We start from the raw sequence: 72,089 nt of genomic DNA, 5'->3' as shown, positions 1-72,089 counted from the left end.
GACCCTGCTGGTAAGGCTAGCTTATAAGCCACTTTCCCAATCCTCAACAAGACCTTATAAGGGCCATAATATTTCTTTGCCAGTTTCTGGTTGACTCTAGCATAAACAGAATGTTGTCTATAAGGATGCAACTTCAAATACACATAGTCACCTACTTCAAATTCTCTGCCAGTCCTTTTTTTGTTAGCCTGCTGCTGCATCCTGTTCTGAGCTCGAGCTAGATTAAATTTAACGGACTGCAGTGTCTCTTCTATATCAACCAAAACTCGATCCACTGCATCTACCTTACTAACACCAGGCATATAAGGTAAATGGACAGGGGGGGCTTCCCATACAGGACTTCAAAAGGAGTTGCTTTAATGGCACTATGAAATGTTGTGTTGTACTAGTATTCTGCAGCAGGCAGGTATTTACACCAGTCTAAGGGTGCTTCACTACAAAAATACCTGAGATAAGTCTCTAAGCCTCTGTTTAGTACTTCTGTTTGGCCATCAGATTGTGGGTGGTAGGATGAGGTTAGGTTCAAGCTGACCCTATGCACAGCAAACAACTCTTGCCAGAAGTTACTCGGGAAAATTGAATCTCTATCAGATACTATAGTCTCTGGCATCCCATGTAACTTATAAATGTAATCAAAGAAGGCTTGTGCGGCATCAGCAGCTGTGTATGGATGACTTAGAGGTACAAAGTGCCCATATTTGCTCAGCCTATCAATTACCGCCATGATAGAGTTCATCCCCATGGACTTTGGCAATCCTTCCACAAAGTCCATAATAATGTCAGTCCAAACTGATTCAGGTATAGGTAATGGTTGTAGTTTTCCTGGTGATGCAACTGTGTCATGCTTGCATTACTGGCACACCTGGCACTGTTGTATATATTTCGGTACATCAGACTTCATTCCCTTCCAGAAAAACCTTTGCTTCAATCTTTGATAAGTAGCTTCTATGCCAGAATGTCCGGCTTGTAAGGTATCATGCATGAGGGTAAGCAGCTTATGAGGTAGATTACCATGTCTCCCTACCACCAACCTGCCCTTCCATTTTAATTGTTCTCCAGACCAGCTGTACCCCTTATGTGAATCAGGGTTAGCTTTAAGTTCTTCCACCATTTTAACCAGCTGAGGGTCTTTGCTCCAAGCTTCCTGTAGAGAGGCATACAGGTCAGTGCTGAGTGAGCTGAGGTACAGTGCATTCAACTCAGAACTGTGCATTCTAGAAAGAGCATCAGCAACTATGTTGTCTTTGCCCTTCTTGTAAGCTATTTCATAGTGAAACCCCAGTAACTTGGCTAGCCACTTCTGTTGTAGAGGGTTAGTGATTCTTTGCTCTAACAAATACTTTAGACTTTGGTGATCAGTCTTGATAATGAAATGTCTTCCAGTGAGATATTGACTCCACTTAGAGACAGCATGTATGATAGCTAATAGTTCTCGTTCATAAACTGACATGGCTTGATGTCTAGGTGATAATGCCTTGCTAATAAAAGAAATGGGATGATGACCTTGCATCAACACAGCCCCAATACCCTCTCTTGAGGCATCTGTCTCCACCACAAAAGGCTGACTAAAGTCTGGGAGGGCTAGGACAGGAGTTGTAATCATAGCTTCCTTGAGTGTGCTGAAAGCTTCTTCAGCTACTGGGGACCACTTAAACCCATTTTTCTTCAGCAAATTGGTAAGAGGCTTGCTGATAGGTCCATACCCCTTAATAAACCTCCTGTAGTACCCTGTCAAGCCAAGGAATCCTCTCAATTTATTTACTGTGTTAGGAGTTGGCCACTCCTTAACTGCTGTAATTTTTGTGGGGTCAGTTGCTACGCCAGCTCTAGAGATCACATGCCCATGGTATTCCACCTGTGTGGTGCCAAAATAACATTTGGATGGTTTAGGAAAGAGTTGGTTCTTCCTCATCAACTCTAGTGTGAGTTTAATGTGTTCCAAATGTTCAGACCACCCCTTGCTATATAGCAAAATATCATCAAAGAATACCAAGGCAAATTTCCTTAAGTATGGGCCAAAAACCCTGTTCATTGGACCTTGAAAGGTGGATGGGGCATTGGTTAACCCAAAGGGCATAACTGATGTGAACATTATTTGCGCACATTTAGTCCCCTAATTGAGCCTATTTTGCATACTTTTATAACATTTCATGACCATTTTATCCGTCAAATCCTTCCTATTTGCTTTCCTAGTGCATTTTACATGTTTTGTAGGAAAGAAGATAATAAGGCGGAAATTCCCGTCTTTCGTGCATATTTGGAAGCTTATTGACGATATTTGATGGACTAAGTATGAAGAGGAAGCAAGAATGATGGCCAAGGAAGAATAAATAAAGAGTATATGGAGGAATCTTAGGCTTAAAAGCAAAAAGAAAGGGAATAGCAGCTCAACCCGCGCGGGTCAAGTCTATCTGGAGCGGGATACTGTGAACCCGCTCGGGTCAATTTCAACCCGCTCGGGTTGAAGCTCAGGACGCTCGGATTTCGCTCGGGACGGGCGGATTCCTGGACAGGGGGATTTTCCTTGCTACGTGAACTTCAAATCAGCCCGTCTTCACCCTAGGACGCCCAGATTCGCCAAGCTACGAAATGGAGAAGCCCTTCTCTCGGATAATCCCGGAGGCTCCTTGCTCAACTTAAAAAGTGTAATTACTAGTTTAGCCCTTAGTTAACCCTAATGCATCCTCCCTAATTTCCACTATAAATACCCCATTTGTAATAATCAAACCATCAAGTTTTATTAGATTAGAATCAAGTTCTCATATTAGGAATCCTTCCTTAGATTAGATTAGTAGTAGATTAGAATAGATTATCATTTAATCTTTCCACAAAATATACATTAATCTTTCCTTTAATCATTGTTCAAGTTTATTATTGAGGAATTCAAGTTTATTATTGGGTAATTAGAAGATTATTGGGTTTATTGGGAGATTGACAACCTTCCATCAATCATCAAGTTCTTCTATTATTCTTTGCATTATTATTATTGGAATCTCCATAGGTATAATTCTCTTAATCCTTGTTTTAATTATTGTTAATCTTTCTTACTTGTTCATCATGTTTCACTATGTTAGTATGATTGACAACCTTGCTAGCATGTTCAATATGATGATGAGTGAGTAGTCTCTTAGCTAGGGTTTAATGGGTGATTAGGGGAAACCAACATGGGGAATGATTCATGCTTAAATTAATATGCTTTCATGTTTTATTTGCTTGCTTGTTTTGATCTCAACTCATGCACATGTTATGTTTGATGAAATGCTAAGCCTATGAATCCTTGCATTTACTATCATCTCCTATCTTTTCAATGAGACTTGTAAGACATAACCCAACTCGAGTCTCATTACACCATGCATGTTGTTGAGTAGGGAAGATTAAGTCGACTTGTAGGTGTTGTACAATCTAATCGATTCGGCTCCGGGACCCAAACTTTCCTAGGATTGTAAGATATAACCCAACTCAATCCATCACAACAATAATTGCTTGCTTATAATTTGAGAACATGTTTGTATGATCATATCCCATGATTCCCCTATAATCCCATGACACCCTAGTGCTTTTTAATCAATTGTTTACATCTTTCCTTTTGTTGCTTGTTTATTGCCTTTATTAGCTTAGAATCATCAACCCATTATAATTGTGACAACCCCAAGCATAACCATAATTAGATTGAATAATTTGAGTAACCACCGTCCCATGGATCGACCTCGACTTACCACTAGCTAGTTGTTTGTTGAGTTTTATAAATGTGTTTGATTGGATGAGCGACGACATCGTCCACATCAAAATGGCGCCGTTGCCGGGGACGGTGTTGTTTATTTGAATTGTTCTTTTGTCTAGTTTTAGTTGTGCTTCTTGAGGAATTTTGGTTCCTTGGGAATTTATTTCTTGTACTTGTTCTTTTTCACATGCCCAACATGTCTACATTCACTTTTTGGCAATATGAAAATGAATCATTTGATAAATATGTTGCAAGATTTGAAGATTATATGACTCATGCTTGGCATCATGGTTTTACTATTTCAAATTATGAAGCATGTTGTGTTGTTTATAATGGCATGAACCTTGAAACTCGCAACTTGGCATTTCACTTGAGTGGTGGTAGGATATGTGAGATGAGTTGTGAGGAATTTTGGGAATTTGTTGAATTCATGACCGCCTATTGTCTTAAGCAAACTATACATGACATCATTGAGAATGCCAAGGAAGGAATGGAAGTGATAAAAGCCACATTTCAAAAATTCATTGAGGAAAACTATGATGAAAATGAGATTTGTGAGGATGAGAAACCTTCCTATAACCTTGAGCCAACCTACTATGCCCACAAAATTACCCCACCTTGGGAATATGGAGTGCTAGATGAGGAGAGTGATGATGAGGAGGAGTACATTTTTGATTGTGAAACTAATGCTTGGATGCCGTCATCCTACTCTTCTTGTGTTTCAATGAAATCAACCTCCATGGAATTTGATGTTAATGGGCAAAGTGAGAATGACATGGATGTGAACTTGAGTGAAAACTCACCCTTTGAGGATGACATATTTGAGGGAGACAATTGTGTTGAGCTTGGTGAGCCTTGCTATGACAACCCCTTTGATAATGGACCTTGTTGGGATGAGGAATTTGATGAGGACATTTGGGAACCTCAAATAGACACCCTTAAAATCACCTTGGATGATAATGAGAGCACTTGCATTGAATGTGGTGATTTTGACTATTTGGAGGATGGGTTGAACCAATTGCCAACCAACTACCCATTTCATGGTCCTTCCATCCATTTTTCTTATGATTTTTGTCATAATACTCTTGACATGCTTGTTCGGTCTTTTACTTGGGCATTTTTCAATTACATAATCTTGTGTTGCTATGCATGCCTATTCATGTCCCACTCCCAAGAATTTGACCGACTTCTACGTGCTTTGAGTGCTAGTGATAATTTTCCATGAAATTGTTAATTGATAGTCCTTGGTTTGATGGAGTTCCTCAATAACCATTAATTTGTATATATGCATTTAGTGTAGTTTTGCATTCATTTAATTGCATGAGAGATGAAAGGGAGGGATCTCATATTTTTAATTGAGTTTTTGAAGGAAATTCATAAAAATGAGAAGATGAAAAATGTCAAGAAATGAAGAAAATGGAAAAATTGGGCTTGTGAGTAAGTGTGTTATCAAGGGAAAGGTGTTGGGCCATAATTTCAAAAAAGACGTCCATCCCGAGATAAATCCGGGCGGGTTGAAGGCCAAGAAAAGAAGAAAAATTCTCTGCCCAAGAATCCGGGCGGATTTTAAGAAAAACGCCCTTCTTTGCTCTCAACCCGCGCGGGTTGAAATTATCTGGAGCGGGTTCGAAGCCAACCCGAGCGGGTTCATTCTGTCCCGAGCGGGTCCACCCTCTGCATGCTGCATTTTCACAGAATCACGGGCAAAACAATGCTACCCCACCCGTGTTCAGCCTTTAACCCGTGAATGCCATGTTTTCAGCCTATAAAATTCACTCTACACTCAAGCTCACCTACCATCTTCATCTTCTACCTTCAAACTCAACCTCAACTCACAAAACTCACCCAAATAACCATAAAATTCAACCAAATCACCATCTAATTACTCTAAAAATCATTCTAAACCATTTCTACACAATAAAAACCAACTTTCCAACCTTCTATTTGCTCAAAATCACCCATTTTCATCATTTCAAAAATTGGAGCTCCAAAAATCCGTGAGCAACAATTAATTTTCGGGTTTGATTTTTGCCTTCTAGCTTCACTACATTGCTTTTAGTGTTCTAGTAAGGCATTTTCAAGGTTGTTTGGCTCTTATTTGTGAAGATTTGTGGCATTCTTGGGTAGTGATACTTGGTGGATTTCAAGGCTACAACAATGAATTTTTGGGGCAAGAGTAAGGCTACTACTTCTAAGGGATCAAAAAGAAGGAAAGGAAGCAATTCTAATGCTCCACCGGAGTACCAAATGCAAGAAGAGGAGTTAGTGCCGGAGATTGAGCAACTTGATGATTTCCCGGAGGTAGTATTCATCAAAAATGAGCAAAGGAAGCGATTTTTGAAACTACTTGGTAAGGAGTTCGAACCCACTCGTTTCATTTGTCGTCAAACTTTGGATAAACTTGGTATTGAAGGACGAACCGAGTCCTTATTTAGAGAAATGGGTCTTGAGACTTTATTTAATATGCATGAGGAAACCTACCTTAGCCTCACCTTGGAATTCTTGTCTAGTCTCAAAGTATTTGAAGGAGAGACATATGGGGTGTCTTTGGAATTTAGGTTGTGTAATGAGACCCATCAAATGCATTTGGGTACCTTTGGTGAAATCTTTGGGCTTGCGATACCCGAGACCGACCTTGAAAAGCCCGTGGGGTTCACGGAGTCACATTTGTGGAGAGCAATCACCGGGTTGGAATTAGAGGGTTTTAAGAGGTGTCATGCCTTTTACATTCATCACCCGGTTATTAGAATGTGGCATCAATTTATAGCGGGGACTATTCATGGTAGAAGTGACACGGGATGTGTGAGTCAACTTGACATGACTTCTCTTGAGTCATATTTGAATGTCCAAGGTTTGCCAAAGTACAACTTTAATCCCGCTCTTGAATTACTTGTCCGATTTCGAAATCTTTCAAAGGGTAAGACAAAATCAAAGGGAATTGTGATGGGTGGTCTTGTGACTAGGATGGCCGATGCTTTATGTCCGGGGTTTAATGATGATGGGAGATATGAGCCTCTACCCGGAGATACTTTACTTAATGAGAGGGTCATCTTTAGGCATCACAAATGGTGCAAACATAATGATTTGGGAGGTATTGATTGGTACACCAAGGGAAGCACTACATTCACCCTTCCTTGTTGGGACCTTCCTCCTATCACACCTAGGTCGAGTTACCTTGCACCCATGCCGAGCTACCTCCTCCCCATTGAGAGGATTAGGGTTCCACCACCTAGGAGACGTGAGGAGGCACCTTCTACTCCTTCCCATGCACCATCACCGTCCCAAGGTCCAAGCCTTGGATTTCCACCATTCCTTCATGGTGTTCGGCCCTCGTATGCGGAGATACCTCCATACCCCCATGTCTACCGACCCTTTTCACCTTCTCCCCCTCGCCCGAGTAGCCCGCCATCGGCCATGGATATATTGATGGGTATGATAAGCAACATGGATGTTAGGATGCACCGAGGGCAAGAAGACAACTATTTCGCCCTCTATCCTCAATATTATCATATGGCACAACAAGGGTTTATTGATCCTAATGGTCCTAGGCCTTCTTGGGTGCAACCGCACCTTGTGTTCCCAAACCAAGGCTTGAATGAAGATGACCAAGGAGGAGGAGGGGAAGAAGAAGAAGAAAGTAATGAAGATGATGATGGCCTTAGTGATAGAGGCTTTGATTGAGATCGTGATTGTGAGACCTTTCTTTCCCTATTTCTCATGTATAGTTTGCATTGTATTATACCTCACATGATTAGATTAGTTTGCATTGTATTTATCCCACATGATTCATGTAGATAGTTGCATATAGACTAGAATTCATGCTTAGTTACTAATGGCCAAACCTATTCATTTCTACACTAGAAATAGTGTTTAAATCGGTTTGGGGAGGTTTGATCATAGGTGACTTAAGCATTTATCATGCATCATATAGTATAGTTTAGATTGCATTCACTTGTTATATATGTCATATAGAATTGCATTTAGTTAGAGCATGCATTCATTCATACCATATCATTGCATTTGTACTTCAATTTCAAAAAAATCAAAAATCCAAAAACATGCTTTTCTTTTTCATTCCTACTCCTACATGTACATTGAGGACAATGTCCAAAATAAAGTGGGGGATGGGAATTTATATTCCAAAAATGCATAAAAATTGAAAAATTTCGAAAAATCACAAAAATATGTCTTTTAATTTCATAAAAACAAAAACCATAAAAATTTGAAAAATTGAAAAATCCAAAAACATGTTCATTTCCTTTGTAGTGTAGTCTTGTATATATTGTTATTGTATATATTGTGTTTGTTCATCCTTGTTCACATTGATTGACTACGCCACATCCGAGACATGAGGATATTGAAGACCGCATGGTATGATCTTTCCAATCTCGTTTTTCCTCTTTATGTTAATGACTATGTGGCTTTATTTTGATTGATGCGGTACAACAATGTGAATTTAGGACTTGCATTTAGTTTATATGGCATATTAGTTGGTAGAATCATTTGCATTAGGATGTTTATATGCTAGTTGCATCATGGCATGTAGTTTGCATGTTAGAAAAATTTTGCGAAACCGTCTACTTGGGAAGCTTGACAAGTGTATATAGGACCTAGTAGATGCTTTTTCTTCTTAAGACTTTGCTTGTTAGAATGCTTGTAAAACACCCTAGGATGTGTCATGCTAGTATCCTTTGACCCATGGATTAAGGCCTAGTCAAGAGTACCTTGTGGTGTGATAACTCCTTGGCTACCGTTTATTCCAAGGTGACCCTTGAAACCATGCATCCATCATTCATCCATGTTCTACCACATTTTTGTCATCAAAGGGAATGGGCACAAAACAAAAAAGAAATCAATTTGAGTTCAATGAAATGAAAAGTGAAAGAAAGTTTGCAAAAATGCATCAAATGAAAAGAGGAGCAAAAATAGAACTCCTAAAAGCTTCAAATACAAGGCACCCTCGTTACTAATTGGGGTGACTTTGAAAATGTTCAAAAAGAAATGCAAAAAGTTGTCAAGTATTGAAATGCCAAAAATCAAAAAGAAATGGCAAAGAAAGTGTTCTCAAATGTCAAATACCACAAGAAATTGGGGGGAAAAACAAAAACAAAAGCAAACTCCCAAAGTGAAACTCAAATATCTATTGATCCCTTTATCCATCATATCCATTTTTGTGCATGGTAGAGAGGGGACGACCCTTCTTCTTGTCTAGGCAAGAGGGGGAATTCCGCGATCCTCCAGTGTTTCTAACACCATAGGAAGTCTACTCTTGACAAAAGCATTTAACGATTGAGGACAAAGGTACCCTAGCTTGACACCTTTTGGAGGTGATTTATTGGTATCCTTCTAGGCTTAGTAGTTTGAACAAATTGCATCTATGAAGGATTGTGTACCCTTGAATTGCTTCCCTTGTAGATAATTTCCGCCACTTAGATGAGGAAAGTGGCTATTCTTTTTGTAGATGCATCCATTATGTGTTTTTGTGTGCTTAATGTTTGGATGTGTCGCCATTTTGGCAAGACCCACCTTGCCTTGCAAGAAGGCATCCTACCTCATGGTTGTCTTGTTGTGAGTTGAAGGGGCGGAGTGAGACCCGCTAATTGTCTCATATCGGCTATGTTATTAGGATAGTTTAAATAAAGGTCTAGTTTTTGTCACCTCTTTACTCGGGACGAGTAAAGGTTCGGTTTGGGGATATTTGATGTGAACATTATTTGCGCACATTTAGTCCCCTAATTGAGCCTATTTTGCATACTTTTATAACATTTCATGACCATTTTATCCGTCAAATCCTTCCTATTTGCTTTCCTAGTGCATTTTACATGTTTTGTAGGAAAGAAGATAATAAGGCGGAAATTCCCGTCTTTCGTGCATATTTGGAAGCTTATTGACGATATTTGATGGACTAAGTATGAAGAGGAAGCAAGAATGATGGCCAAGGAAGAATAAATAAAGAGTATATGGAGGAATCTTAGGCTTAAAAGCAAAAAGAAAGGGAATAGCAGCTCAACCCGCGCGGGTCAAGTCTATCTGGAGCGGGATACTGTGAACCCGCTCGGGTCAATTTCAACCCGCTCGGGTTGAAGCTCAGGACGCTCGGATTTCGCTCGGGACGGGCGGATTCCTGGACAGGGGGATTTTCCTTGCTACGTGAACTTCAAATCAGCCCGTCTTCACCCTAGGACGCCCAGATTCGCCAAGCTACGAAATGGAGAAGCCCTTCTCTCGGATAATCCCGGAGGCTCCTTGCTCAACTTAAAAAGTGTAATTACTAGTTTAGCCCTTAGTTAACCCTAATGCATCCTCCCTAATTTCCACTATAAATACCCCATTTGTAATAATCAAACCATCAAGTTTTATTAGATTAGAATCAAGTTCTCATATTAGGAATCCTTCCTTAGATTAGATTAGTAGTAGATTAGAATAGATTATCATTTAATCTTTCCACAAAATATACATTAATCTTTCCTTTAATCATTGTTCAAGTTTATTATTGAGGAATTCAAGTTTATTATTGGGTAATTAGAAGATTATTGGGTTTATTGGGAGATTGACAACCTTCCATCAATCATCAAGTTCTTCTATTATTCTTTGCATTATTATTATTGGAATCTCCATAGGTATAATTCTCTTAATCCTTGTTTTAATTATTGTTAATCTTTCTTACTTGTTCATCATGTTTCACTATGTTAGTATGATTGACAACCTTGCTAGCATGTTCAATATGATGATGAGTGAGTAGTCTCTTAGCTAGGGTTTAATGGGTGATTAGGGGAAACCAACATGGGGAATGATTCATGCTTAAATTAATATGCTTTCATGTTTTATTTGCTTGCTTGTTTTGATCTCAACTCATGCACATGTTATGTTTGATGAAATGCTAAGCCTATGAATCCTTGCATTTACTATCATCTCCTATCTTTTCAATGAGACTTGTAAGACATAACCCAACTCGAGTCTCATTACACCATGCATGTTGTTGAGTAGGGAAGATTAAGTCGACTTGTAGGTGTTGTACAATCTAATCGATTCGGCTCCGGGACCCAAACTTTCCTAGGATTGTAAGATATAACCCAACTCAATCCATCACAACAATAATTGCTTGCTTATAATTTGAGAACATGTTTGTATGATCATATCCCATGATTCCCCTATAATCCCATGACACCCTAGTGCTTTTTAATCAATTGTTTACATCTTTCCTTTTGTTGCTTGTTTATTGCCTTTATTAGCTTAGAATCATCAACCCATTATAATTGTGACAACCCCAAGCATAACCATAATTAGATTGAATAATTTGAGTAACCACCGTCCCATGGATCGACCTCGACTTACCACTAGCTAGTTGTTTGTTGAGTTTTATAAATGTGTTTGATTGGATGAGCGACGACATCGTCCACATCAATAACCAGATACTCAAAGTGTCCATGATGTGTTCTGAAAGCTGTTTTCTAATGTCTTCTGGGGCCATTCGAATCTGGTGGAAACCAGCTCTCAAATCAATCTTAGAAAAGTATTTGGACCCATGGAGTTCATCAAGGAGCTCTTCTATAAGTGGGATTGGAAACTTGTCTTTTATAGTGTGCTTATTTAATTCCCTGTAATCCACACACATGCGCCAAGTACCATCCTTCTTTTTCACTAACACCACAGGAGATGCATATGGGCTGGTGCTGTGTTGGATCACCCCATTGTCCAAGAGTTCCCTTGTCATCTTCTCAATAACATTCTTCTGCAGCATAGGGTATTTATATGGCCTTATGCTAAATGATTCAGCTTCAATTTTCAGAGATATTTTATGATTATGACCCTCCCTAAAGTGTGGTAATTCCTTAGGTTCCTTAAAAACATCAGGATACTGGTTTAAGAGAGATTGAAGAGCAGCCTGCTCCACTTCTGGTGCAGCCATATGTAATGCAAACAACTCAACTCCCTAGTCAGCAGAAAGGACCATAGCAAGTAGTTGGCCTCCTTCTTCCACTGCCTTAACCATATATTTCAAGGATGGTTCTCTTAATTGTACTTTGCTCACCCCTTTTAACACCACTCTCTTTTGATTCTGTATAAATTCCATTGTTAACTTTTTGAAGTCCCATGTTATTGGCCCCAAGGTTTCTAACCATTGAACCCCTAACACTGCATCACAACCTCCTAGAGGTATAGAAAAGAAATCAGCCTGAAATTTGTTGTCCCTGATTCTCCAGCATAGTTGAGATACTTGGTGTGAACAGGTGAGTTTACCCCCATTAGCCACTGAAATATTGAATGTCTCTATGGGTGTTAGAGTCAGTCCCAATCTTGCAGCCAACCCTATATCAATAAAGTTATGGGAGCTGCCACTATCAACCAATAGACTCAGTATTTTCCTCCCAATCTGGCCATGAACCCTCATTGTTTGACAATGCGCCTTTCCAGCCAAGGCATAGACTGAAATCTGTGCAATTTCTCCTGACCCCTGAACTGGTTCCTCCTCACTTTTAACTGAGGGAGGGTCCTCCACTTCTTCTTCCAGTTCTAAGGAGTATAAGGTTCTCTTCCTATTCTTACAGACGTGTTGGGGTGTGTACTTCTCATCACAGTAGAAACACTGACCCTTTGCCATTTTGGCTTCAATGTCAGCATTGGCTGGTTTGAATTTGGGTGTTTGGGGGGTTATGGTAGGTGGTTTGTGGTTGTTTTGGAATCTGTTGGTAAAATTTCGTGGTGGGTGGGGAAGTAGGGGTGGTTTTTGTGATGGTGGAGGGGTGGATTGAAGTTTGGTAGTTTGGTTGTTGAGCTGTAGGGATGACTCTTGTAGTTTGGCTAAGCCATAAGCTTCCTGTACACTCTTAGGTTTAAGGAGCCTAACCATGCTGGCTATATTCTCCTTCAAACCTGAGATAAAACAGCTCAAAGCATAGGCTGGGGGTAGGTTTAATTTACTGAGGATTAAATCAAAGGAGTCATGATAGGTTTTAACATTATCAATTTGTTTCAGCGCCAACATCTCAGTCATAGGGTCCTCAAATGGATCACCAAATCTAGCCTTAATAGCAAGCCTATACTCGTCCCATCCCAAAGGTATAATAGATGTTCTATTTTTTGTGTAGGTCTGATGCCAGGCTAAAGCCCTGGACTCCAGTTGAACAGAGGCATAAGTCACTTTCTTAAGTTCAGCAATATCAGCCACAGTAAAAAATTGATCACATCTAAAGATCCAACTATCTACATCTTCACCATTAAAAGTGGGAAATGCAATAGTAGGGGATCTAACGGGGGAAGCGAAACTATTACCAGCCTTTTGATCCAAACGCAGAGCCAAGGTAGACAACTGGTTTGTTAGAGACTCCACCTGCTCCTAAAGGAACTTGTATTCCACTGATCCAGTACCATGATCCTCAACTTCACCCATTGTCATCATTTTACGTGTTCTTGGTTTTGTTATCACTTTAGGGATTGTAATTAGTGTTTTTGTGTGTCGAGTTTTTCTGTAACGAGGAAGGAAAGAAGGGTTGTATTTTTTTGGATTTTCTCTAATGTTGAATGAATGAAAATTGCACAGGTCGTAGAGGATGAATGCTCTGATACCACTTGATAACAGTATAGCTGTTCACTGGTATTTCAAGTGATAGGCTATGGAATTTCACAGATGTAATTTAGAGGAAGAAGAGAATGATTATATTAATTTCAAGTGTGTGTAAAACAAATGCATATTCCCCTTTATATATTAGAGGAATGACTTGGTTGTTACTCCATAGAGATAATTACAACCACTTAATTAATTCAGTAAAATCCTAAATTAAGATGCTCTCCAACGGTGCACATGGAAGGAGGTTTTCTTAGTTTGTCCTCATGTCATAATTAAGAGTACCAGAATTTGTTATGACCTCATCCCTTGCATTGTCAGCTTGGTAATTCCCTTTGGAGTCAGTGTTGCACACGCTCTTAATTGCAGCAGTACTACTCTGGGTTGTATCAGATGCTTGGGTTGTGTTTTGTGAATTGGGTTTGTTTGCATATCCTTGTAGTATTAGGCCAACTTTATATTATGGAGTTGGCTTATGAATGAATCACATATGCTTATTTACATTTTATCTCGTATTTTACATAACGTAAATTATTCATTCTCGCTTGTTATATTTTATTTAACCCGGTATATTTATTTATGAAATGAGATATTGGTTAATATAATACAAGTGTGAAAGAGTTATTATAAATAATTACTTGTAGTTGGTCGTATTCTTTGATAATGCCTTTATGCTATACCTTTTTGCTTGAATTATCTTTACGCCTCTTTCGGATTGTCCTGCCGATTGTGGGTTTAGCTCATCTCTTCCGCATCTTTCGGACTGTCCTGTCGATTGTGGGTTCTCGATTTTTGATCTATTATCCGAGTATTCGATGCGGACTGTCCTGCCGCGTGTTGAATCGGGAACTGTACTTTCCCAAGAGTCTGGTCAGATTATATTTAATGAGTAGTAAAGGTCTTGCTTGGTATAGATATTCTCATATGTCATTTAAGGCAAGAGTTATGCCTTGTGTTGTTGTCTTGGTCCTATCGGATACTAGGGGTGAGCTATAAGCCCTCTAGTTGCGATATGATCGTTGGGATTGATGTTCCCATCTGTTCTAATGATGAGATGCAAGCCATAAGTATGATTGTGACATTAGTAGCCACGTCCCGTGCAATGTTTGCTAAGTGGTTTTCCAAGTAATGGCTACGGTTTCTATTCTTGTAATTTGCATTGATTGATCCCTTACTTAACTGCTTCATATGATTCGGATTCTAAATCTCACATCTATGCCATATTTTCTTGAAATGCGTACTTTCGTATAAATGACCGTATTCTTGTCTTTCACATTATTTAATTATTTAACATGAATAGTTGAGTCACTATTACGCTAATGTTTATCTATCTCATTTAATTGCCATGTTCAAATATAAACTTGATGTTCATGTCTTTTGTAAGTGTCTTACATGATTTACTTAATTGAATTCTTGGTTATGTTCATTTTGACAATTTGTGGCTGGAAGAACTTTGAGTTACTTCCCACTGACTGTGGCATTCATGTTTACATGAATGACAGGTTTGTGAAGATGCATCGGTGGGATTAGACGTGTGCTAGCGAGCACCTTGGACTAGTAGTCGGTTTATTAGGATTGCTTAGACTCACCTTTTATTGTATATATTGTTTTCCCTCATTTTGACTATCACGTTTGTATAAACTTAACTTTATTTCCGCATTCTTTATTTATGTTTTAGGTTTTAATGAACCCGCGCTTCAAACTTTAAAAGTTTCAAAAATTTCCTAATTTTCGCTTGAACTTATTAGTTATATTTTCCTTGTTATTGCGGGGGTTCACAGTTGGTATCAGAGCCTATGTTGCTCCCGACGCACACACTTGTACCTCAAACTTAAATTTGAACTTGACCTTAAATAATAAATGAGAGATGGGTAGAAATAATGACCTAAGTTGGTAGTCTCTTTGTGTATGCTTCGTGGTAGGTTCTAACATGTTTGTTGATTGTCAATTAATGATTTTTGTACCCTTGGATCAATAACCGTGAAGCGATCAAGACTTGGTGCCTCTTGTCGGGAATTGAAGTTTTGTTCAACCTTTGAAGAATACTTCTACTTCCTTGAAGACATCCCTCGTTCTTGTGTACCTTGCCTTATTCTTTCACTTCTTGATGCTTATTACTTCTTCTAAACTCTCTTTTCTTTTACCTTGGAAGCTACTCTTGTACCCTCCCAACTTGTCCTTTGTTCCTTGTTGATCCTCCCTTGACACCTTTTTGTTGGTTCTCTTTCTTTTGTGGGATGCTAATCTTGGTTGGATAATTTGACTTTTGGGGAGATTGTTTGTGGTTGACCCATAACCCTGGTTTTGAGAGGTTGTGATGTTAGAAAGACTTAGGTAGTGTGACGAGACATACTTAGTGATTCTTATATCTAGTTTCTTGATAATGAGAGTATAATTGATTGGTGGATTCTGTGTGTTAAGTGTGAGTTGCCTATGTTACTAAGGTTATAGAACTTGGCTTTGTTGTTTATGTTTGGGATTTGAATGCTTAGTAGGTTGAACGTTGTTACTTTAGGAGTAAACATGTGGTGAAGTTTATGATGTGAGTTTGGAAATAAATACCTTTAGGATGTTGATAACCATACTTAGATTGGTGTTACCTTTCGACATTTGTTAGGTATGAGTATAACTTTGTTAGTAGCTTTGATCTTGGTTGGTGGAGGTCGTTGTGGATGTTTAACGATTGGGAGTTGCTGAATCACTAGTGTAGTAAAGTACTTTGTTCATGGAGTAGCTTAGATGTAGAGTGGCGTAAGTTATCTTGAGGATTCCTTGGAGGTAATGTGCTTGTGAAATTGATTTATTAAGAAGTTTTAGGAACCATTTAGGATGATGTCGTTAGTTGAGATTTGAGTATCCGGCGTTTCCTTGTTGCCTAGTTCTCTTTCCCTCCTCCTTGACCGTAAGCTTTATCGTTCGTGCATATCCTACTCTTTTCGTCATGCTTTCCCTTCGGATTCGAGTCTAGAGGCTTATGAAAACTCTATCTTTGACATCTTTGTTGATCTTACTTCGACTCTTACCTCTAGGAAGTTCATCATAAATCCTTTGTTGGTTAATTTTGGATCCTCTTAGCGTACTTTGTATTTATGTTGTCTAAGTTACTTTTCATTTCGTACAATTTCTAAACATTTCAAGCTACCATTTTTGGTTTGTTGTTAAAAATTTATGTTACCTTTACAAAACTTTACCTATTTTCAAGGTTTGAAAATGAAAATTTGATTTAGTTCCCTAGTTGTTCTTTGAGTATAGACTCCTTTATCATGATCTTTGATTGCTAAAACCAAGATTACTTTTAATTTTGTTCAATTTCTAACTAACTTTGATTTATTTATGATTCTTTGTCAAAAGTTTAATGTTATATTTTCAAGAATTTGACTCCTTTTTTAGTTTAACAGTGAATCTTTTAATTTTCATTTGGCTTTTACAAAAGAAAATTTGAGTGGATTACCTTTTCCTTAAGTTTTAACGTTGACAGGTGTTAGAACTATTTATTAGAGACGTTTAATAACTTGTTTTACGCTTGTCGGTGAATGATTTTTGTTTTAAACTTGTCTTTGACTTGGAAAGTTAGCGCTCTTGTGTGCACGACAAGAGCAATTTCGTTCCATGAAGGAGACTTATAGTTTTGAAAACTCTCCATAAATGTTTTTGAAAGTATTTTGATTTTTGATTTATGCAAATGATTTGGTATTTGACATTATCTTTGATTTGGAATGTTGATGTTATTGAATGCGCAACAAGAACACTTCCGTTCCTTTGACGAAAATCTGGTATTGTTGAAAAATTCTACTTGAAATTTTGAAGAAATTTTTAATTCTAACAATAAGTAACCTTTTAATGCTTTGGTTGCCGATTTCAAGAAGTCCGGCTTTATCTTTATAACATTTCATTTTCTACTTTCAAGTTTCGAGAACGAAACTTTTTAAAAGATGGGGTGATTTTAACACCTGCAAATTTCTCATTTTGACACTTATAATTTATTTAACCATTCTATTACTTTATTTTATATTTTAAAATTATTTAATTTTATTAATTTTATTTTAAACATGATTTTTATTAAAGCTATAATTTTAAAGCTTATTCTATATAAAAATATATTTTAGTCGGGTAGGAATAATACAACAACAACAACAGAGCCTTAATGCCAAAATGATATGGGGTCGGCTAACATGAATCAACCTTTCGAACCGTCCATGGGTGAACCCACGCCTCAAAATGCGAATAAAAAAAGGGAAAATGAAAAACAAAAAGGAAGAACGAAAATGTAATGGAAAGTCAAGGTAAACTGAGGGATTTTAAAATCGAATTTCGGAATTCTTTTATAAAAACTTAAAATTTAAATCGAGAGAGGATTAAAACTTTTATATTTCTATCTATGAAAGTTGCGCGCATCCCTTAATAATAACAATAATAACAATCAATAACAATAACAACAATAACAATAACAATAACAACAATAACAATAACAACACTAAAAATAATAACAATAACAATAACAATAATAAAAACAATAACAATAACAATAACAATAATAAAAATAATAACAATAACAACAATAACAATAACAACAACAATAACAACAACAAGATTAACAAGATTAATAATAATAATAATAATAATAATAATAATAATAATAATAATAATAATAATAATAATAATAATAATAATAATAATAATAATAATAATAATAATAATAATAATAATAATAATAATAATAATAATAATAATAATAATAATAATAATAATAATAATAATAATAATAATAATAATAATAATAATAATAATAATAATAATAATAATAATAATAATAATAATAATAATAATAATAATAATAATAATAATAATAATAATAATAAGGGTAGAGTTCCTGAGAACGGGGCTTATCGTGAGAACCGTGAGAATGCTCTCAACCGTCCATCAAATAAGACTCACTAATGAGATTAAACGCGCGCTGCTCTTAAAATTTCACGAAAAACAAAAAATAAGAGTGTACATGTCAGCAATATCAAGCCTACGTAACAAAATCAAACCACACGAAACAAAATCAATCGATTTCACCATTAATCCTTCCTTAATTTGTAAATTTTTGTCTTTCGATATCAAATTTAGTGATCTAAAATCGTTTATTCATCATCAATTGCTGTGTTCGAAGCGCAAATCAGAGTCAATTTGTTCAAACTCTTGCATTCATCGGCTATTCAGTTATTTCAAGATCAAAACTTTGTAAGAAAAATCGGAATTGATTTGGTCATTCATCTGGAATTATTGTTTTCTACAGTCAATATTGAGGTATGTTTATTCAATATTATTTAATTCGTTTCTGAATCGTTGTTGAATTGATTTTATAATGATGTTAAAGTTGAATTTGATTAAATTCAACTTAATTTCGGATTTGATTAAATTTAATTAACTAGATGTAATGTACAGAACCACAAAAACATTAATTTTATAATGAAAAGTGTTAAATTAGGGTGTATAGTTTGTTTGTTTGTTTGGTTTTAGAAGGATGATAAACGCAAATGTACTTTGTGGTGAGAAACAATGTACTAAAAATAATGAGAAAGGAAAAGTGTGCAATTTGAAGTAACTGAAAAGTAATTTTGCATGTAAAAATAATGTGTTGTGTTGTGTTGTGTTGTGCTGTACACGTTTCATAAGGAAATGTCCAATCAGTTTTAGTGAAATGTGCATTATATATAATAAGTATGTGCATGTAATAATTACGTTTTGCAAGTGGTCTTGCAACTGTTCAATATGTCAAATGACGGATTGTAAGTTTTGCTTAAGTGGTGAAAAGACACAACTATTCACCTTAATTTCAATATTAATTCTAAATGTACATTATATTAATTATAAAAAAACATGTTCCATCAAATAAATTGTCCACTATCTATAGTATATTCATAATTTGCATTTTTTGATAATTAGGTGCAACTAAAATATCATTAAGCACTGTTTGGAAAATGTACATTATATAATATTAAAAGGTACATTAAATTATTTAAAAAAGAACATGGAACATTATTTGGAAAATAAATGTGCTTTCAGTTTAATTCAAATGTCCATTACGTATATTTATAGTGTGAATATACTGTTTTATGCGAGACATTTAACTAACATAGATAACTTCTCCCAATTTATTAATTACCATGATTATGTTTGTGCCAGTTGAAAAGACACAACTGTTCACCAAATTTAATCTCTTCTACTGAATTAATCCACTATATAAACCAAGGGGTACACAATTACTTTTCCATCTTACCTTCATTTCTAAAACCTTTTCCAATAACCAAAACTTTTAATCTCTTCAGAAAAGTATTTAATTTTCTTAAAAAAAAAACAATGGACTACTCAAAATGCACGATAGTTGCCTACAAGAATGATGCTCACAAAGAAAATTTCATGAACCATTATAGGGATTGGAAAGTAAGCCAGTTTTCTTCAAACTGGTTTGATGGAGATGACATTCTGTGGAGATGGATGTACCATCTCCCGAGTCCTTTACATTATTTCCTTACTACTTAGGCTTTGCTCCCAATTTTGTTTGAGCGACTTGGGAGGGAGGAAAAGAAAAACATGGCAATGGTGTGCAAGGGCTGGTCGAAGTGGTTCCTTATAGGGGACGACCCATAGGTAAAGGAAAGGGATTATTATCGAGGGGTGGTTCGGGAACAAGAAAAATGGTATAATCATCATCACAAAGGATCAGCGGCTCCTAGAAAGATTCTGCCGTTGCACGACTCTATCTAGTCGTGCAGAAATAATTAGACATCATAAACAACAAGCACGACAATTTAGAAACCGAAGAGAAGAATATGAAATTGAGGAGCAGTCTGGTGATGAGGGTTATTATGACTCAGACTATTAGATTGGTTTAGAAATATATTAAGTTAGTTTTCTATTTTATTGTTATTTTTGTATTATCTTGTGTTTTTTTTTTTTTTTCAATATAAGCCTTAGTAGGCTTTATCATTTTGAAAGCCTTAAATGGCTTTTGTAAATATTTTACTAATATTAATGAAATAGTATTGTGTCTATTTGTTTGTTTACTGTCATTAGAATTCAATACATTTTATATATGCTCTATCAAAATGGACAACAATATTTCCTATGAACATTAGCAGTAAAATAAATGTTCCTTTAAAGGCATGATAATGGACATTCGAAGGAATACATTATATATGAACCTTTATTTGTACGAAATAACTTGCTTATGTGGTGAAAAGACGCAATTATTCACATTAATTTGAATATTACTTCTAAATGTACATTATATTAATTATAAAAAAACATGTTCCATAAAATAAATTGTCAACTATATATATTCGTAATTTGCATTTTCTGATAATTAGGTACAACTAAAATATTATTAAGCACTGTTTGGAAAATGTACATTATATAATATTAAAAGGTACATTAAATTATTTAAGAAAGAACATGAAACATTATTTGGAAAAAAATGTGAATTCAGTTTAATTCAAATGTCCATTACGTATTTTCATAATGTCCATATACTGTTTTATGCAATAGATTAAACTAACATAGATAACTTCACCCAATTTATTAATTACCATGATTATGTTTGTGTCAGTTGAAAAGACACAACTGTTCACAGAATTTAATCTCTTTTAATCAATTAATCCACTATATAAACCCAAGAGTATACAACTAGTTTTCCATCCTACCTTCTCCAATAACCAAAACTTTTAATCTCTTCAGAAAAGTACTTAATTTTCTTTAAAAAAAAAAACAATGGACTACTCAAAATGCCTGATAGTTCCCTTTAAGAATGATGGTTACAAACAAAATTTCATGGCCTATTATAGGGAATGGAAAGTAAGTCAGTTTTCTTCAAACTGGTTTGATGGAGATGACATTCCTATGGAGATGGATGTACCATCTCCCAGTCGTCCTTTACATCAATTGCTTACTACTCAGGATTTGCTCGAGATTTTGTTTGAGCGACTTGGGAGGGAAGAAAAGAAAAACATGGCCATGGTGTGCAAGGGCTGGTCAAAGTGGTTCCTTATAGGGAACGACCCAGAGGTAAAGGAGAGGGATTATTACCAAGGCGCGGTTCACGGAAATGAAAATGGTGTGATAACTATCACAAAGAATAATCGGATGCTTGAGAGATTCTGCATGTGCACGACTATGACTAATCGTGCAGAAATAATTAGACATCACAAAAGACAAGAACGACGATTTTTAAAGGAAAGAGAAGAAGAATATGAAATTGAGGAACAGTCTGGGGATGAGAATTATTATGACTCCGACTGTTAGATTAGTTTAGAAATATGTTGTGTTATCTTCTATTTATTGTTATTAGGTATTATCTTGTGTTTTTTTTTTTTTTTTCAGTATAAGCCTTAGTAGGCTTTACCATTTTGAAAGCCTGAAATGGCTTTTGTAAATATTTTCTAATATTAATGAAATAATATTATGACTATTTCTTTGTTTAATGTCATTAGCATTCAATACATTATATATATGCTATATCAAAATGGACAACAATATTTCCTATGAACATTATCATTAAAATAAATGTTCCTTTACAGGCATGATAATGGACAATGAGCATATTAGACTTGGATTACTGCATATTAGAATTGGATTACTGCATTATTGATGCAATAATATTTAATATACTTACTTACTTAACTACTGTTGAACCAGACAATGAGTACAAGTGATGCAACTACGTCTTCTTCTACAAATAACAGCTTTAAAACACCAAGGACAATAATTGAAACATTAAATGCAATCCAGTACATTCCATTCTGTCCAGAGGAAAAGAAACCTAAAGTAGGACAAGTATTCGAAACACTAGAATCAGCAGAGTTATTCTACAAAGAATATTGTACAATCTGTGGGTTTACGCCAAGACTTGCAACAACAAAAAGGATTAAAGGCAATGAGTTACCAAACAGTTTTGTATTAAGGAATGTTGTCTGCAATAGGCAAGGTGTAAAGGAAAGTAGGAAAAGGAAGAGGACTGATACTGATACCGATACTGCTGAGAATGATGCAGAATCTGATGTGACAGACATAAGCCGTGTGAGGCCGATTACAAGAATTGACTGTCGTGCATTAGTGCAGTTTAATAACCAAGAAAATAGAACTTATATTGTTACCATATTCGATGAAGCGCATAACCATCCACTTGCTTCGCCTGAATCTACAATATTCTTGAAAGGAAACCGAAAAATGACAGAGGTACAGAAGCAATTTGTCACAAAGGTAAAGGTGCTAAAACTAGGTGGTGTGAAAGCCTATAGAGGTTGGAAGGAGTTGTGTGGAGGTTACAACAACATTGGGGCTACTGAGGTTGATTTCAAAAACTTTGTCAGGGACATAAAAACCTACATTGGTAATTTTGATGCACAAATGTTTGTTGAAAATCTTATTAGGAGAAAAGACACATGCAGTTCATTTTACTTTGATTTTATAGTAGATGAAAACAAGTGCCTGGCTGGAGTGTTTTGGGCAGATCCGATCTGCATAAAGAACTACATGCTGTTCGGTGAGGTTTTATCAGCAGATGCTACATATAGAACAAACAAGTATGATATGGTGTTTGTGCCTTTCACAGGAGTTGATCACCACAAAAGGTGCATAACGTTTGGAGCTGGGTTGTTAGGTGATGAAAGTATTGAGTGTTATACATGGCTGTTCAAGACATTTTTGGAAGCAATGGGCGGGTGCCAACCGAGAATTATAATTACGATCGGGACAAATCAATGAAGTCGGTGGTCCCGGAAGTGTTTAAGGAGTCAACACACGATGTGCATGTGGCACATAATGAAGAAACTAAGAGAGAAAGTCAGTTATCAACTGTTTCAAGATGAGGATTTTAAGACCAGGCTCAATAGGTGTGTTTGGAACAACCAACTTGAGCCTGATGAATTCGAAGAACAATGGGGGAAGATAATGACTGATTATCAACTTGTAGAACACGAGTGGTTTTCAGATTTGTACGATCTCAGGGAACAGTGGATCCCTGCCTACTTTAAAGATGTTTCAATGTCTGGCTTGATGAGGGTTACTTCTAGGTCTGAGAGTGAAAACAGTTTCTTTGACAGGTTCCTCACACCTCATTTGACCCTTGTTGAGTTTTGGGTGTGCTATGAGAGTGCCTTGGAAGCACAAAGACACAAGCAGTCCAAATTGAACAGTGACAACAAACACTCTGAAATCCCACGGAAAACAAAGTCAAACCTTGAAGTCCATGCTTCTGAAATGTACTCGCACAACATTTTCAAAGACTTCCAAACAGAATTGGTTGCAGCTTTGTCTGATTGCCGTTTTAAAGATGTGGAGAAGATTGATGAGACAAAAATATATATTCTAACAGACTTGCAGATGCCAAATAAGTCATGGAACGTAGCATATTCACCAGATAACATGGAGATTACTTGTTCTTATTCTATGTTTCAGAGAATGGGCTTGTTGTGCAGGCACTGCCTTTGGATTCTACACAACCAAGATTTTCAGAAAATACCAGAACAGTACATAACGCAAAGATGGACAAAAGCTGCAATGAGTAAGCCTGTCTTTGACAAAGATGGCAAACTGATAGATGTCTCTCAAAAGTTTTCTGACCGGAAAAGTTTGAGTACTGAGCTGTGGCAAGAGGTTTATTCTTGTGTCAGCGTAGCTGAGTGTGATGATAATGACATGAAGCTTTTGATTGAAAAACTGAGAGATATTAGATTGGATATGATTAGTAACAGAAGTGTACCAGCAAAGAAGAAAGACAAGATGAAAGAAATAGAAAAGTATGTGGGCTGCAAAATACCTGAGAAGTTGGTGATTCATGTTCCTAAAAAATCTAAAAACAAGGGTAGGACCAAGGGCAAGAGAATTGAATCACAAATGTTAAAAGCCCTAAAGAAGAGAGGAAAAGAGAAGAGATACTGCAAAACATGTGGCCGCCAAGGACACAACTCTAGAACTTGCAAAGAAACAAACCATCTGACAGGTATCTATAAGTTGGTTTCTTGTTAAAGCATATTACATTAATGTTAAATAATTATTAAATTATACAAGCATAGCGGATAGTGTTTACCTTCCAAAATCTTCAATCTTATATGGAGGCACATAAGCTCTTTGTGCAATGAACATTATGGTTGTTCTAAAGGCACAGATAAAAATTTCAGCAATGTATATTTGGTTACATTAAATCTATTATCAATTTAGTTGTTCATTTTGGCCATTTTCTCCTTATAAAATCTGATATTTAATTTACATTTTGATGCATATTCACCAAATACTACCATGAAGATGACGACGATGAAGGAGATGAATCTGATGATGTGGAGGACGACGATGAAGAAGATGAATCTGATAACGAAGTGGAAGGTGCAAATTTTTGATTCAAGGATAGACATCCATAATATACACTACGAGAACATTCTTAAAGGCTTGTATGCACAATTCGATTATACTGCCAAAGTACATTACTCTTATAGGGAAAGTATATTTCATTTTTATTAAAGCATCATTATTGTTGTTCTGCAAGGAACATTCTTAAAGGCTTGTATGTACATTACTCTTATAGCCAAAGTACATTACTCTTATAGGGAAAGTATATTACATTTTTATTAAAGCATCATTATTGTTGTTCTGCAAGGAACATTCTTAAAGGCTTGTATGTACATTACTCTTATAGCCAAAATACATTACTCTTATAGCCAAAGTATATTACATTTGTATTAAAGGTTCATTATTGTTGTTCTGCAGGGACAACATCAACTTGATTGGAATTGTTTTCCCAGAGTACAATAATTTTAAGACGTTTTGCACAATAAACATTATTGTTGTTCAAAGAAGAACATAACAAACTTTATTGAAATTTGTTTCCTAAATATAACACTCTCTTGAATTAAAATTTTTCAAACTTCAGGTTGTACGACTCATGACTTCCTCAATATATGTTACATTACTCACACACATGTCACAAACGAAACTAAAAAAAGTTTTTACGGCTTCAATTCAAAGATCTTCCTCATCTTCATCATCATATTCTTCCCATGGCGTTGGGTTTGAACGGAAATCCATTGCCTTCTTTAGTACAAAGATCAAAACATACATTGCCTTCTGTTGAAATCATATATGAAATGTATTTCTTCCGCAGAATCAGTAGGGGAGCATCCTAGCAAAATAAAGAAAACAAGGGATTAGAACATGTACAAATGTGTACTGAATTATGTATTAAAAATAATTATATTACTTCTGAAACTCACATCGCCTTTTTTAAGCCCACAGGTCCAATTTAGATTACCCTTAAATGTCTCCATATGTCTCATAACGTAAACACCACAATCAGTCTTGTTAGTGTTGTTTCTCCACTTCATCTTTGCAAGAATAGGCTGCAGTTTTTTAATTCGATCAACTTTTACCTTTGAAACACCGATGTCTTTCAAGTATTCCGCTAGAACATTACGCTGGCGGAGAAGGGGTGCAGAAAAACATTAGGACACTAATAATTATGAGGTACAATATCACAAAAATTAGAAAATTAAGACAGACACAAAATTTTTGGGGAAGGTACACTCTATGTAAAGTCATTGTACATTCACAATAATGAATAAGAACAGTATGTAGTGCTGTTAAGCAAAAGAGAGCATAGAATCTTACAAAAGACAGTGGTCTATTGTGGAAAAATTCTTCTGGTTTTCCGTCACGATACACATTATCAATGATGATGAACTTATACTTGTTGCTGTCAATGACTAGTAAATTGTAATGCCTTTTATATATAACTGGGAAGAAGAACTGTAGATTTTAAAAGATTTAATTAGGCAACAAGCAAATTAAATATAACATGCAGAAAGAGTGTATATTGTCAATGCTAACCAAATCAATTCTATCCAAGTTAACCGAGAATTGGGTAAACTCTTCTTTCATTATCTCCTTAATCACGATAAAATTTTCAACAAAGTGTCCACTTCTCCATGAAGCATCATCTCAGATGCAAGACAAGTAAAGTTTTTGATGTTAATCAAGGGAAAAAACATTACAAAATTTACTTGTTGAAATAAGTTTATATAAATATTTGACTTACACACACAAAAGGTGAAAAAAAAAAATCGATAAGGCTCGGAAGAGTTTCTTCTAGATTCCTTGGCATTCAAAAGTTTTGCCCAACAATCGATCACATCACTCGTTAAGTATTTAGATTGTCGTAGCGTTGCCATTTCAATACGCCGAAGAGAAATTTCACCCACATGCACAAGAAGTTCCCTGGTTCAGGACTACCAGTGTTAACTCAAAACAAGATACAGAACATTTTAAATTTAAATATTGTACATTAGTAGAGATATATATATATACCTGGCTAAATCGGTATGTTTTCCTCTACTATACGACACATAATCAAATAATGCAATTAAAACTCAAGAAGAGGAGTAATAATGCATGTATCTGTGCTTAGTAAATTACGATTTGAAAGGATGCTCGAGAGACTCGGTTGACTTCTTTCATGTTCATGAACATTTTCATTGTTGATGACTTCGCCCTTGGTAGTGTCACCATCACAACAGATTATGCTCATTTATACTCTTGTCGTTTGTATTACTCACATCTGTCATGTTCTCATTCTTCTCAGAAGCATCATAGCCATCTGGTATAATATTCCCTTCTGTACAACCTACCTCCATTCTTCTCTTCTTAACCATAACAGTCTCATTGTTGTCAGGGACACCAATATCATCGGTACTCTTCTCTTTCTTTCCAACTACCTCATCTTCTATCTTCTCATCGCCAACAGTCTCATCACCCTCGTAGAATTCTTCATCAGACGAATCCAGTTTCTTTGGGAAGGGCTTCTCTTGATACTGCTTCACCTTTGTTAAAACGTCATCACAAACAATGTTTCACTTGGATGAAACCAAAGTGCAAAGATATTTGATTCTCAATATTCGAAGTCCATCCATCTACAAAAGTTAAAAATATCTTTAAGATAGGTAACTTGTAAACAAGAATGTGCTTTTAATACTTTAAGAAAGTTCATTTAATTAAACCAAAAGTACATTTACAATTATTGGATATAAATTGTTTAGAAACTTACGTTGTTTTTTGTCAACCCACAAGTCCAATACTGACCCCCTTGTACGTTTCCATGTGTTTCATTGTGTAAATACCACAGTCAACAACATTTTGATGGTTTCTCCAAGGCATTTTCAATACAAAAGGCTCCATTGCTCTTACTCTTTCCTTCAAATCACCAATGTCATTGAAATATTCTGCCAAAGCATTACGCTGCATGGAAAAATTCAGATCAAACTATATAGAGAGACCGTGCAAAAAATATGACATTGTAAAAGAAAAAATAACCAATGAAAGGCAACTGGACAATTACCATATTCCAAGGTTTGTTTCCATAACGAGTTTTTGGGGTTTCATCATGCTGTTGATTATCAAGAATAACAAACTTGTTCTTCTCCATATTGAATACGAGCAGGTAAAAATGCTTGTCGGATATTATTGGGAAAAAAAACTGTTTTATATAAGAAATGATTAGAAGATACAACAGACATAAAATTAGCAGCAGAAAACACTTTGTATTGACTATATATATTGTTTGAGCTAACCATATCAACTTTTGTCACATCAATAATCCCAGCATGATTTAACTCATTTCTAAAATGCCTCTTGAATACTTCCAATTCTCTTTCAAATTTGAATTCTTTCCTTTGCCCTTGAAATGCTTGCTTTTTACACACAACATAATATTGTTCTATTAATATACACTTGTATAACATAAAATTATTGTAACATAGAATGAAATAAAATTTTACATACAAATACGAGGGTTGAAGCAAAGAATCGACGTGGTGTCAAGATTTTCTTTCAACTTCATTGAAATTCAAGTAAGTGACCAACAATCAACCACAAAGATCTGCTATATACCGAGGTGGTTTTAGAGATGCAAAAAGATATCAGGTACCCACGACATTCTTAAACTCAAAGAGCTTCTCACTTTCGGACGTTACACAAAACAAGTCAATTAATTACACATATGTACATTATCTTTATTAATAATGCACATAATAACCAAACGAAATGTACATAATGATTAATTAAAAGGAACATAATGAGTAGAATAAAATATACCTAGCAAGAACAGTGCCTTTTCCCTTGGTGTAGTAGACGTAGTCAGCAATACAGTGCTGAAACTTAGATGGCTCTGTACATGGGTCAGTGTCTCCTCTTAGTAAATCAAGTTCAAAGACTAATATCTAAGCTTGGATTGGGAGTGATTGCCTTGGGTTCTTCACTATAATCTTCAGATAACATGCTACATACAAGGGTATTTATAAGATTATCCGTATTGGCTTCTTCGTCATTCTCCGCGTCACTATCAACATAAAGATGCTTCGAATCATTTCGTACATTTTTGTCATCATCTTTCTTGTTGTCAACATTCCCATTTTCACACTCCTCTTCTGACACCTCTTTGTTGTTGTCACACTCCCCTTTTGACACCTCTTTCTTGTTGTCTTCATTCCCATTTTCAACCTCAACTGATTCAACTTTGTTTTCTTCTGACTCTCCTTTTGACACCCCTTCCTTGTTATCTTCATTCCCATTGTCAACTAATCACCTTCTTTTCTCAATGCACAAGGCTTCTGGAATAGTTGAAATGTATCAAATTAAAGAACAATACACTTAAGCACCAAGTTAACATAATATAACAAAAAATATGATCAACATATTTACCTTTTTGTATGTATAAAAAATCGGCCTCTTCAATGACATGCTTTCAACCTGAATACTATTTTTTAAAGTTCTGTTTACATTATTCAAAGCTTCAACAACCAAAGGATGATTACTAACATCAATCTCAAGAGCGAAACAACATCTGGAATATCAAAAACATTAATACCAACAAACTTTCACTATCACGGGCTGTGCTCATTTGACAAATTGAGTAAACTAAATGCATGATCACACAAGCTTCGAAAGCAGTCTGTTCTCCTTAATTATTGATGCTCCTTTTTCTAACTTAGCCTTAACAGATGATATGTTCTGAGCTAAACTAGTTATACATTTAGCAAGATCAAGAATATACTCCTCCGTGTAGTCCTTTGTTTGATAGACAGATTCGACACCTGTATTGTCAACCACCTCCTCCATTGGTGCTTCCAACTTACCATTTCCAAACATACCGCTTTTCATCTCATCCTTCTCTCTCGATGTTAACAAACTACTAGTCCAACCTACCAACGTATAATAATCTCTTTCAACTTTTCGTTCCACATGAACAACGCGATCAACATAGATAAGCTGCAAAAAAAAAAAAAAAAAAAAAAATTAATTACAAGAGAATGAAAACGTACCTTCCAATGTTGAATTAATTTATGAACTTCAAATATATTTTTTGGGACTTTTTACCTCCAAAAACAACAGTGGCCCGCCGAAGTGAGTCTCCTTTTCCACCCACTCAATCTTGCTTTCTTGTAAACTTTTTAACAAAAAGGAACACCAATTGTAATCTTTGATTTCATCAACATTCATCAACGATTTTAAAACATGATGATTAACCAAAGGCTTTTGCGTGTTTCTCATTAGCAAAGAAACAGCAAACACAACAAAGTTAACCTTGAATTCATCACCACCATGATCATGATTTATCAACCAATTCTCAAGCGTTTTGAGTGGAACTTGTCCATCTTTTATACCAAATTGTTGCTTCCATTTGCCATAAAACTCTTGAAACTCTTCTGATTCAGTATGAGTTTTTGATAATTCAACTGTTTTAGGGCCTATTGGAAATCCAAATGTTGATCTTACATCAGAAACCTTCAAGTACAACTTCTCACCATCAAGAAGATCGATCTGATTTTGGTATGGGTTATACTTGCTTAATTAACCAAAGACCCAAGCTTTAAAGGAATGGAACGAACTCTTAACCAAAACAGCCCACTAAATCCAATCTCTTCTAGCGCGCACCACTGTTCGTATGACAAACGTTCAACTACCTCAACTACTCCTGTAGGAGACATTCTCGTATATGCACTTTTAAACGAAGAGAAATCAAACTTCTGCTTACACTTGGAACCCAATACCATCTTATTACTTACTTTACCCTTTTGAGGACTTTCTTTCTTTGCAGTAACAATTTGTTTACTAACAGAAACAATTTGTTTCTTAACTGCAAGATCATCGTCACTTTCTTCATTTATCTTCTTTGCGAAAGATTTTATAGACTTAGATTTACTGTTAATAGTAGCAGATTTACGCTTTCTTGTAAATGGAGCACACTCATTTTTACCATCAGTGGAACTTTCATGTGGTGAAAAAATAAAAGTAACTTTTCTCCGCTTTTCAGATTTTTTATCTTCCTGCTCCATAGTCTGTAATAATAAAATGAAATTACGAAACAAGTACAGATAATCAGCAGTTATCTAATTTTAGGAAATGTACATTAATCGCAAATATAATGTTCTTTTAGATGATTCAGAACAATTTCTATATTAATAACAAACGGCACATTAATTTAAGCTGAATGTCCATTATATTATTACCTTCAATTAAAAACCCAAAAATTCACAATTAGAGATAATCATCAGTTACCTAATTTTAGGAAATGTACATTAATCGCAAATATAATGTTCTTTTAGATGATTCAGAACAATTTCTATATTAATAACAAACGGCACATTAATTTAAGCTGAATGTCCATTATATTATTACCTTCAATTAAAAACCCAAAAATTCGCAATTAGAGATAATCATCAGTTACCTAATTTTACGAAATGTACATTAATAACAAATATAATGTTCTTTACATATTTGAAACAGTTCCTATATTAAAAACAAACGGCATATTATTTTAAACTAAATGTATTATATTATTACATTCAATTGAAAATATAAAATTGACATGTAGAAATAATCACCGGTTACCTAATTTTAGGAAATGTACATTAGTCACAAAGATAATGTACTTTTAGATGATTCGGAAAGATTTCTATATTAAAAACAATACGCACATTAATTTAAAGCTGTATGAACAATATATATTATTTCCTTCAATTAAAAATTCAAAATTAACAGAAACTAGAAAGTAAATGTTAAAAGAATACTTCAGAGATATAAAATTGGGGAAGAACAATGCGAATGTGTTTCTAAAGGTAGAAAAAATAATTCAAGCACATTAATCCGAATTAATTTTTAACAGTAAAGTAGTATAAATATCAGAAATCAAAACATCAAAATTATACTGCTATTGAACAATTAAGTGATCCAAATTAAACATTATATTAAGTTATGATAGAGAAGAAACGAAATTGAAAAGAAAATACCTTAGTATAACGGAGGAAATTGGGCGTAACTTAAAAATTATACCGTTGAACAATTCTCCTATGACAACGTCTATACTTGTAATGTAAAACGACTGAGCTAAAAACTGGTTACTACTTTTTTTTTTACTCCGTTTCTTTTTTCTTGTAGGTAGTTAGTTACTATTATAATGTAACTGTTAAAAAATAAAGGAAATGATAAATACATTTTAATACCCTAAAATAGTTAGTTAGTTACCTTGAAGCTTGGCCACTACAGTCCTCGAAAGGGGTGGCTTACATGCTCCATGTGTTGGTGCGAGAATGCATGGACCCGGGGGGATTCGACCCCCTCGTCAACATAATTTTTTTTTTTTTTTTATTTTAAAAAAACGACACCCGACGGACCAAGTAAACCTTTTTTTTTTTTTTTTTTTTTAGTATAACAAGGGCGGGGGGAACGGGACGAGAAAGAGTTTAGAGTTGGATTAAGCGGATCCTTGCTTCTCATTTGAAGGCGGCCAGACACCCTAGAGGGGCCGGGTATCCTAAAACGGGACGGGAAAGGGTTTAGGGTATGATTAGGCGGACCGCTACCGCGGATCCCCCTAATCAAACCCTAAACCCTTTCCCTTGTTTGTCATTCGAAGGCGGCAAGACAAAAAGACACCCTAGAGGGGCCGGGTATCCTAAAACGGGACGGGAAAGGGTTTAGGGTTTGATTAGGCGGAAGCCTACCGCGGATCCCCCTAATCAAACCCTAAACCCTTTCCCTTGCTTCTCATTCGAAGGCGGCAAGACAAAAAGACACCCTAGAGGGGATGAGTGAACCCTTTTTTGAGGGGCCGGGTATCCTAAAACGGGACGGGAAAGGGTTTAGGGTTTGATTAGGCGGACCGCTACCGCGGATCCCCCTAATCAAACCCTAAACCCTTTCCCTTGCTTCTCATTCGAAGGCGGCAAGACAAAAAGACACCCTAGAGGGGACGAGTGAACCCTTTTTTGAGGGGTTGGGTATCCTAAAACGGGACGGGAAAGGGTTTAGGGTTTGATTAGGCGGACCGCTACCGCGGATCCCCCTAATCAAACCCTAAACCCTTTCCCTTGCTTCTCATTCGAAGGCGTCAAGACAAAAAGACACCCTAGAGGGGACGAGTGAACCCTTTTTTGGGGGCCGGGTATCCTAAAACGGGACGGGAAAGGGTTTAGGGTTTGATTAGGCGGACCGCTACCGCGGATCCCCCTAATCAAACCCTAAACCCTTTCCCTTGCTTCTCATTCGAAGGCGGCAAGACAAAAAGACGCCCTAGAGGGGACGAGTGAACCCTTTTTTGGGGGGTCGGGTATCCTAAAATGGGACGGGAAAGGGTTTAGGGTTTGATTAGGCGGACCGCTACCGCGGATCCCCCTAATCAAACCCTAAACCCTTTCCCTTGCTTCTCATTCGAAGGCGGCAAGACAAAAAGACACCCTAGAGGGGACGAGTGAACCCTTTTTTGGGGGGGCCGGGTTTCCTAAAACGGGACGGGAAAGGGTTTAGGGTTTGATTAGGCGGACCGCTACCGCGGATCCCTCTAATCAAATCCTAAACCCTTTCCCTTGCTTATCATTCGAAGGCGGCAAGACAAAAAGACACCCTAGAGGGGACGAGTGAACCCTTTTTTGAGGGGTTGGGTATCCTAAAACGGGACGGGAAAGGGTTTAGGGTTTGATTAGGCGGACCGCTACTGCGGATCCCCCTAATCAAACCCTAAACCCTTTCCCTTGGCTGTCATTCGAAGGCGGCAAGACAAAAAGACACTCTAGAGGGGACGAGTGAACCCTTTTTTGGGGGGTCCGGGTATCCTAAAACGGGACGGGAAAGGGTTTAGGGTTTCATTAGGCGGACCGCTACCACGGATCCCTCTAATCAAACCCTAAACCCTTTCCCTTGCTTATCATTCGAAGGCGGCAAGACAAAAAGACACCCTAGAGGGGACGAGTGAACCCTTTTTTGAGGGGCCGGGTATCCTAAAACGGGACGGGAAAGGGTTTAGGGTTTGATTAGGCGGACCGCTACCGCGGATCCCCCTAATCAAACCCTAAACCCTTTCCCTTGCTTCTCATTCGAAGGCGGCAAGACAAAAAGACACCCTAGAGGGGACGAGTGAACCCTTTTGGGGGACGTGATTAAAATTAGGGGGTTGAGTATCTTAAAACGGACAGTCAAGGATTTATGGTTGCATTAGGCGACAATGTGCCTTAGTTCAACCTCAAACCCATTCCCTTATTTTAAGAGGATAATCTTTGAAAGAAATGCGGGGTTAAAGCTTTGGTACATCGTTACATAGTAGTATGGACATTTTTAAAATGTTGAAAGTACATTATAGTTGATCAGTCTTGTAACTGGCTTTACATTAGAATGGGTCAATTCTAAACAGTTAAAGCTTAGGTAGATGATAATAATTTAGATTCAAATAAACATTCATAATAAACTGCTAATATGTTCTGACAATAATACTTAATCAAAACGCATATGTTCCTAAACTTAACCGCATATTATAATTATACATAAATTAACATCAAAGTTCTTAACGCTTTTCGCGTTTCTATCTGCAAAGATGGATGAACATTGCTCTCACCCTCCAGCAAGTCCTCCTTTAGATGTCTCTTATAACCGTCTATTAATTCCATAGCCTTCACGATCACTGGCCAAGGTATAGTTTTTTCACCATCAAGAAGAGCATATGATTCTCGTACAACCGTGACACCGGTGAGAAACCCGACGGTCCATGTCACCTCATGTACTGTTTTTGTCTATTAGCTTCAAGTTGTCGGGCTATGCTGTCTCTTTCAGCCGTGATAAACTTCATCTCGCGCTTCAAAGAATGCCCAACCTCTCGTTGTAGTGACTTTGCATTCATTTCGGCTATTTCCGCTTCTCGTACGCGCTTCCTAATGTTCTTCTAATACTTCGTTTTGACCAAGCACCTTAATAAGATGTTGATCCAAAGAATCTCTTTCACGTTTAGTTTCAAAGAGATCATACTCAACATTAGCGAGTTTTTGCTCGATATCCGACATTATTTCCATATTGGTAACCGAACTCATATTCTGGTTCAGGCAAAAAATAAACGTATTTTAAAAAGAGTGACAATAAACTTAATGCAGTATGGGAAGTACCAACTTCAACCATATTTAAGGCCATACTGTAGGGTAAAACAAATTAACGTAGGCTTTCACATTGTATAATCATGCAAAGAGCAAACAATGTTATTGTGAAAAACAGATTACAAAGAAAAAGGTAAAATAATCTTCTCCTGCAAATATTAAGCACATTGCCAGATTGAAATATCTACTATACTTAATTTTGGCAAAACGTTCGAGCCACAAATGCAGTTTGATTTTCAGACCTGAAACAACTTTAAATTCATCTGGGGACTATAGTATATATTTCTTTTCACAAGATTAAAAAACATACTGATTAATCAAATAATACTTATAAATGAAATAATCTGAATGTTATATAGGCTACTATATTACATAAACCAGATCACCTTTTCAAGGGAGTGAAGACGTTTTCTATATGATTATTCCATAGATTTTGTAATTAGCACACTTGTTTAGACAAGTATTTATAGTGAGTTTTATATTTAAAGTGATTTTGAAACAGTCTTGAATGGCTTTTGTAAGTATTTCTAATATTAATTAAATAGTATTGTGTCGTTTACTGTCATTAACATTCAATACATTTTTTATATATGCTATATCAAAGTGCACAACAATATTTCCTATGAACATTATCAATAAAATAAATGTTCCTTTGAAGGCATGACAATGGACATTGGCAGGAATACATTATATAAAAACATTTATTTGTATGAAATAAATTACCAGAGCATATTACTATTCATTACTGCATTATTCTTGCAATAATATTCGATATACTTATTTACATGAAGATATGCATTTCTTTTGCAGGGAAAAAATAATAAGAACAAAAAAAAAAAAACAAAATAAAATTAGAGTACCTTTTAAGGCAAAGAAGACGGTTTGTATGAGTATTCCTTAGATTTTGTAATTACCACAGTAGTTTAGGTAAGTATTTATAGTGAGTTTTACATATAAACTGCTTTGGATAAGAATAGGAGAAGTTACAATTTATGAGTGTAGTATTATTTGTCTTTTCACATGCATTAGTTTACAACTTCCATTTGACACATGTCTCATTTAAGTAAATAATCATGAATAGTGGTGTCTTTTCACCTGAATTATTTTACAACTTGCATCTGAGAGTGTAATTATTAGATGCATTAATTTATATTATTTAATTTAAATGGTACATTGTTATTGCACGTAATGGACATTGTAAATACAGTGATGGGACAATTCTTTTCATGATGTATCGAAAATTCAAAAATTACAAAAGGTACTACGTCAATATAATGAAATATCATTAACAAATAAGAGAATGTACTTATATTCTTATATTCTGAATGGACATTGAAAATCAACAGTAGGTACAAGGGGTATGAGGTAAATATAAAACTTATACTCAAATGTACCTCACCTGTTTATATATAATATTACTCGGTTTGATTTAATAGAATAAAAGCAAGTTCGACCGCTGGTCGGGAAATTGACGTTGGGATAGAGTCAAAATCTTTTTCTTCACTGTCTACAACAACAAGATTTTCTAACTCCGGTGCCAAATGATATTGAAACAGGTGCAATGTCCTCCTTGTTAAGAGATTGTCTGTCAAGTAACAAAGACACCTTCGGAAAACCACTACATTATCCCTGGTAGTCGTTCTAACCCCAAATGAAATGCTTGTCTGTAATCTGCTTTCATATTCCTCTCTTAAACGGGCTTCCTCATTGTGTAGGATAAACATCTTAGCCCAACACTTGCATACTGCTTCCATGTTATGTTTGTCAGCTTGATTAACTTTTTGAAAGATTTGTAGCATGTAAGTTTCATCTTGTAGTACTGTGTTTTTTGCATAGTTATCCTCCACCCCTGCAATTATGGCGTCCTTCCCATTGAATAGCCATCCTAGCATTGTCTTCTTTGCATCAAGATGATGTGCAATGAATTGTTTTCTGTCTTCCTCTTCAAAATTTGTTACCAATCCCAAGCAAAATAATGACATGATTTGCTCTGTAGACAGATTTAAAATGGTTATGCCAAAATGTTCATTGGACGATAGCATTTAGAACATCATACTGTAAACTTTAAAAACACTATTAATTAAACGATGAACACTGTGAGCAATATTCAAAATTGAGTAAATTGTACAATTAGTATTTTAATTTACCTATTACTCGTATTTCATATGTTGTACACAATTTTCGTACTTGCCCCAATTATCCCAACACACGTAAAATCTCACACAATTGTAAACAATAAATAACATCCCATTAAACTTGACATGAACATCCAATTAAATTGAAAACGATGAAAAATGTAACCAACAAAAGAGGCGTGATTTTCAGGTGATTTTGTCAATGATTTAAATCAACCAAGTATAATTACCTAAGAAATACAGCAAAAGAATGGACGAAATTCAGGACAATTTAGTAAATGAACGTGATTACCTGACAATGAAGAAGTATTGAAAACGAAGGTGGAGTATAACCAAAATTTATGGAGAAGTTACCTAATACTCCGTAGTTGAAAGAACTATTTTCTTTGGAAAGATTGTTTGAAAGAAGTATTCCTTTTATCTATTTTAGATTTACACCTAATTGTGTGTTTTATAATTGAACATAAATTGCCTATACTTCCATAATAGGGTATTATTAGGTCCACCTTAGATTTACGTGTGTTGGGGTTATTTGGGCAAGTAGGAAAATTGTGTGCAACATATGATATACTTTTTTGTTAAATTAAAATACTACGTACTAATTGTACATATTTACTCAATTTCGAATATTGCTATTGGTGTATACGGAGTATATTTTTTTGTTTTCCTTAAAATGAACATTCTTGTATTAAAATGACCACGCACGATATAAATTAATTGTATCAATTGTGAGATCCTAAAGCAAGAAAGTTACACAGGATGTAAAATTGTTTTCCTTAAAATGAACATTCTCGTATTAAAGCAAGAAGATCATTGATTTTGGTGAACATTTGTTTTCTTTAAAATGGACAACTGATCATTATAGAATGTACATTATAACAAGTACCTTGGGTGAATGCACATCCAGTACAACTTCAATGTACATACGCCAAAGATCAAAAGTACAAAAGCAAACTAATAAATCATATTCAGGAACTATTTGTGAATGTCGTTACATGCTAATGCATGTCTAATAATCTTTGTTACGTTGTTTGTTGTGCTCAAATGTTAGTAGCGTGCATAGGTACTTGAATCTCAGCATTGTCAACGATCTCATCTGCAAAAAAAAAAAAAAAAAAAAAAACATGAAATTAGAATTTAATAACCAACAAAATAACATTGATTTGTTCTAAATAAGTTACAATTAAAATGTAAAACTCACATCAATTTTGGACAGTCCACAGTCCCAAGTGGCTATTCCCATAAATGTTTCCATGTGCCTCATGGTGTAAATACCACAGTCAAAAATATTTCTGTTATTTCTCCATGGAAGCATTGCTATTGTAGGATCCATGCCCATTACTATATTACTTTTCTCCATAGTTGATTGATTTTCACCCAAAAACCGTGCAAAAGCATCACCCTGTAACACAATAATAAAAATTAGACGAGGTGAACCATAATATACATGAATTTACCAATGCAAGTGAACGATAATAATTCATAGTTGAGGAGAATGTAAATTTACCAGTTCAAGTACACTATCACCATACTCTTCTAAGACACTCCCCCTTCTAATGCGGTTGTCAAGAATAATGAGACATTTCCTTGGCGTGTCGAAAACGTACAACACAAAATGATTCTCAAGAGCAATAGGGAAGAAGAACTAGCATCAGGGAAAGAAACAATTGTAAGGTCACTGACAAATAAAGGTTAATTTCATGTTAAGTAATAGCACATTTTGAAAACTTTGACAGTACATTCACTGACTTCTATTTAAATAGACTACTACGATATCTTCAATTTAATTTCAATTACTAAATGAAGTGAGGGACTCACTAGTTCAATGGATGGAAGATCAATCCACTCAAACTCATTTAATTCTACTTCGATGCGGCGCTTGAAAGGTTTGTAACGATGATCATCAATAGAAGCACCTGTGTTCTTCATTAATAACAACTGCACAATGAAGATAAAATTTTAGTAATGTGAAAATGTTGGAAATAGTAAACTGAAACACGTGAAAACAATGACCAAACTTACATATGCAAGTGTACTAAAAAGAATCGTGTGGGATTGGTTGGATTCCCATCCTTTTCTTTGTAGTTTAGATATGCCGACCAAGAATCTATAACAAAGCTTGAGATATAGTGATACGGTTTTAATGACAACAGTTGATCCCAACCAAGGACATTATTTTTGAACTCAAATAACGTATTCTTGCACAAAAAACATAATAGAATTATGATTAGCGAAGAGATATGTAAAGATGAACTATGTAAATGAATATAAAATATTTAATCTTCTATGTAATTACCAACTGTTATCCACAGCCGTGGCCGTGAACACATAATTTGAAATCCGATATTGCATTGATGTCAAAGGTATGAAGGGATTCGTGTCGTCAATAGCATCAAGGAGAGGTTCACGGGAAGGACTCTTACTAAAATGATATTGATTCCCCTGTTTTTCGGATATAAAGATGGACGATCGGCGGACAATTTCTTTCTTTTTTACCCCGCTCTGGTGCTGCATAAACAAGAAGAGTCCTCATCTTCGGGAACACACCTAAACCGAATGACACGAAATAGCGTTTGTAGGCGCATCCTTATTCCGTTCAGCAATTAATTTTCTCACTTTACGAAGAGCCGCTATGTGTTTGCTAGCGAAGTGGGCTTTTGTTGAAAACCTGGTCTGTTTGATATGACGTTTGAATTGGTGTTTCAGATTAAATGAGCAAGAATTTCTATCGGTGGCACTTCTCGCATGACTTGTTCCTAAGGTAGCCCTAACAATGTCATGTTTGTCCCTCACAAATGTTTAATGCGTGGCCGATTAAGATGGATCAACAATCCCATCTTCAATGGGGTTGTCGGGAACATCAATCAACAAAGGATAAGAGGAGTTTTTTAAGATGCTACACGAAGTGCGGCGAACTCTAGGACGATTAATAATCTCGTCTATTGTAGGGCATCGGCAACATCAATTATCGCAATGTGAAGAATTTTTTTGTCAACTGTTTGTAAAGTATGACAAATGCTAGGATGATGTACTACTCCTATTGTAGGACTGTCGAAACTTCAATTATCTCAAAGAGAAGAAGAGTCTGTGTTGAATCTTGATGGAGGTTGACAAAGAGAGGTGAATCGGACTGATTTGCACAACCATAGTGACATCTGTGTTCTTCAGTTTTAAATGTTGTTTTTTTAAAAAAATAAAAAGAGAAAAAAAAACATATAAGACAGAAACATAAAGCCTTTAAAAATACAGATATCCAGAAAGAACATGCTAAACATTAAGAAAGTACATGAAGAAAATACATCCTAAATATTAAGCCATAGCAAAGAACATCAAAATTATTAGGAAATAATGTGTACAAATTCCAACATATTAATATGAAGCACATGTATCCAGAATGTAAATGCTAAACATTAGTAACAAACTACATCAAAATCATTAGCAAACAATTCGTATAAATTCCGACATATTGATATGAAGGACACGTATCCAGAAAGTAAATGTTAAACATTAAAAAAGTACATGAAGAAAATACATCCTAAACATTTAAAAATATTAAGCCATAGCAAAGTACATCAAAATCATTAGGAAACAATGCGTATAAATTTAGACATATTGATGAACCTGAGAAATAATAGTAGGACTAATTTATAATGAACATCTTCGAACATTAACAGCTAAGGAAACTATGTTAAATTCGAAGCAGATGAAAAGTAAACACAGTTGTTTTTAGCAAATAATTAAAGGCAAAGAGTATAACCTTCATTCCGATAGAGAGCGATAAGAGTAAATGAACGATCTGAGAATGAGAAAACGTGCAGGTACAATTTAATTGACAGGTTTATCAAAAAGTAATAAGATATTAAAGAGAAGAAGTTTAAAGTGGCGGTTTTTTTAAAAAAAATTGGGTCATACTATAATTCCGCAAGTCCATTTTTTATTTTATTTTTCTTTTTTTGTTTATTCCAACTACTAGAACCATTCATTTGATACTCTACTTTTATATACCCATTTTATAATTTAAAACTTCAGATTAGGTCAAATTAGGATATATGGCCATTTAACACAATGGTAATGTTATAATTTGTCAATGTATTTTCTAAAAGTTCTAAATGTCCATAATCTATGATCATAATGTGCATTTTTTGATAATTAGGTGCAACTAAAATATCATTAAGCACTGTTGGAAAATGTACATTATATTATATTTAAAGGAACATTAAATTATTTTAAAAAGAACATGAAATATTAATTAAATTGTAATGCATGTGATCGTTTAATAAGATAGAAAACTTCAAAAGTTCATTCATATACTTAGATTATGATGTCGTTATAGATAGATCTTTGAAGTGATTTTAGACCTATTTCCCTGTTTTCAATGTATAATAGTAATAAATGTGCTTTCAATTTAATTCAAATGTCCATTATGTATGTTTATAATGTGCATGTACTGTTTTACAGAAGAAATTTAAAAGCAGACCTGAAATGTACATTATATTATTTTGCTAATTCAGTCGCTATTCAAGGAGATAATAACGTTCAAGTAAATAGCACGCCAAAAATAGACAAAAAAGTACTTTAATTAAGTGCAACAAAACATTGGTTCACAAATTCAACATTTTGCTTATGCAATTACAAATCATTACACATACTAACGTACACTAGAATTTAAAACATCATACTACATGAACAATGATGTCATCGGACAAATTCTAACATACTGCGTAGATAATATCCCGAACATTAAATGTAATCACTAGCTTTAGAGAAATGACCCTTCTTCGCATGATCAGCAACAGTTTCATGGCAATCGTTGTGCTCGAACATAAGTAATGTGCATAGATATTTGTATCGTAACACTTTAAGCACGCTCATTGCAAAAAAGTCAACAATTAACAAGATAGGCAAAACACAATGAACATGAATTTCTTTAAAATAAGAACCAACACTCACATCATTTTTCATCAGGCCACATTTCCAAGAGATTAATCCCATAAATGTTTCCATGTGTCTCATTGTGTATATACCACAGTCATCAACATTGTAGTTATTTCTCCAACTAAGCTTTGCAACAATAGGATCCATAGCCAACACAATGTTGCTAGAGTCGAAGTTTTGGGTTCTCACCCAAAAACCTTCCAAAAGCATCAATCTATGACAAAACATTGTAAACCAGTGTTAAGCGTGACTAATAGTCAAAAGTCAATAGAACAACAAAAATGTGTCAAATTCAAACATCTTGTTAACGGTGGAGATACACCATATTTCTTGATGGCATCTTCATCTGAGAGTGAGTTGTCAAGAATGACGAAACGCTTCCTCACCAGGTCAACCACGTATACGAAAAAGTGTTTCTCGTGTACAATTGGGAAAAAAAACTGAAATTACAAAACAAATGACGTACAACCATAAGTACAGTCAAACTCTTCAAAGGGTACATTTTAACTAATCATGAGGCACATGTAAAAAATGAGAACAGGACATTGCAATATAAAGTGACCTTATTTAATACAAGCGCAAAGAAAATTCCCTTTGACTCAAGCAGTTGAAATAAAACAAAAGCAGAATGTAGACATGGAATGATAGTATGACTCATGGTCTATGTTCCCAACGTGTGCATATAGTTTCAACTGCTCATGCATATAAGATATTCCCCACATTGAGAAATTACAACATTAACATTGTAAATATTTTAAAAGTACATTTAGGACGTTTAGAAAGTACATTGAGAAATTATAGCATTAACATTGTGTTAAATGGCCATTTATCCTACTTTGGCCTAATCTGAATATTTTTAATATAAAATGGGTATATACAAGTTGAGGTTCAAATGAGTTTAGTAGTTGGAATTAATCTAAAAAAGAAAGAACTTATGCGATAATAGTATGTCTCAATTTTTTTAAAATGCAATACAACAATGGCAAAGAAAATTGCAAAGTATGTCAAGCAAATAATAACAACTTACGAGTGCGATAGAAGCTATTTCTATTCCCGGAAAAAGCTGCAACTCCATGTTTGCACGAGCCTCGAATAATTCATAAATTTTTTCATCACTTAAACCTGGGCTGGGTTTCGCTAATACAGACTGCATGGGAAAGTAACGAAAGAGGGAAGTACAATATTTCAAAATACATATTACACACAGCATTTAAGAGTGTATGTAAATGTACTTACATGCACAAGCGTGGTAAAAAAGAACCGCTTCGGAGTACCAAGATTGTTTTCTTCCTCTTTACAATTCAAATATGATGACCATCAATCAATGACAACACTCGAAACATGTTGAGACGGCTTTAATGACCACAAATGCATTCGCGTTGCAAAATAAGTCTTGTACGAATATAAGTGCTCACTAGAGCAAAAAATATAACAAATTACTTGTCAGGAGTGAAACAGTGAAAATGACATTCACAAAATGTTAATTTAACAAGTTCACATTTTAGATTACCTGGAACGACGATTGTTAATGCCCCGGTCACTGAGAAAACAATCACCCACTTGAAGGTGAACCGCAGTAAGAGGCGTTAACACATTGGTGTCATCTTGGATAGCGAAAAACAACGGATCAAAACGAGATGACTGTTGCTTGTTCTTTGGATTGAGGTATATAAGAAGGACTTGCCATGAAATGAACCCTTTTGGTAGCTGAAGAAGATTCACCAGTGACACGGCAATCCCGTTTAACCCCTTTAGCTGCGGCTAACCTTGCCTCACTCTCAGCAAAGTCTTTCTCCAACCCTAAATCGAACGAAAATTCACCGGTGGAGGTACAAATGAATTTCTCCACTTAGCACATTGTTCTCTGTGTTTAGCACGAGCAAGTTTCAATTTGTACGCTTTCTCACTGCATTTGCTACAAAGAATAAACTGTTCATCCTCATCTAGTGTCTTTGGATTCCCACGGCGGTGCACACGACACATCTTCGGTACCACCACCATATGTCAAATATACAAATTCAGTTGCCGAATGGGCCTGTTTGACACACTCTTCACCTGGGAAACATTGCAAACCAACCGCGTATTTCTCATCTAACACAACCATATCTTCCATGACTCTCTTTCTTTGAAGCAATGTAGTCATCTCGCAAACTCCTGGACAAGGCACAGTATGAAGGTACATATTTAGTACTATGAAGGTACATCTTTAGTACTATGAAGGTACAAAGAAAATATTTCAAAGTGAATCTTGAAAAGGAATAGTGAATACTTCAAGAATCAATGGATATACCTCCGGAGACGAGTATGAAATTGGAGATTTTGTATCAGTACTAACATCCCTCGACACTCTCCGCACTTTTTCAACCACTTGTCTACATGGATTAGAAAATCTAATTCTTTCCATCAATCGACCTTTTACACGACCAAGACCAAACTGACCAGCTTCCATCTCCTTTTCCCTTGAGAAAAGTGCAAGTGAGATGTCCAATTCAAAAGAGTATAGTAATCTCTTTCTACGAATCGTTTTTCATGGACAACACGGTCAACATAAACAAGCTGCAAGTAAAAACAGGATTATAACTGGAAAATGGCAGGTTTTAAAACCATAATAACTAACAATAAATGTAACGCATAAGATTTGTACCATTAGAAACAGGAGAGGTCCACCAAAGTGATTCTTCTTCCCCTTCTTGACCCAATCCTTTGTGTTATACCGCAAACTCTCCATGACAAATTGACACCAATCAAGGTGACCGACCAATGGCGGACACATTCCTCGGCGATTTTAGTACATGGTGATTGACGAACGGCTTCGATTGTTGCGCATTAACAAAGACACAAAGAAGCACCACAAAATTAATCTTAAATTGATCACTGTAATCATCATGACAAATAATATGCTCTGCAAGGGTCTTGATATCCACTTGACCATCAACATGAAATTGAGCTTTCCAATGCGCGTAAAACGCATCACATTCTGCATCTTCATCACTACAAAGATGAAAGTAAAACAGGTTTTCCTCCAATTGGGAGGCCAACAGCATCATGAATACAAGAAGCAGAAACACGAAAGCGCTGTTTATCAGGTAGAATGATGAAATCCGAATACGGGTTGTAGTTCTCAATTAACCAATAACCAAGGCGTAAAGGAAGCCTTGTAACCCTTAGCCAAAACAATGAAGAAAAACCAATCTCTTCCAGAGCACACCATTGGTTGTAATCAAGGTATCGAAGGACATCAACAAAACTTCTAGGTGACATCCGGGTGGTAATACGGGAGAACGTTGGAGTAGGATCATCAACAGTAGGATTGAGGTTGTTCAACCTCGGAGAAATACGGCGTGTAACAGTTCCAGGATCGCCTTTGCGCTTCAATAACTGAAAGTAGTTTTGCATGTAATATTAATCAGTTCTGTTGTGTTGTACACGTTTCACGAAGAAATGTCCTATCAGTTTTATTGAAATTGTTCCGGGTGTAATTCCAGAGCAGATATTTGTTACCACTCGTAGCTCGTAGAATGACGTCTTTGCTTGAATCCTCCTTTCGGTCTCCTGAAACGATGAACAAGGCGAGGCTCGGCTTGGGGCCGAGCGAACTCACTCCGACGCTCAAGTCAGTAAACTTATGGGATAAGTTGTTGTTACTTGACTAAATGTATATTGTAGAGAGATAAGGAAGATAATACCAGATGAATAGTATTTCTTAGGTTAAAATGTGGATCCTTTCCTCAATGAAGGTTGAGGAGTATTTATAGTCTTTCACCTTTTGTCACGTAGTGGCCAAGTGGCCAAGTGGCTAGCAGGTGAAAAGACCGTTCTACCCTCGGCCGATGGACCTATGGCAGGCCGACCGAGGGTTCTTGGATATGAGTACGCGGATATGTGCCCCGGTGGCGGGTTGCCATCCGAGACCAGTGACCGAGGGAGGGGCCGCATCGGCTAAAATTGTCTAAGTCGTTGACTTGCTTGTGGATATCTTTGACCTTGCTCAATATGTTGACTTGGTCAGCGGTGCAGAATATGCCCCATCAATTTGCCCCCAGCGTAGTCTATGCCGTGGTATGGGCTCCGATGTATGTTTGAGCGTATATTCTGCGTAAGTAATTTGTAAAAAATTTTCTGCATCGGCTTCTTCTACTGCGTCGGCTTCTTTTACCTCGGCCTGGTCTTTCTTAGGCCGTACCATATCCCCCCTCCACATGGATGTGTAAAGGGCATCCGATGTGGAAAAGAAACTGACGCTGGCCGAGACCAGGGTTGAGAGAGCCGGTTGTTTTTGCTTGCCCCCGGCCGGCGCTACCTAGCTTGGTTGATCATGTGGCCGGCGGAGGACAGATGCTTGGGAATTTGCTGAGGAAGGTGAATAGGCGGAGAGATGTGAATGGGCGTGTTGAAGACGCTTGGTCACTGTTGCATTGATTGACGTTCAACTGTTGCAACGATTGACATCCCGTGGTTGCATGTCCGACACGTGTTTGCACGCTGATTGGTTGACGCTTCATGGGCTGTTTGCTGATTGGTCCTTCCTTATGGGCTTTTCCCTATAAATAGGGCAGTTATTCCGTGAAATTGGCCACCAATTTCATTCTCCAAAATTTTCTTCTCTCTAAACTTTCAAGGGCTTCTTTGTCTTCTAATTTTCAGAGTTGTTACTCTGGCGAGTGTTTTTCTTCAAGGTAAACAAACAAATTTCTTCACTTTTTATTTTGTTCAGTAATTATTGCTATTATGTCTTCTGCTGACGTCGGGACTAGCACTTCTGCGCCGGGGGGTTCCCCGTCGCGTCTTGATGGGGAGGGGATACTAGACGCCATCCCGATAAGGTTTGGGGGCCCTAGGTCTCCTTCTCCCGTAGTCGATCCACCAATTTTGGAGGAGTGGGAGGATGAGGATGATGACGCTGATGATGATGAGAGGACTCCGTCTGATGGTGAGAGGCTGTCTATCCCGGATCATGGCGAGGCCTGCACGACTGGTCTTGACCGTGCTTGGGCCCATAAGTTCGCCAGTTGTTCCGGCGAAACATTTTTCGGAGGTCATTTCTCCTTCGGTGAGGGGTACAAGATCGTTATCCCTAAGGAGGGTCAGGCGGTCTGTTGCCCTCCACCGGGTCACATCGGCGTGTACATCAGGCACCTGGAGTATGGGTTACGGTTTCCTTTGAATAAATACGTCATGGCCATCATCAAAGCTATGAACGTCGCTGTGGCCCAACTGCATCCGTTGGCCATGAGGACGATAGTCGGCTTTGTGTGGCTCTGTCTTTTTAGGGGGGAGATCCCGACAGTCAACTTATTCCGCCGCCTTCATCATCTACGGCCGTCAATCGCCGGTAAAGTGGGGTGGTACAGCGTGCAGGCGGAGCCAGGCTTCGTCTCCGTGTCCAGACTTACTTCTTGCAAGGACTGGCAACGGCGATGGGTGTATGTTCAAGTCTTGGGAGGACTACCCATTGCCTCGGTTTTCGAGCCTGTTTACTTGCGGTGTGAGGACCGGGAAGAGTATGAGGAATGTATCTCCGGGGTAAGGTTAAGATGGACGCTTGATGGTCCCTCTTCTGCGGATGAGAAGCGGGCGATCACTTGTTTGATCTTTGAGAAGGGATGGCTGCCCCAGACTCGGATTATTCTTCGAGGATGAGTCGCTATGCCGCGTCGGCCTCATACCGTCCCTCGGCCCGGGGTGAGTGGGGTCGGTGTGAGGCCCCTCTTTGCCTGTTATGCTCTTGTTTCAGAGCTTTGTTTTACTCCTTTTATGTAACCTTTGTTTGATTTCTTGCGACCGGTTTGGCCAGGATCATGCGAGAGGACCTTGCGGAGGTTGGGGCTTGATAAGGACGGGAAGGTCGTTGAACAGTATCCTACGGGCCGACTTGCGTGATCGTAGACCGTCTCCCAACGAACTCATAGATAAGCGGTGAAGTCACCGGATCCGGCGGCACGAGCAAGGGTTCTCGGAGGCGTGCCAAAGAGAACAAAGAAGGCACGTCCGAGGTTGGCGGCGGCGTCTATGCCGGCTCCTCTTCGACCCCGGTGGTTCGAAGGAGCTGTGGGAGGTCATCGAAATCACTGATGGGGCGGTGACCGTTGCTAAGGGCCTTTCTCCTCCGAAGAAGAGAAAAGAGCCTCCGTCTGCTTCCATCGTTCTTTGGGAGAAGATCGACTCACCGGCCCTCGTACGAAGAGGGTCCGACCGTACGGATCTAACTTGTGGTTCGGATTTAGCTGGTTCGTTGGACATCCCAGATGACCGGCTTTCCGATGTGTCAATGCATGGTGACATGGATGCTCTGTGTAAATTTTTGTAGATCCTCCTTCGGCGGCCGCCGTTCTCACCGAACGGCAATTAGGGAAGCGACTGAGAAGGCTATTGAGAAGGCGGGTGACGAAATGTCATCGTTGACTCCTCGGCTCGGAAGATTCCTCCCTTCGAGCTTGTGGCGAGGGGTGTGAAACTATATAAGAGGCTGGCCAAGTGGACCCAACAAGCCGGCTCCCACATCATGGAGCGGGGAGAAGACCATGGCCCAAGTGCGCCACCGATCGCAAAGCTTAAACTTGATCTCTCTCGCCGCAAAGGGGAAGCGGGAAGGCTAAACTGGATCTCTTTCTTTGCCAAGAAGCGCGTGGAGGAAATGGCGAGAAGCTGCTAGGGGCCGAGAGGGCCAAAGTTGAGAAGCGATGCCGCCACCGCCAAGATGATGGAGGAGCGGGACGGTCTACAAGGCGCTTATGACGCCGTGGTTGCCAAGAGGGAAGAGTGGAAGGATCTGTTCCATAACCAGGCGGAGGCGCTCAGGGACGCGCAGGCTACCCTTGCTCAAAAGGAGAAGGATATTGAAATGCTTCAAGATGATCTTCTCCCTAAAATGTGCGCCCAATTCCGGGACCAGGCTGAGGAGGCGACCGGGAGGCAATCAAAAGCTCGTTCCCGAGGGCTCCTTCCCGTGGGATAAATTTGACCAGCTTACGGACGAGATGGGCGTCTTTGCGGAGGCGCGGCGGCTGCGAGAGAAGACGGAGGCGGCGAAGGCGGCTCAGATAGTTGAGGCCAAGGCGGCCTATGATGCAAAGGTGAAGGAGGCCGAGGGCTAAAGGCACTTGAAAACGTCGAGCCCTCTTACGAGCCGGCCACCGAAGATGCTCTTTGCTGCGATGGAGGGCGAAACGAGGCATAGGGAGACGGGCGGTCGTCACCAGACTCACCCGGCGTCTCGGATAGCTTTAGCTGTTCGGGGGCCAATTATTGAGCCTTCTCTCCCTGCCATCTTTTGGCGCTTCAAATCACAAGTCTGTAACCTTTTTTTTTTTTTTTGTTTCCTCGCTTTTTGTAAAGCTTTGGTAGGTAGAGTTTAGGCTATCCTTATGGGGACGGCCGTCGTCTGTACTCTCCTTGCAATTATTTTCAATAAAGTTTTATTATCGGTCCTCGGCTTTGGCCGGGGATTTGATCATCATTCTTCACTTGTCTTTTTGCGTCATTAATTGAGTGCCTTCGTTTTTACCGTCGGCATGGCCGAGGCAGTTAGAATGCATATCTCACTGTGTTTAACGTCTTTTTAAACATGACACATTGGTCGCCTCCTCTTTCATTCTCGGTCATTGTGTCCCCGTTGCTCTCGGCTAAAGCCGAGATAATCGGGGCTATGACTCGGTAGTATTTCTTCTAGCGTATCGGTCATTGTGTCCCCGTCGCTCTCGGCTAAGGCCGAGGTAATCGGGGTTATAGCTCGATAGCAATTCTTCTAGCGTATCGGTCATTGTGTCCCCGTCGCTCTCGGCTAAGGCCGAGGTAATCGGGGTTATGGCTCGATAGCAATTCTTCTAGCGTATCGGTCATTGTGTCCCCGTGGCTCTCGGCTAAGGCCGAGGTAATCGGGGTTATGGCTCGATAGCAATTCTTCTAGCGTATCGGTCATTGTGTCCCCGTCGCTCTCGGCTAAGGCCGAGGTAATCGGGGTTATGGCTCGATAGCAATTCTTCTAGCGTATCGGTCATTGTGTCCCCGTCGCTCTCGGCTAAGGCCGAGGTAATCGGGGTTATGGATCGATAGCAATTCTTCTAGCGTATCGGTCATTGTGTCCCCGTCGCTCTCGGCTAAGGCCGAGGTAATCGGGGTTATGGCTCGATAGCAATTGTTCTAGCGTATCGGTCATTGTGTCCCCGTCGCTCTCGGCTAAGGCCGAGGTAATCGGGGTTATGGCTCGATAGCAATTCTTCTAGCGTATCGGTCATTGTGTCCCCGTCGCTCTCGGCTAAGGCCGGGGTAATCGGGGTTATGGCTCGATAGCAATTCTTCTCTTTGAGTGCCCGCCTGGTGGCAATTGTGGAGGGGACAAACACTTCGATGGAAAACTTGGGTGATTCATTTGTTTGTTATGATCGTGCGTTGGGGTGTCCACAATGGGTTTGGACACCTCCGCCGCTATACAAAGTATTTTCTTAGTTATCGGTGTTCCAATGGCTCATCAAAGGCACACCTTCCCAGTCAGCCGCTAGTTACATCCATGAGGTCGCCCTCCTGTTGTAAGGATAGACTTTTCCCTTTCTCTGATTTCTTTGCCACTTTGAGGGATTGCATGTTGCATCCTCCGCGCTATCCGGACGTTGACCACCTCGTCTTTCTCGTCTTTGGAGACGAGCTTATGCGCTTCCCCGTCCGAGACATACATCGATGTTAGGGCCGGATGGACATCACTGTGTCGGCCTCGCTCAGGGTGACTCGGCCTATGAGAACGTTGTAGGCGGACGAGCCGTCGATGACCACGAACTCAGCTAGGACATTCTTAGCCGCATTCCCTTCGCCGAACGTCACCGGGAGTCTGATTGATCCCAGTGGTACCGGCCGCCCAGAAGAAGGCGTATAGTGGGTTGGTGCAGGGGCTCAAGTCCTTGACTTTCAGGCCGAGGCTGAGGAAGCACTCCCTGAACATGATGTTCGTGTATGCGCCTGTGTCAATCAGGCACCTCTTGACCAGGTGGTTGGATATGTCCAAATTGACTACAAGTGGGTCGCTGTGAGGAGCGATGACTCCTTCGTAGTCCTTCCTTCCAATAGTCATGTCGGGGATGTTGGAAGAGAGGATCGCTGTGTTGGGCACAAAGTTGATGGCCTGATATAGCTCGTTCAGGTGTCGTTTGTGCCCATGAGCGGACCCTCCGTTCTCGTTGCCCCCGATGACAACATGGATCACTCCTATCCGTTCGAAGACGGATTTCTTATCTGAACTGCCGGCGTCAGTCTTTTGGCCTTTGGCAACGTACTTGCCGAGGCTCCCCTTCCGGATCAGCTCTTCAATGGCATTCTTCAGATGTCGGCAGTCGTTGGTTAAATGGCCGGTGTGGCCGTGGTACTCACAGTACTGGCTCGTGTCACCGTCACTTTTTGGCTTGGGGGGTCTCTCCCACTTCTGGCCCTCGTTTTGCTCGGGCGAAGACCTCGGCGGGCGATACGACGAGAGGGGTTTTATCATTATACCGCCTCCGGTGGTACGTTCCCGAACTCCACCCGGCGCCGTCGAGCCCTGTTTCTGGCGATTTGTCGGTAGTGACCTATTATTGTCACGGCGTTTTTCATCAGACCGTGACCCGTTGTTGTCATGGCGTCTTTCATCGGACCGTGACCCATTGTTGTCACGGCGTCCTTCATCCGGGTTGTCCTCCCGGCGGCTCTTCTTTTCTGAGTGCTCGGCCTCGCTGGGGCCTACCCAGGTCTTGTGATAGTCCTCTACCTTGATGGCTTGGTCGGCCATCTTCCTGGCGGCATCCAAACCCAGGCCTCCGCACTTAATGAGCTCGTTTTTTAAGTCTCCCCTTGGGAGGCCCTTCATCAGCGCGAAGGCCGCCAGTTCGGGATTAATTTCTCGAATCTGCTGGACCTTTCCGTCGAATCTCTTCACATAGCTTCGTAGAGACTCGCCCCCTCTGTTTGATAGTTAGGAGGTCGCGTCTCCACGGCCCTTCTCTTGTTGCAAGAGTCTTTGGGCTAAAAAGGCGTCCCTTAGGTCGGCGTAATAGTATACCGAGCCGTCGGGAAGCCCCTTGTACCAACTTTGAGCCATCCCATGCAGAGTTGTTGGGAAAACTCGGCACCGGACCTCATCGGGCTGCTCCCATACCGACATGTAAGACTCGAAAGCCTCGGCGTGGTCGGTTGGATCACTATCTCCTTTGTATGATATGGGTGGCAACTTGAGCTTAGTTGGCACTGGACTTCTTGGACGTAGGCGCGCGGGGGCTGTCGACCACGTGTCGAACGACACGCGGCGATCGGCTCCTCGCGTTCCTAGTCCGGCTCCTCCCCTCGTAGCGGGAAGGACTCCTTCTTCGACTCGGGCTTCTTCTCCAACTCTGCCGAGTCGGACTCCTCAGCTCCTTTGGGGTAAGCCTCGTTCATGCAAAATGCGGGACGCTATCCTCCCATGAGTGCGGGAAGGACTTAGGTCTACCGCGCCCACTTTGGGCTCCCAGCGACTTGACGGGTCGGCTTCTCCTAGTGCTCCGTTCAAATTTCTCGGAGTCACATTTCGAGCCCCGGTCTCTGGACGGTTTCGCCGCTCTTGTCGGCGTGACGGTGTGAGCGGGCGTATTACCAATTAGGTCCGGGAGCATTTTCGGTTTGCTACGTCAACCACATGTCCCATGATGGTGACCTGGTTGGCGGGTAGCGGCGTGTCTGGTATTATTGGCATCCCGAACTCCGGTTGGATTACTCCGCCGGTGGAAGGCCGCACGACTCGGCAATTGTTGAAGGTATCATCTTGGTAGAGTGCGGTTTCGTCGGTCACGACTGCGTCTTGTTGTTTCGACATCCTCTTAGCTTTTTGGGTGGGTTTTTGTTTTTTTTTTTTTTTTTTTTTTTGGGAATGAATGTGACTAGCTTCTAGCAGCGATTCCCCACAGACGGCGCCAATTGTTCCGGGTGTAATTCCGAGCGATATTTGTTACCACTCGTAGCTCGTAGAATGACGTCTTTGCTTGAATCCTCCTTTCGGTCTCTGAAACGATGAACAAGCGAGGGCTCGGCTTGGGGCCGAGCGAACTCACTCCGACGCTCAAGTCAGTAAACTTATGGGATAAGTTGTTGTTACTTGACTAAATGTATATTGTAGAGAGATAAGGAAGATAATACCAGATGAATAGTGTTTCTTAGGTTAAAATGTGGATCCTTTCCTCAATGAAGGTTGAGGAGTATTTATAGTCTTTCACCTTTTGTCACGTAGTGGCCAAGTGGCCAAGTGGCTAGCAGGTGAAAAGACCGTTCTACCCTCGGCCGATGGACCTATGGCAGGCCGACCGAGGGTTCTTGGATATGAGTACGCGGATATGTGCCCCGGGCATTTGGCGGGTTGCCATCCGAGACCAGCCGACAGCCGAGGGGCCGCATCGGCTAAAAATTTGTCTAAGTCGTTGATTTGCTGTGGATATCTTTGACCTTGCTCAATATCTTGACTTGGTCAGCGGTGCAGAATATGCCCCATCAGAAATGTACATGATCTACAACAATAATGTGCACTCAATTATGACCTTTTGCATGTGGTCTTAAATTGATGCTACGTACGTTAAAAGTACTTTAAATTCAACAAAAATTCAAAAAAGCACAAATTAGATAAAACTAAAGAACAACAAACAAATCGAAATGTATAAGCAAGTTACGAAATCAACAAACAATGCGACAAATACAAATTCCGATAGCATGCAAATGAAAACACAAATTTCGATTTTAAAAACAATACTGAACTCAAAATTCATCAATAAAATAAATAATCCGGCAAAATGAACATAAGAAACATTATTTTAGATTACAGTAGAGTTACATAAATTAACGACGAAATCAAGAAAAGCTTGAAGCTAAACAGTACTCACCTTCATGACGAAATAGGTAAGAGAAAATCCAACAGAAAGACGAAAATGCAACTCCACAGAGAATAAGGAGAGAGAAATAGTTGAAAGCTTAACAAAGAAGGTCGGACTCCATGGTTGAAAGCTTAACGAAGAAGCGCGAGGTAGATTTCAGTGAAAAAGAAAGACAAAGCCCTCAAGTTTTGGTAAAGCAGCGCGCGTTATAGGCCCTTAGATTAGCCGCGTCAGACAAGATCCAACGACTGACGCGCGTTCTCACGGTTCTCACGCTTGTGCCATTCTCATATGATCCGAAATCTTAATAATAATAATAATAATAATAATAATAATAATAATAATAATAATAATAATAATAATAATAATAATAATAATAATAATAATAATAATAATAATAATAATAATAATAATAATAATAATAATAATAATAATAATAATAATAATAATAATAATAATAATAATAATAATAATAATAATAATAATAATAATAATAATAATAATAATAATAATAATAATAATAATAATAATAATAATAATAATAATAATAATAATAATTTCAGTTAGGCATCGTTTCTTTTATCTTTTAGGGCGTCTTTTGATTTTAGGGTTCGTGCGCCGTGGCTGTTGTCGCTTGCTCCCATCTGCCTTCGTCGTTATTTCCGTCTAACAACCACTTCTCCGGCGGCTTTCTCCGGTCTGTTGTTGCTCTTACTGGTAAATGTGATCTATTTTGCGGGTTTTCGGGTTTTCGACTGCTTTCGGTTTCGGGGTGGTAATGGTCCTCTGATCACGTCGGAGGGAGGATATTGGCCGGCTAGTAACTACCCCCCGTCGGCAGTCTTCTTTGCACGTGCCTGCGGTTTGCTTCCGTTTTTCTTCTTTCTTTTATTTCAAATTTTTCCTTTTGTTTTTCTACAACCTGCCGGTGTATTGTTGTTCATTGCCTTGCTGCTGGTTGGTGTTAACTACTGACCTGGTGGTTTCAGTGGCAGTACATTGCCATCGCTTGGGTTGTGGCTTGTGTGTTTCGGGTTTGTCGTGTGTGTGTAGTGTGGTTGGGTTTTTGTGTGGTCGTCTTTGCCGGAGCTCCGGTCGACTACTAGCACTTGCTGCCTGTACTATCTTGTCACGGCTGTGGGTTGTTTACTGTGCAGGTGAGGAGGGCTTCATTCATGTATGAGCTTGTGCGGTACCATTGTCCTTTTTTGAGTCTTCATGCGTGTCGGGATGGTTTTGGTAAGGGCCTTACTAAGGCATCTTGGCAGAAACATTTTCAAGACCGACATTGCCATAATGGTGCGTTTGAACTTACGCGTCAACTCTTACTGATAGTTTGACTGTTTATTTCAATGCCGAGAGTGTTTTGAGACGGATGGGGCTCTGGTTGTGTGGGGTGTGCTTTATGACCCGTACCATTCGCGCTAGATGTCGGCATAGTCGGGGTGATATTGTGATGCATCCGGAGTGTGTTGATGGCCTCTACAGTTTTCATATTTATGGTATTCCGAGACCTTTGGCTCCTTCTTCTTCGGTTTCTTCTGATGATGGTGTTGAGCTTGTTCAGTGGTCTATATCTTCTATTGATCGTTTATTGTCTTTGGGCCTTCGCACCGTGAAATATATTCCTCCTAAGTGTCGTCTTGGGTTTGCTCGGGCTTTGAAAGGAGCCCTGGATGATGTTGCTAGTTCCCCTAGTGATCTCTCCCGCTGGGTTCGTTTGCTTGTTTTACCGCTTTGTCTGCTTAAGACTTTCGTTCCTCAAAGTAATGTTGAGTGTAGGACTGCTATTCGGCGCCAGCGTCAGGAGGAGAGTATTACCAGGGCAATCCTTGCTTGGGGGTACCTGGGGGGGGGGGGAGTTTGCAGCTGTTGTAGGAGTGTTTTGATGAGGGTCCTTCTTTGTTTCATGTGGAGGAGGATCTGGATTTGAGTGAGCTTAACCTCCGTCAATGTCGGCGGAAGATTTGTGATGGTCATTATACTGCTGTTGTTCGGGTGCTTTCTTCCTCTGGGGTCGCTACCTATTCCGATGCCACTCTTGTGGCCTTGCGTAAGAAGCATCCTGTCGCACCACCTACTTCATTGCCTCCTTTGTCTGGGGATCATCATCCTCTGGTTGCCTCTTCAGCGGTGGTTTTGGATATGATTCGGAGCTTCCTACGCGGTACTTCTTGTGGGCGGGATGGTTTCCGTGCCCAGCACCTTATGGACTATTTGAGTGGCGCTGTTGTGGCTATCTCTGATTATTTGATCACTTCTATTACTAGGGTGGTTAATCTTTTTCTTGAGGGCCGGTGTCCTCTTCCTCTGGGTGAGTACATTGCCAGCGCCCCTCTCACGCCACTCATTAAACCGGGTGGTGGGGTTCGTCCTATTGTTGTTGGTACGGTCTGGAGACGGCTTGTCTCTAAGGTTGGTGCTTTTATGGTTGGTCCTTCTTTATCTTCTTATTTTGATGGACTTCAGTTTGGGGTGGGTGTGTCCGGTGGAGGAGAGGCTATCTTGCATGCCTTGAACCGGCTCATTGAGGCTCGGGGTGCTGAGGTGGGGCTTTCTATGTTGCTGGTTGAGTTCCAGAATGCGTTCAACCTTGTTGATCGTGCGACCATGCTTCAGGAGATCCGCCGTCGTTGCCCGGTTCTTTCCCGTTGGGTGGAGTTTTGTTATTCCAGCCCTGCCCGTCTTTTTTATGGGGAGCACTGCTTGTGGTCTTATCAGGGTGTCCAGCAGGGTGATCCGTTGGGCCCTTTGCTTTTCGTTTTGGTTTTGCATCCCTTAGTATGCAAGATCTGGGACACTTTTGACCTTACTATGCAGGCGTGGTACTTAGATGATGGCACCATCGTGGGTGATACTTTGGAGGTGGGGAAGGTCTTGGATTTGATTATGGTGGATGGCCCTCGTTTTGGACTGCATCTTAATGTCTCCAAGACGGAGGTCTTTTGGCCTGTTGAGGATCCTCAGAGTCGGCTTCCTGGGGTTTTCCCCCCTTCTATTTCTCGGCCATTGCGTGGTGTTACAGTTTTGGGTGGACCTGTCACTACTTGTCCTGATTTTGGCAGTGAGATTGTGGCGAAGAGAGTATCTAAGATCATTGAGCTAATGGACTTGGTTGCGAGGATTAAGGACCTGTAGTGTGAGTTGCTTCTACTTCGAGCTTGTACTGGTATTTCTAAGCTCTATTTCTCACTTCGTACTTGCTCCCCTAGTGTTTTTGGGTCGGTCCATCTTTCTTTTGATGTCGCTCTTCGTTCCAGCTTGGAACGTATTGTCACCGCGTCTGGGCCGGGTTTTGGGGATTGGCAGTGGCGCCTTGCCACATTCCCTTTTCATCTTGGTGGTCTTTGTGTCTATGCGGCGGGAGATGTTTTATTTTATGCTTTTATTGCGTCCCGTTTGCAGTCTGCTGGTTTGCAGGCTAAGCACCTCGGCCCTTCTGGTATTGTAGCTGGTGGCCTTGCCTTTGATGATGCCGCGCGGGTGTTTACTGCGACTACAGGATCTGGTATCTTAGGTAACCCTAGTGAAATTGCTGCCCCCAAACTTATGAAGAAATTGGCAGACATTTATTTCACGACGGTTGCTGCTGCCTCAGAGTCTGTTTTCTCTTTGACACCGCGCCCGGCTTGCTTTACTGGCGCCTCGGCAGGTTCTCACTCCTCGATTGGTTACGTGTTGTTCCTATCTCGGGGTTGGGTCGGACTATGAACGGGAGGACTTACCGTAGTGTGCCTGGTATCGTCCTGGGTGTTCCATTATTCACGGTATCTAGGCCCCGTCTGCTTGCTCTCGGGTTTTTTTTTGGGGATGTTTTTGGGGACCACGCTGTTTCTTGTCTCTGGTCTTGTGGGCGTTAAACATCGGCATAACCTTGTCCGGGACACTCTTTTCGACATCTGCTATAGATCTGGTATTACTGCGGGGAAGGAGGTTGATATCGGTTTGGTTGATGGGCATGGTGGCTCTCTTCGTCCTGCGGATGTATTGCTTTATTCTTGGGACGGGGCGTGATGTGTGCGTCGAACCCACGGGTTCTTTACCTTTGACTCGGGCCGGTTGGCATATTTTGGGCGGGCGGGTTGTCGGCCCGATCTTTGCTCGGCGAAAGTGTGCTAAGTATGTGCGCGATGGCGGGTTATGGTTTCCTACCTTTCTCTTTCTCTTCACTTGGGAGCTGGGTTCGGATCTTTGTTGCCTTGCTCAAACGGATCCGAAATTCTCGTTATCTCGGGATGCGGGGCTCGAGTGGCCGCTTACATTTTTACTAGACTTAGCTTTGCTATTGCTAAGGGTGTGGGAGCCCAGATTGTCTCTCGGCTTCCCACCAATTTCATGTAAACTTTTATTTTTATTTTAATGAAAGCTGCGCGCATCCCTTCATAATAATAATAATAAATTATAATTATTATTACTACTACTACTACAAAAAAAAAAAAAAAAAAAAAAAAACAACAACAACAACAACAACAACAACAACAACAATAATAATAATCACAACAACAATAATAATAATCACAACAACAATAATAATAATCACAACAATAATAATAATAATAATAATAATAATAATAATAATAATAATAATAATAATAATAATAATAATAATAATAATAATAATAATAATAATAATAATAATAATAATAATACTGGAAAATCCATCACAGGCCGCATAGTATTTGGGTTCGTTGGGTCGATGCCTATGTTCTCAAGGGGAGAAATTTTTGGTCTATTCAGTATTCTGCCTCCCATTCATGGTACTGGCATAATGTTCTAAAATGCAGGGACGATTTCACTTCACTTGTTCCTAACCGCCTGGAGCAAGTCCATCATATCAATAATTTCAATGTGAATGCTATATACAACCTCTTCAGGCCTAAGGGAAGAACACATCCATGGATTCGACCAGTGTCAGAGGGCATGGCTTTGCCAAAACAATGGTTCATTGCTCTTTTGGTTGCTCTAAACCAGCTCCTTACCATCGATAACTACCAATATAAAGGCTTCATGTATGTAAATAGATGTGCCTTGTGTGAGAATAGTGGTGAATCTACTGAGCACTTGTTCTTTTCCTGTTCATGGTCTTCTCAGCTCTGGACTGCCCTCAAGAGTTGGCTCTCACAGCCAGCTATTCCGTGTAACTTAGGGGATGTTCTTCATTGGAGCATAACCCACATCAGAGGTAGGGCTTTGAGGAAACGCGTGATTAGAAGTGCTTTGATAGTTGCCATTTACTACACATGGCAAGAACGCATTCTTAGGATTTTCGGCGGCAAAACTAGAACTCCTATGGAAGCTGCTAAGGAAATTCAGTACATCATTTTTGTTCGTAAAGGCCACCTTAATTACATGTAATTTTTTTTGTCCATTGTAGAATGGTTATTTTCGTTTTGTTTTTTCTAGGAGATCTCATCATCTCCGAGGAAGGATGCTTAGGACCTCTAGGATCTGTAGCTATCCATTTTGTTTGTCCATTCAATGAGAAGATCCGAAATTCCTACAAAAATAATAATAATAATAATAATAATAATAATAATAATAATAATAATAATAATAATAATAATAATAATAATAATAATAATAATAATAATAATAATAATAATAATAACAATAATAATAACAATAATAATAATAATAATAATAATAATAATAATAATAATAATAATAATAATAATAATAATAATAACAATAATAACAATAATAATAAAAATAATAACAATAATAATAACAATAATATAATAACAAAAAACAACAACAATAACAATAACAACAACAATATTAACAATAACAAAAATAACAATAATAACAACAATAACAACAATAATAATAACAATAATAATAATAATAATAATAATAATAATAATAATAATAATAATAATAATAATAATAATAATAATAATAATAATAATAATAATAATAATAATAATAATAATAATAATAATAACAATAATAATAACAACAACAACAATAACAACCATAACAACAACAACAACAACAATAACAACAATAATAATAACAACCATAACAACAACAACAACAACAACAACAGCAATAACAACAACAACAATAACAACAATAGCAATAACAACAATAACAATACAACAACAACAACAACAACAACAACAACAACAACAACAACAACAACAACAACAACAACAACAACAACAACAACAACAACAACAACAACAACAACAACAACAACAACAACAACAACAACAACACCAACACCACCACCACCACCACCACCACCACCAACAACAACAACAACAACACCACCACCAACACCACCACCACCAACAACAACAACAACAACAACAACAACAACAACAACAACAACAACAACAACAACAACAACAACAACAACAACAACAACAACAACAACAACAACAACAACAACAACAACAACAACAACAACAACAACAACAACAACAACAACAACAACAACAACAACAACAACAACAACAACAACAACAACAACAACAACAACAACAACAACAACAACAACAACAACAACAACAACAACAACAACAACAACAACAACAACAACAACAACAACAACAACAACAACAACAACAACAACAATAAAACCAACAATAAAACCAACAACAATAATAACAATAACAATAATAACAATAATAATAATAACAATAATAATAATAATAATAATAATAATAATAATAATAACAATAATAAAAATAATAATAATAATAATAATAATAATAATAATAATAATAATAATAATAATAACAATAATAATAATAATAATAATAATAATAATAATAATAATAATAATAAGTTCTCTGTGAAGAGAGGTTATGATAATCTGCGATGTTCTTATCCTGTCCAAGCTGTATATAAAGCTATTCACAAGAATATTATCCTTCCAAGGCACAAAATCATTCTCATGCTTGCTGTTCAAAGGAAGCTAGCTACTCAAGACCTATTAATTACTAGAGGGATTCCCATTGTGAATTGATGTTACATATGCAAGTCTGCAGCTGAATGTGCAGATCACCTTTTCTTTGCTTGTCCTTATGCAGCAGGGTTACTGACTCTTCTGCAGCAGTGGATACAGATACCCACCACCATCACTTCACTCTGCTCCTTGCTTACTTTACAACGAAGGGGTCAGGGCAGTAAGCACCACTTGATTAGCGGCAGTGTAGGCAGTCTTGTTTACGCTGTTTGGGCTGAGAGAAATGCACGAGTGTTTAGGGACCAAGAGAGGTCTGTCCAGGCTGTTTTTAGTGAGCTAAAGTTCACTGTCACTGCACTTTTAACGAGTAGAGGTCCTGAAAATATCTTCCTTGACATAGATTCACTTTTCAATTCTTAGACTTATAGTCGTTTTTTTCCTCTTGTATAGATAGTGGAGGAGTTTTGTATATGGTATAGGGGATATATCTTTGTAAGAAAACTCTTGTACTCCTAATTTTTGGAATATATGAGTAATACCCTTCTTGCAAAAAAAATAATAATAATAATAATAATAATAATAATAATAATAATAACAACAACAACAACAACAACAACAACAACAACAACAACAACAACAACAACAACAACAACAACAACAATAATAATAATAATAATAATAATAATAATAATAATAAAAACAATAATAACAATAATAATAATAACAACAACAATAACAACCATAACAACAATAGCAACAATAACAACAATAATAACAATAATAACAATAACAACAACAATAATAATAACAACAACAACAACAATAACAACAACAATAACAACAATAACAACAATAATAATAACAATAATAACAATAACAACAACAATAATAATAACAATAACAACAACAACAACAACAACAATAATAATAATAATAATAATAATAATAATAATAATAATAATAATAATAATAATAATAATAATAATAATAATAATAATAATAATAATAATAATAATAATAATAACAATAATAATAATAATAATAATAATAATAATAATAATAATAATAATAATAATAATAATAATAATAATAATAATAATAATAATAATAATAATAATAAAAACAATAATAACAATAATAATAACAACAACAATAACAACCATAACAACAATAACAACAACAATAATAATAATAACGGAAAATTCATATGGTACCCTCGAACTTTGCCATTTTGCACGTGGTACCCAACTTTTGAAGTTTATGTACATGATACCCTCCATGTTTGATTTTCATGTACAACATGCCCTTTTTGTCGCTATAAAAAAACTCAATTGCGCATAACTCCTAGACCGGAATTCAGAATCGAACAATTTTTTTTCCTAAAATGATTATCTCCTCATAATCTACGATTTGAGAAAAAAAAATTGTCGACGGACATTTTATAGGGTTTTTTTAAACGAAAATCTCAAATCAACCATATTTTCGATCTTAAATTTCCGAATGACCATTTTCATTTTATCAATCTATAGATCGCGAAGAGGTAATCAATTTGAAGAAAAAAATTAGTCAATTCCGATTTTTGATCTATGATTTATGCTCAATTGAAAATTTTAAAACGATAAAAAGGGTACGTTGTGCTTCAAAATCAAATCTCAAGAATAACATGTACACAAACTTAAAAAGTTGGGTACCACGTACAAAATGACAAAGTTTGAGTGTTTTTGGGTCTGTCCATCTTCCATTTGATGCCGCTCTTCATTCTAGCTTGGAACGTATTGTCACAGCGTCAGGGCCAGGTTTTGGGGATTGGCAGTGGCGCTTTGCTACATTTCCTTTTCAGCTTGGTGGTCTTGGTGTCTATGCGGTGGGAGATGTTTATTTTATGCTTTTATTGCGTCCCGTTTGCAGCCTACTAGTTTGCAGGCTAAGCTCCTCGGCCCTTCTGGTATAGTAGCTGCTGGCCCTGCTTTTGATGATGTCGCGCAGGTGTTTACTGAGACTACAGGATCTGGTATTTTAGGTAACCCTAGTGAAATTGCTGCCCCCAAACTTATGAAGAAATTGGCAGATATTTATTTCGCGACGGTTGCTGCTGCCTCAGAGTCTGTTTTCTCTTTGACACCACGCCAGCTTGCTTTATGGCAGTCCCAACAGGGTTCTCACTCCTCTGACTGGTTACGTGCGGTTCCTATCTCGGGGTTGGGTTAGACTATGAACGGGAGGACTTAACGTAGTGTGCTCGGGTATCGTCTTGGTGTTCCGTTATTCACGGTATCTAGGCCTTGTCCGGCTTGCTCTCGGGTTTTTGCGGAGGATGTTTTTGGGCACCACACTGTTTCTTGTACTGGTACTGTGGGCATTAAACATCGGTATAACCTTGTCCGGGACACGCTTTTCGACATCTGCTATAGATCCGGTATTACTACGGGAAAGGAGGTTGATATCGGTTTAGTTGATGGACATGGTGGCTCTCTACGTCCTGCAGATTTATTGCTTTATCCTTGGGACAGGGGGCGTGATGTGTGCGTTGACTTGACAGGTTCTTCTCCTTTGACTCAGACTGGGATGGCGGATTTTGTGCCTGGCCGGGTTACGTTGTCGCTGATGCTGCTCAGCGAAAGTGTGCTAAGTATGGGGTTTTGTGTGCGGTAGCAGGTTATGGTTTCCTTCCTTTCTCTCTCTTCACTTGAGGAGCTGGGTTCGGATGCTGTTGCCTTGCTCAAGCGGATCCAGAAATTCTCGGTATCTCAAGATGCGGGGGCTCGGGTGGCCGCTTACATTTTTTCTAGACTTAGCTTTGCTATTGCTAAGGGTGTGGGAGCCCAGATTGTTTCTCGGCTCCCTACCAATTTCATGTAAACTTTTATTTTTATTTTAATGAAAGCTGCACGCATCATTCCATAAAAAATAATAATAATAATAAATAATAATAATAATAATAATATTAATAATAATAATAATAATAATAACAATAATAATAATAATAATAATAATAATAATAATAATAATAATAATAATAATAATAATAATAATAATAATAATAATAATAATAACATTATTTGCGCACATTTAGTCCCCTAATTGAACCTATTTTGCATACTACTATAACATTTCATGACCATTTTATCGGTCAAATGCTTTCTATTTTGCTTTCCTAGTGCATTTTATATGTTTTATAGGAAAGGAGATAATAAGGCGGAAATTCCCGTCTTTCGTGCATATTTGGAAGCTTATTGATGATATTAGATGGACTAGTATGAATAGGAGGCAAGAATGATGACCAAGGATGTAGGAATAAAGAGTATATAGAAGGATCATAAGGTTAAAAGTAAGGATGAAGAGAAGGAAGGAATTACAAAAAGAAATTGCTTGGAACCAATCCGAGAGTCGCTCATTTGGCTCTAACAGTATGCTAGATGAAACGGCGTCGAAAAATCAAGTGATCTAGGCTTTTGAATCACTCCAATAAGAGTCCGGATGAGAAAATGACGTCCGTTTTACAATCTAAGCTCAAACAAAGAAGTTGTCCGCCAATCCGCTCGTCCTGAGACCCAATCCGCTCGTCTGCTACAGGACGCTCATCCCCCCTCCAGGACGCTCGTCTTGAAGCCTTTTGATCCGAGCGTCCCGTGCATGATCCGCTCGTCCTCTGCTCCAACAATCCGAGCATCCCGACCCCTTGGCCGCTCAGATTCCTTTCCAGTGCAACCAACTTCTTCTTTCTCCATTCAAGATGCGCATATTTTTTAAAGACTAGCTAAAAGGAGACCCGCATCTTTTCTTGAGAGGAGCGATTCCTCAAGGACTTAATCGTCATTTAAGCCCTTAATAACCCTAATTTGTGCACCTAATCCCCACTATAAATACCCCATTTGTAATAATCAAAGACCAAGCTCTCTTAACCAAGTTCCCATATTAGAAATTCCTCTTAGATTAGGTTAGGAGTAGATTAGAATAGATTACTCTTTAATCTTTCCACAAATTACACATTAATATTTCCTTAATTATTGTTCAAGTTTATTATTGGGTAATTGAAGATTATTGGGTTATTATTGGAGAATTGACAACTCTTCATCAATCAATCAAGTTTCTTCTATTATTCTTTGCTTTATTATTTGGATCATCTTAAGTTGGTATAAGTCTTTTACCCTTTACCCTTTACTCTTTATTGTTTATTTCCTCATTCTCTTATCATGTTTACACTTATTGTGATTATTGACACCATTAATGACATGTTTACCATGATAATAAGTGAGTAGTCTCTTAACTAGGATTAGTGGATAATTAGGGGAAACCACCATGGGATTAATCATGCTTAATCTAATATGTTTTCATAATTAAATTGCTTGCTTGTTGTGATGTCAACCTATGCACATGTTATGTTTGATGAAATGCTAAGCCTACGAATCCTTGCATTTTTACCCATCTCTTATCTACTCAACAAGACTTGTAAGATATAAACCAACTTGAGTCTTGCTAGACCATGCATAGAAGTTGAATAGGAGGAAATTAAGTCGACTAGTAGGTGTTGTACAATCTAATCTATTCGGTTCCGGGACCCACCTCTTCCTATGAACCATAAGACATAAACCAACTCAGTTCTTTTACAACATTAATTGCTTGCAACTTTGTAAACATGTTTGTATGATCAACACCATGAATCCCCTATGACCCCATGACATCCTAGTGCTTTTATTCATTTGTTTACATTTCATAGTTCATTGTTTGCTTTACTTTATTGCTTGCATTAGTCTAGGACACAACTACAAACCCAAACAAATTGTGACACTAGCATAAATTGAGATAAATAGACTTAGAACCCAAAGCACACCGTCCCATGGATCGACCTTGACTTACCACTAACTAGTTGTTTGTTGAGTATTATAAATGTGTTTGATTGGATGTGTGACGACCAACTCTTGTCCTATCAAAATGGCGCCGTTGTCGGGGATGGTGCTATGTGATTAAGTTCTTACTCGTTTGTCTATTTTGATTTTGCTTTCACCTTGAGGAACATGTTCCTCAAGGATTGTTCTTACCATTTTTTTGTAGTTTCCATGTTTGTAGTTGTATCTTTATCTTGGCTATGATGATGACCCAAGACTTGGTACATAGAGTATGTGGTGGATCTTTTGAGTATGACTATGGGTATGGGGAGTTTAAGGAGCAAGTCAACACAAACCTACCTTACACCTCATACAATGAAAATCCTAACTACTACCCCAAATTTTCCCACCAAAATCCCCACACCCAATATCCACAACAACCACCCACCCAATACCCACTTCATAATGAATTTCAATTGCCACAATACAACCACTTTCACACCCACCCACAACTAGAAGATGAGCCCATTCAAAATGTGATTCTCCAAATTATGGGAGATCAACAAAACTTATTCAAACAAATGCTAGAAGAGAGCCAAAAAGGGACAATGTTCTTTAAGGCATTGTTACCCAAGGTAAGGAGTTGGAGATTCAAATTGCCCAAATAAAGGAAGCCCAAATAACTACTCCTTACCATTCCTTAGACCATGAGTGCGAGTTTGAAGAAGTTACCTTTGATGAGAAGTGGGAAGAGCCAATCTCCTTGAGCTCTTGTGAGTATGAAAGTGTTATGTTTGATGAGGAATATTTGAGGTTGAGTAAGCCAAATACTCTTAACCTTTGTGAGTATGAGGGTGTGTCATTTGAAGTGGATGTTGAGGTGTTGGAGAAAGAGTTGGTGAAGAGGAATACGTGTCTTGCAATGACTCATGGAATGAAGAAGAGGAATGGAGTTGTGAGATTGCCTCACTTAAGGAGCCCATCCTTGAGAAGTTTGAGGTATGCTTCCGTGAAGAAGATGAATTCCTCTCTCCTATTGACCATGAAGACTTTTTTGCACCCACCATAGAACCTATGATTGTTGGAGATGATATGGTGGATCTTCTCCAAAAAGTCAAATCATCATATAAAGGGTACTTGGTGGAAAAGCTCAAGAACAAAATTGCAAATGAGCTTACTTGTAGAAACTTGGCACCCACAATCTCAATTCCAAAGCTACCTCATCATCAATGTTACGAGAATTCTCCTTCTACTTTTGAAGGATTGATAAATCCAAATGCTATCACCATATTTGTGGGAGATGGGAGAGAATGGAAGCCTCCCGATGACAAGAATTTTAAGCTTGCTAATTTGGAGAGCCAAAAAGGCTATGATGAAAAGGCCAAGATGAAGGGGAGAAATTTCAATGAAAATTCCCTTATGGAGGATTGGCTCTATTGTATTTTGAAGTGGCCATGGTTCTATCTTTGCTTATTTGAAGATTGTGCTCAGGCCTTTGACCGGTTATTGAGAGCATTGGGTAACATGGACAACATCAATAACCATGGCAATAAGGGATGAGTTTGGTGGAGTCCTCCCTCAAACCACCATTTGTAAGATATCATTTCCTTTGACTTTGCATTACATTTACACCTGCATTTAGTTATGTACATATACATTTAGCTTGCATTTGTATTAGATTTCATATTGCATCTATATTATTTAGTTCATATAGTATAATTTGCATTGTAATATATCTAACATAATTCATGTAGATAGTTGCATATAGATTAGAATTCATGCATAGTCACTAATGACCAATCCCATTCTTTTCTACACTAGAAATAGTGCTTAAATCGGTTTGGGGAGGTTTGATCATAGGTGACCTAAGCATTTACATAGACAACATGCATAATCTATGGTAGTTTAGATTGCATTCATTTGTTATATATGTCATATAGAATTGCATTTAGTAAGAGCATGCATTCATTCATATCATTGCATTTATTCAAAAATCCAAAAACATGTACTTTCGTTTTCATTCCTACTCCTAAATGTACATTGAGGACAATGTCCAAAATAAAGTGGGGGATAGGAATTTATATTCCAAAAATGCATAAAAATTGAAAAATTTCAAAAAAAATCTCAAAATAATGTCTTAATTTCGTAAAAACAAAATTCATAAAAATTTAAAAATTCCAAAAACATGTTCATTCCTTTTTAGTATAGATTTGTATATATTGTTTTGTATATATTGTGTTTGTTCATCCTTGTTCACATTGATTGACTACGCCACATCCGAGACATGAGTATATCGAAGACCGCATAATATGATATTTCCAATCTCCTTTCTCCTCTCTATGTTAATGACTATGTGGCTTTATTTTGATTGATGCGGTAAAAACAATGTGAATTTAGTATTGCATTTAGATTATTTGGCATATTAGTTGGTAGAAACATATGCATTAGGATGTATATATATATTAGTTGCATCATGGCATATAGTCGCATTTAGGAAAATTTTGTGAAACCGTCTATTTGGGAAGCTTGACAAGTGTATATAGGCCCTAGTAGATGATTTTTCTTCTTAAGACTTTACTTGTTAGAATACTTGTAAAACACCCTAGGATGTGTCATGCTAGTATCCTTTGACCCATGGATTAAGGCCTAGTTAAGAATACCTTGTGGTGTGATAATTCCTTAGCTACCGTTTATTCCAAGGTGTCCCTTGAAACCATGCAACCATCATTCATCCATGTTCTACCATACATTTTGTCATCAAAGGGAATGGGCACAAAAATTGTTCAAATTTGAATTCAAGAATTGAAATGAAAAGAAAAGAAAAAGTTTGCAAATTGCATCAAAACAAAAGAGGAGTAACAAAAATGAAAACTCCTATGTTTCAAATATAAGCACCCTCACTACATATGGGGTGACTTTGAAAATGTTCAAAAAGAAAATGCAAAAGTTGAAAGTTGTCAAGTATTGAAATGCCAAAAATCAAAAGAAATGGCAAAAAGAAAGTGTTCTCAAATGTTATATGCCACAAGAAATTGGGGGGGGGAATAACAACAAAAGCAAACTGCCAAATGAAACTTAAATACTATCGATCCCTTTATCCATCGTATCCACTTTTGTGTATGGTAGAGAGGGGACGACCCTTTTTCTTGTCTAGGCAAGAGGGGGAATTCCGCAATCCTCCAGTGTTTCTAACATCATAGGGAGTCTATTCTTGACAAAAGCATTTAACGACTGAGGACAAAGGTACCCTAGCTTAACACAACTTGGAGGTGATTTATTATTGGTATCCTTCTAGGCTTAGTAGTTTGAAGAAATTGCATCTATGAAGGAGTGTGTACCCTTAAATTGCCTCCCTTGTAGATAATTTCCGCCACTTAGATGAGGAAAGTGGCTATTCTTTTGTAGATGCATCCATTACTTGATTTTGTGTGCTTTAATGTTTGGATGTGTCGCCATTTTAGCAAGACCCACCTTGCCTTGCAAGAAGGAACCCTACCTCATGGATGTCTTGCTGTAAGTTGAAGAGGCGGAGTGAGACCCGTTAACTGTCTCACATCGGTTATATTAGTAGGATAGTTTAAATAAAGGTCTAGTTTTTGTCACCTCTTTACTCGGGACGAGTAAAGGTTCGGTGTGGGGATATTTGATGTGAACATTATTTGCGCATATTTAGTCCTCTAATTGAACCTATTTTGCATACTATTATAACATTTCATGACCATTTTATCCGTCAAATGCTTTCTATTTTGCTTTCCTAGTGCATTTTATATGTTTTATAGGAAATGAGATAATAAGGCGTAAATTCCCGTCTTTCGTGCATATTTGGAAGCTTATTGATGATTTAGATGGACTAGTTAGAAGAGGAGGCAAGAATAATGACCAAGGATGTAGGAATAAAGAGTATATAGAAGGATCATAGGGTTAAAAGTAAGGATGAAGAGAAGGAAGGCAATACAAGAAGAAATTGCTCGGAACCAATCCGAGAGTTGCTCCTTTTGCTCTAACATGATGCTAGATGAAACGGCGTCGAAAAATCAAGTGATCTAGGCTTTTGAATCACCCCAATAGAAGTCCGGATGAGAAAATGACGTCCGTTTTACAATCTGAGCTCAAACAAAGAAGTTGTCCGCCAATCCGCTCGTCCTGAGACCCAATCCGCTCGTCTGCTACAGGACGCTCGTCCCCCCCTCCAGGATGCTCGTCTTGAAGCCTTTTTATCCGAGCATCCCATGCTTGATCCGCTCGTCCTCTGCTCCAACAATCCGAGCGTCCCGACCCCTTGGCCGCTCGGATTTCTTTCCAGTGCAACCGGCTTCTTCTTTCTCCATTCAAGATGCGCATATTTTTGAAAGACTTGCCAAAAGGAGACCCGCATCTTTTCTTGAGAGGAGCGATTCCTCAAGGACTTAATCGTCATTTAAGCCCTTAGTAACCCTAATTTGTGCACCTAATCCCCACTATAAATACCCCATTTGTAATAATCAAAGACCAAGCTCTCTTAACCAAGTTCCCATATTAGAAATTCCTCTTAGATTAGATTAGGAGTAGATTAGAATAGATTACTCTTTAATCTTTCCACAAATTACACATTAATATTTCCTTAATTACTGTTCAAGTTTATTATTCAAGTTTATTATTGGGTAATTGAATATTCTTGGGTTATTATTGGAGAATTGACATCTCTTCATCAATCAATCAAGTTTCTTCTATTATTCTTTGCTTTATTATTTGGATCATCTTAAGTTGGTATAATTCTTTTACCCTTTACTCTTTATTGTTTATTTCCTCATTCTCTTATCATGTTTACACTTGTTGTGATTATTGACACCATTAATGACATGTTTACCATGATAATAAGTGAGTAGTCTCTTAACTAGGATTAGTGGATAATTAGGGGAAACCACCATGGGATTAATCATGCTTAATCTAATATGTTTTCATAATTAAATTGCTTGCTTGTTGTGATGTCAACATATGCACATGTTATGTTTGATGAAATGCTAAGCCTATGAATCCTTGCATTTTTACCCATCTCATATCTACTCAACAAGACTTGTAATATATAAACCAACTCGAGTCTTGCTAGACCATGCATAGAAGTTGAATAGGAGGAAATTAAGTCGACTTGTAGGTGTTGTACAATCTAATCGATTCGGCTCCGGGACCCAACTCTTCCTATGAACCGTAAGACATAAACCAACTCGGTTCTTTTACAAGATTAATTGCTTGCAACTTTGCAAACATGTTTGTATGATCAACACTATGAATCCCCTATGACCCCATGACATCCTAGTGCTTTTAGTCATTTGTTTACATTTCATAGTTCATTGTTTGCTTTACTTTATCGCTTGCATTAGTCTAGGACACAACTACAAACTTAAACAAATTGTGACACTATCATAAATTGAGATAGATAGACTTAGAACCCAAAGCACACCGTCCCATGGATCGACCTTGACTTACCACTAACTAGTTGTTTGTTGAGTATTATAAATGTGTTTGATTGGATGTATGACGACCAACTCTTGTCCTATCACCTATTACAATCTCCCACTCAATGCAAGGTGTCTTGCAGGTCGTACTTGTATTTGATCATATCTTGAGTGGTTTCCTCAATCTGGAGAGTAACTATCTGACCGTAATTATCTATCATAGATACCTTCCGAGCGTGGCCACGCATTTTCAGTTCACTTCTCCTCGAGTGGCCCTGAGATTTTCAACAACCATGACAAGGGGTTGGACAACTCCTATCGCACTATTCCCTTCGTTTAGCCACAGATCATCATGACCCAAAATACACATATTTGACTTCAGTTACGATAGTCGTAGAGTATAAATCAAAGGCAATCAAAAACTTGTGCCAACTTAGGCGAATCGTCTCTAGTCAAAAGAATTGACTCATAAGAATACTAAAGTAGCTCTTGCCACGACCAGGCTTTATGAATTTCCAGAACTCTATAAGCGGTCACTGCCCGACAGAGTGTCTCATACAGTCTGGCTATGTGATCGACTAGTCATCCCATATGACCTTATGGCACTTGAACTTGCCATGAATCGCATCGCACTATAGTCACTTCAAGACGTCACCTCCTATAAGTAATCAGGGGCGCATACTATGTCAATCCAGTTAACTTTAATGGGGTTCAATATTGTCTCAACAACCCATTTGGATATAACAAAGTAATGGACGAGTTTAAAGAAACTCGAACGATAAATGCGATTATCATATATGAATAGTCAATACCTTATTACTACTTCATATCTTATAATCTATAGTGTACATTTTACACTAGTTAAATTTTAATAAAAGCTTAGTAAGTGGATATACCATGTATCCATACATTCTAACTTTATGAATTGCTATTTCCTTCTATTGAACGTTATTTCTAATGACATGAATTTATCTAAGTAGATGTCTAGTGTTCTTACTAGACTTGGGCTCTTATACTTGGAAGATACTCCCACTGTTATCATATAACTTGTGATAAAATCTATGGTAGAGGGATCTACTCTTACTCCTTTTGTTAACCATCTTATCACAATGTACTCAGATTCTTATTGTAGAACTTGCAATGTTTGAAGGTAAAACAATTATCTAGTCACTTACTCCTAAGTCAATAAAATCAGCCTAGGATTTCGATAAATCCTTATAAGTTTGGAAACTGGAGTTTGTGCAATCCTTCAACACACAACTTA

General features: G+C 38.0%; 3 protein-coding genes and 1 long non-coding RNA gene across 4 annotated transcripts; 3 read left to right on the top strand and 1 right to left on the bottom strand.

Annotated features, from left to right (window-relative positions):
* The first annotated feature begins 21,176 nt into the window (after positions 1-21,176).
* Positions 21,177-23,033, top strand: LOC141590187 (protein FAR1-RELATED SEQUENCE 5-like). Its single transcript, XM_074410793.1, has 2 exons — positions 21,177-21,384; positions 22,078-23,033. Exons 1-2 carry the CDS (start codon positions 21,177-21,179, stop codon positions 23,031-23,033), a joined length of 1,164 nt encoding a protein of 387 aa, XP_074266894.1.
* Positions 23,034-23,090: 57 nt separating this feature from the next.
* Positions 23,091-24,471, top strand: LOC141590186 (protein FAR1-RELATED SEQUENCE 5-like). Its single transcript, XM_074410792.1, has 3 exons — positions 23,091-23,530; positions 23,747-24,026; positions 24,430-24,471. The coding sequence occupies exons 1-3, from the start codon at positions 23,091-23,093 to the stop codon at positions 24,469-24,471; spliced, it is 762 nt and encodes a 253-aa protein (XP_074266893.1).
* A 17,632-nt stretch (positions 24,472-42,103) lies between these two features.
* On the bottom strand, positions 42,104-43,113 carry LOC141591126 (uncharacterized). Its single transcript, XR_012520674.1, has 3 exons — positions 43,033-43,113; positions 42,824-42,943; positions 42,104-42,236 (listed from the first exon to the last, which is right to left on the bottom strand). It is a non-coding gene; the product is annotated as an uncharacterized LOC141591126 (long non-coding RNA).
* Positions 43,114-44,795: 1,682 nt separating this feature from the next.
* On the top strand, positions 44,796-59,006 carry LOC141590185 (uncharacterized). Its single transcript, XM_074410791.1, has 4 exons — positions 44,796-44,882; positions 54,641-54,694; positions 54,809-54,843; positions 58,436-59,006. The coding sequence occupies exons 1-4, from the start codon at positions 44,796-44,798 to the stop codon at positions 59,004-59,006; spliced, it is 747 nt and encodes a 248-aa protein (XP_074266892.1).
* The last annotated feature ends 13,083 nt before the right edge of the window (positions 59,007-72,089 follow it).

Source organism: Silene latifolia, chromosome 7 (assembly GCF_048544455.1).
Source record: "Silene latifolia isolate original U9 population chromosome 7, ASM4854445v1, whole genome shotgun sequence".
Lineage (NCBI taxonomy): Eukaryota > Viridiplantae > Streptophyta > Magnoliopsida > Caryophyllales > Caryophyllaceae > Silene > Silene latifolia.
The sequence above is the reverse complement of the archived record's forward strand: the minus strand, read 5'-3'. Positions and strand labels throughout refer to the sequence as shown.

Coding starts and splice junctions, on each gene's coding strand:
- LOC141590187 (XM_074410793.1), top strand. CDS start 21,177: ATGGATGTACCATCTCCCAGTCGTCCTTTACATCAATTGCTTACTACT. Junction 21,385..22,077: donor GGTTCACGGAAATGAAAATG/GTGTGATAACTA, acceptor CATTCTGTCCAG/AGGAAAAGAAACCTAAAGTA.
- LOC141590186 (XM_074410792.1), top strand. CDS start 23,091: ATGAAGAAACTAAGAGAGAAAGTCAGTTATCAACTGTTTCAAGATGAG. Junction 23,531..23,746: donor GAAGTCCATGCTTCTGAAAT/GTACTCGCACAA, acceptor CTTGTTGTGCAG/GCACTGCCTTTGGATTCTAC. Junction 24,027..24,429: donor ATATGATTAGTAACAGAAGT/GTACCAGCAAAG, acceptor GTTGTTCTAAAG/GCACAGATAAAAATTTCAGC.
- LOC141590185 (XM_074410791.1), top strand. CDS start 44,796: ATGAAAGTAAAACAGGTTTTCCTCCAATTGGGAGGCCAACAGCATCAT. Junction 44,883..54,640: donor ACGAAAGCGCTGTTTATCAG/GTAGAATGATGA, acceptor TGGTGGTTTCAG/TGGCAGTACATTGCCATCGC. Junction 54,695..54,808: donor GTGTGTTTCGGGTTTGTCGT/GTGTGTGTAGTG, acceptor TTTACTGTGCAG/GTGAGGAGGGCTTCATTCAT.